Below are 60,948 nucleotides of genomic sequence, written 5' to 3'. Positions count from 1 at the left end.
ATTCACTGCTTACCTTCAAAACTAACTAAAACTTACAGCCTTATTGTTTTTTTAACAAAAACTATGACAATAACCAAGTGGTTCAACTTATCAGAGAGTTAGAAACAGTATGCAATTGAGCTCCATTGAGAGACTAATCATCTTAATTGAACATTAAAGCACTTGATCGAGTATAGGCAATCTCAATACTCACATACACAACATGCAGATCAAGACACCTCTCTAAGTATATACTACATGTGGTAAAATGAAGCACAAAACAAATCCCCAAACTTACAACACGAATGTAAAGGACTAGAAGGCAATGTGAAAAAATGAACAATAGTACGGGTAAATGTAACTAAATTCTGATAAATAAAAACAAATGTATTTATGGGAAAATGAACTAAGAAGCTACCTCTCTTGCAGTAGATGAGGCAACCTAGGTGCTAGGAAGCGGTGGCACACCTTCTGTGGGAGGAGGTGACTCGGTAGCTTTAGGGGAAGCATCTGGGTTGCTCACCGGTTCTGCAGCTGAGTTGCTAGCTGGTTCTGTCACTGGAGCAGTAGCAGTAGCAGTAGCAGTTGCAGTAACAGTAGGAGTAGCAATAGCAGCATCAGCAGTCGTAGCACCAGATTGATCAACCGGCGGAGGCGCCTCCAACATTAGTGGCTTATCTGCTTCAGAGGTTGGAGTGGTCTGAGGGCCTGCCGCAGACTCACTCTGGACTGCAGCAGGCGTGGGGCTCGGTGCTGTTGTTGAAGGAAGTTGTGGTGTGGAGGCAAATGCAGAAGCTTTTTTATTAATAGTAAGAGGAGGTGCCGAGAGAGATGCCATTCCAGGAGGGAGGATTTCTATGGGAGGCTTCTTTACAGCATCTGATAAGCTTGTAAATTTTGGATCCTCCAGTGACGCCAAAAATGCTGCAGCCGCATCAGTTTTAACAGAGGGTGTATGATCAAGCTCCTTTTGCAGCATCTTGTTCCAGGCCTGGACTAAATTCTTCAGTGTCGGGCGACCATGAGCCTGAAAACCATATTTGCTGTCATGAATAAGAATGATGGAGTATGACAGTATTGAAATACAAGAATCTAAGAAAAACTAAACAGCATGTAGCACTCCTACATTTATTCAAATTATTCCATTGATATCATTGGCTTAGGTCAACATGTCAAACCAGGGTCAACCATGCCCAAAGCTTAAAAGTTGAAGCACATCAAACTTATTTTCAAACAATATGCTGAGAACACTTCTTTCATATGTCATGTCTGACACCATTCCTAACCTTTTCTTAACTGTCTTAATGTCTATGGTAGGTTAGAACCCAAATTTTCATGTGAGCCCTAATAATTGCATATGGACAACTGATTAGTAAGATTAATAACTAGCACCACAGTTATAAAAAAAATTATCCAATCTGATGTCGATTGTCCGAGTTGGATTAAGACTGACAATGACCAATTCAATTATTTAGCAGGCAAATAGGGGATCTGTAGACCCTTGAAGTATGCAGGACTATAAGATAACAATAAAAAGCACTTCATAACTGGTGTAAATATACAGAAATAAGGTGAGAACCAATCGGTCTTCTTTTCCACAAAAAAACAAACAAAAAAACACAAAGGCAAGAGAATATTTATAAACAAATTTTCCAATAGTTAGGTTTGTATGTTGTACTATAAATGGAAAATTGGAAAATAAATCAAAAATAAAAAGACAAGAGCAGAGTAGAGCACATACTAATCCAAAACTAACTATGAGAAAACGAGGGAGGAGCAGAGAGGGGTGATGCAACCCGTAGAGGCAAGAGAATTTACAAAGCAATTGTTGCTCCATTGCTGGTCATGTTGAAGGATAAGAGATTTTGTCTCACCGTTGAGCATCATCAAATCACGTTTGTTGCAACTATTAAGCATGACTAGTCTCATCAAGTCATGCTGGTAATACTTGAATCAATTAAATCAGTTTTTATTAAATTGGCTAGAATTTTATTTGGATATAAGTTGGAGCATCCTCTTCAGAGTTCCAAATCCTGAACCCTAGCTAGGAACTGTAAGGCATGGAAAGAAATCTTAATCTATGAACTTATTATATGGGACAGTGAGATATGATGTTTAAAGAAATGTTCTGTGTACTCAGTTTATTTTGGTGGATGTATAGGAAGGGAGAGGAGTGGACAGAAAGGAACATGTATCTATATCTTGGTTCCTTTTTTGCTTAATATTGTTCATTGCCTTTCCTTCCCCACAACTCATATTTGTCAACTGAAGTAAACAGACCATAAGTGTTAACTTCTTTTAAACAGATCTTTCAATTGATTCAGCCTGCTTCCTTAGGTATAGCTTCTGGCTCAAATGCTACAGTGTTACATCCTTAAGTGACAGTTTTTCTGAAATCAGAAAGGAGCAAAATCTTACATGAGCATGGAGAACTGCCTCGGCAAGCATACCAGTGTCCTGCCATGCCTTCTCCATTAGTGCATTATCTCCCAAAACTGCTGCAGAAAATGCAGCTTCACGACCATGACCAGCAACAATCAGATTATTTACTAGCCCCTGAAAGAAATAGCAAAGAATAATTAATGTTCTAAAAATTTTCTTGCTGGAAAATGACTCAGTAAAAGAAGAACATTAAAATTGGACCACACATGTAACAAATGTGCGCATCAACTTCTTTTACATTATTCAATAAAGTTCCCCCCATTTCAATTTTACATGATCATCAAGGACAAAAGGGCAGTTCGTTTACTGCCTAGGTGGTAGGAACGTGGGACTAGGTGGTCTATTAAAATAATATCAAAATAAAAGGAAGTAAATTAAATTGAGAATAATAGGTGTGTTTGTATAAAAGGTTTTCCTTAACCATCAAAACAAGTTTAGAATCATATAAGTCATAAATGATAAATAAGTAATAGACATGTAATAACAATGAAATGTTTCATCACGTTGCTTCACACTGCAACCACGAAAACAAAACTACAACAAAGCATAAAAGTTCAATAATCCATAGTCATCCATAGCTTATAACTAATGTCATATTACAACATCAAACTATAGATAACATAACTAATGCCAAATTGCAGAAACCAATAGAAGAAAATTTGAATTTTTTTCTTCGACCCACCTGGATCGTCTAAGCAAACTGCTTGAGATTCTTGGGAAGCTTTTTAAAAGGGCTGCGTAACAAGATCCATCTAGCAACTTGGCAAAACCACCTAGGTAGCTGCCTAGGCCACTTTTAGAAACTATGATGATTATCTTTGACATGACAACCAACAGCATTATTTTACCTAAACTTGCTTCTATATTTACCACAATTTAAAAGACTTGCTTTATTGGTTAGTTAACATCCGATGCCTTAGTCTATTGTGCTTCCAAACAGTTACTTGGCACTTGCTTCTCCATCACTGCATTTCGCTCCCTTTGCCCAGTTGTCTGGGATTGGAAGCTCATCACTCACCTTCAACTCCGTGGCAAAACTTTAGAAGCCACACACTGGTTGGGTCATAGCTTCTCTGGCTTTCTGTTCTTAAGCTGTTAATAAGCTTTGAGTGGATATGTTTATCACAATGAGCAGAAACTATACCCACTCCCATAGAACTAAAGGATCTAAGGAACCACATCAAAAATCAAATTCTCAAGTAGTCATTCTGTTAAATTGCTATACTAAAAAACCACAGATTTGTGGAGCCATGTAGACTGCCTGATATGGCGATGGACATTAATCTGAAACAAATTTGATGGATTGTAGATATCATGTTATGCCAACGTCCCAAAGTCTGTGCAAATCATCCTACACCAGATGTTTGATCTGGTTTCCATAATCTGAAAAACAAAACATCTGACCATTTGATCATCATCTTGTTTGATGCAAACCAAAGACATTTGCAATATTTTCAATTTGGGGTTTAAACTGCCATAAAATATCCTACAGCTCTAGAATATTATCCTTCATTTACCTATTTCCTTATTCTCTAGTTGATCCTATTGTCATCTCTCACCATCTTGGTGTTTTCGCACCTTGGCTACTGTAGATAAATACCTGCAAAAATAGGTCTTTGATTCTGACTGATTTAAGCAGTATTTTCATCCATTCACCCATTCTAATAAGGGCAACCCTTACAGTCTCTGCAACTGCAAGAAGCCATATTAACTTGCAATTCAAGGCCTCTCAGATGCACCACTCATCAAGACCAACTGAGCTACATTCAAGCATCCAATAAGTAAAAACTGTTAGCTTAACAACATGAAGCTGAGAATTTAAAAACTGTTGTAGAAATAATCATTTCGTTCCTGACAGATTAAAATCTTCTACAGGTTAGGATGTGCGGATCTTAAGAAGTTGCAAGCGTTGTAACTAGAAACATTGATTCCTTTTATTTTGTTCTCTTAACAGTTTGGAAGAATCAATGTCCAGGTGAAAATAACCCATGAATTATGATACAATCCAAGTGTCATATGTAACGCCTTGACACCCTCAGTGAGTCATAATCAAAATTTTCCTTTCTATGTTGGAACTAAGAGTTATAACTGAACAATCTTCCTCTAATATCAGTCATGCTAAAAATTTAAGCATTTTTTATCAGTATTGGAAGATGGAAGTTTTGGTCAAAATAGTACATAAGAATCTGGTGCAGTGGTTTGGATAACTTAGGGTAACAAAGATTAAAAGAAGCAACTAAAAGTGAACTAATGATTCGTATATATCAAAAGTAGGAAAATTTTCAGTCACATTCTTTAACGTCCTCTAATAGGGCCATCTCTGTTGATGTACAGATTATTTCAAGAAATATGGAAGTTTCTGAAGTTCATCAATTTATTCAATATTTGTGTTTCTAGATTTATGACTAGGTATCCATGCCATTGACAAAGTGCTAGAAAATAAATGGTTTACATACTGAAAGTCTAGTTAGCTCTCCATGATTTGCAAGCCGTAGTGCTAATCCTCTCAAAATTTGACCTTGCAAAGCACCCTTCACGGATCCAGCAGCAGCCAGCCTTTTCAGGGCTTCACGTGCAATATCAGATTGTCCTGTAGCATCTGCAGCATCAATAAGGTCTAGAAATTCTTTAGCAAACTTTGCTATACCCTGAACAGCATCCACTAGATTTTCCTGTTTAACAGCCGTTAGACTTAGAATCTCAGTGATATCAGCAGCATTTTTCTCTTGACCAACATCCCTACTATTGCTCATTGTCAACAAGCACTGTAAGGCCCTCTTCAAGTCATTGCTTTGCATAGCCAAGTCAAACTCTAACCTGATAGGAGTAATTTGATCTTAGTACTACTTGAGTTTGTATGATAGTAGTGTACCATATTCTCAAATGCAAACTACATGGGAATGAGGAAGAATCAACTCAAAACCACATGCTTTTCACAATTAAATATTAAGCACCCACATAGGCATACCTCTTGGATATTCCAGGCAAATGTAGAGCTTCAGTTGCATATCCCATACCAAGCATGAACTGCGCTAAATCATCGTGATGCTCACGGCTTAGTCTAGTTGCCCTGTTGAGGTGAAGAAATAGTTAAAAAGATTGTCTAGTAGTTTTGTCTCAGAAATTGGCTGTAAAGAAGAATGATAAACAAAATTTACCACTTCACTGCACTAACTGCATCTCCATATGCAGCAAGACAACGACAGCGTATACCTGGATGACTCAGAGACAGGGCATGTGCACACATATACCTGAAGAAGGATAGAATAGATGCATTAAGGTACGATTTTAAAATACTTAGCAAGGTACAACCATCAGGAACCTCTAAACAATGTGTTTACATTGACACGGATAGATTTACTTCATGTAATCTCCCTGAAAATTTGGTGTCAACAATATACCTTGAAAAAAGTGTACAAGCAAGAAAATGGGCTGAATCAAGATGCAGTTAAGTGCTTAAATCCAATTGTGATCTTTAACTCTATTGTCTCCACAATATTATCCACACAGATGTCCTATTAATGCATGAAAATTTGCATCTTGGCTATGTGAAATGATATTGAAGTAATGGTTTCAAGAAAGGGAGTGTTTGGTTTGCTACTATTCTATTTTCATTTTTGGAAAACGTGAATTTTCTCTTTTCTTAGAAAATGACTTTTAGACATTCTCTATTTTCCCATAAAATAATATCTCCTTTTCTAGAAAATGGATGTGGAAATTGCCAACCAAACAATGTTTTCCCTTTTCTCATAAAATGAAAATGGAAAACTTACAAACCAAACACTCTCTAATATTGTACAACTACAATAAGAACAAATGCATTGAAAGATAATGCAGAAAAGCAATATCACCTGTCTACAAGCCAAAGAACACCATCTCTAACGCCAACCACAATAAGAGGCCCAATGGGGCGTTTTTGTTCTTGTGGAAAGCGAGTAACTGCCACAGAGACACCTCCACCAGCAACTGCAACTTCATTTACTTTTCTTTCTTCCATTTCCTTTAACATTGTGTCATCCCCATCTACTTTGGTCTGCTGCTTAGGCAATGTAAGGAATGGGGGTATAGAAGGTGCATGCTGAAAGGAGGCTAGGCGAACAACCTAGAAGCATATTTAAGTTCATGTATCAGTTGTGTGTGCAATTTATCAACTAACAAGGAATTTAAAAAAAAAAATCAAATGACATGAACTTACTCATCTTGAGTTTGAAACTAGACTTTCATATTTGAGAACAATGATTCTTTAGCAAATGATCGATGTTAGCATACAAACGTTTAATAAAGATGAAGTTTTGGGATCTTTTCATCATTTGGAGAAGAAAAAAAGAGCATATTTCATGGCATGCTAAACCCAAAGTTTAGTTGCTTTTTTGAAATTCCCCACAATGAATATTGTCAAAATATCCTCAACACTTCTCTAGCGGCTTCATTTAAACCCTAGCTGTTAACTCCCCACTTACCACCATTGACTTTGTTATGTGGTAGTCACGTGTAGCTCATGATGGTCACATGTAGCATCAAGTTTCCCCATCCATGTTAATTCAATGTGTCCATATTTCGCTACAGCACCTAGATGATGTCATCAGCAGTGGCTCTAGCTTCTACATTGAAGAGTTGCTCAAAGGAATGAAGCGTGAATTCCTTTCCAATTCCAGTGTGCTTCCTGAAGGGGCAAGGGTGGCCATCCAGCAACTGCTGCTAACATTGATTCAAGGCAAAGCAAGCAGACAGCATCCTGGACATTGCAGATGAATCTTCCGCATCCAACTGATCGTCAGCATACCAGGAATGACACAATTCCACGAGATTGATGTTACAGTCTCATAGATGCCATAAAGGCCACTAAAGATACACTGATGGTGTATGTTAGAGATCAAAGATCTAAAAAGGAAATAGAGAAGGTGGCACTTGATGAGAATTAAGTGGTAGCAGAAGCAGTTAGTTTTCTCTTTAACTTTTGATTTTGAAAAGGTTTATACAAAAAAGAAAATCAGTAATAATTTTGGAACTTCATGCTAGCTTTAAGATCTAATTAGATAAGTGAATTTGATCTTTCAAGCAAATGGGTACGTGCAATCTTTCAAGGAGTGATTGATAGATGAAATAATTGTTAAAGGCAGCCAACTAAATCAAGGCACATGTCCACCTGCTTTCTCTCTTCAACCACCTGCTAAGCAAGATGAAGTGGTAGATCAAGTTGTAGAGTATTGGAATTGGTCAATGTTTATCCATCACCCAAGGCAACACCAGAAGTTGAGCCGCTCTCTACAAATAATGGCAACTCTTGCAGCCAAAGGCAGCATACTAAACCACATGAACAGGAGGTAGGAGATGAACACCCAGAGTCATATACAGACTGCAACATTAATGGAGTTGATGGAGTCAATTCAGATTTGATGAACAGGGTGAAATGACATAATTGAAAGAACTCAAAAGGTATCAATTGTTAAATGTTAGGGTGATAGGGCATTTAAAAATAGCCAATCCATTCCCTCTCCCTCCATTTCCTATGTTTTCTCTCAAGCAAATCAAACCTAAGAAATACATACTAGCTAGTCCTTGAACAGCAACAGATTAATCAACGTATAAAAGGATGAATAGGCAAACACAACAAACTGAAATGAGATTGTAGATCATGCTTTCTCACCCAAATAATTTAGTAGTAGCATTCCTTTTTGGTAAATCTTGAGAGACAATTTCATAAATATCTTTAAAAATAAGTAAAACTTTCAAACATGCCCTAGTTGAAGCTTCCTGGTGCCATTAGCATGCTTATCATTTCCATATGTCCAAAATAATAGTCAGCAACATGCTGCCATGACTAACTGGAGAATATTTATAACTAAACAAGAAACTAAATTGATCACCTGAAGCATCGGAGGTCTTAGAGGGATTCGCTCATTTGTGGCAACTTGTGGGCTATCAACTGTTATAAGTGCCAACTCACCATGCTCAGCAAAGGCTCTGCTTTGAGCTTCTTGGGCTTTCATTTCCTCTTTTTTCCTCTTGGTTTCCAAATCTATTGGTGCAACACCAGCATCAACAAAAACACACCTGGAAAGAGTAAAGCAATTAGATATAATAAGTAACAGACTAGCAAATTTCACTTTATTTTTCTTTGAAGTGATTCTTTGCTAATTAATCAGTGGGAAGACTAAAAATCCAAGATTTAATGTCCTTAGAGGTTGATTCAGTCAAACTTTATGAAAGGTATAATAGCCCATGTCATTGTCAAGATATGTTTTGTTCCATAGGACAACCAAGAAATTTCACAAATATTTATATGAATTATGAATATAGAAAATTTGTGGAATTTCTAGATTGTCTTATTCATTTGACTTTTAGTTCCCCTTTTTATTATACTGTCACCGAGTGGGGTATCTCTTGGTGAGTGGGAATTACACCCCGAGGCATGACACAATTCTCCTCCATCGCTTAGGGTTCATTGGGCATCCTCCACCTCCACTGCCTAGGGTTCGCTGGGTTATCCTCTTGCTACTTAGCCTAGGGTCGTGCTTGTCACACCACCAACACTAGCATGACCAACATATTGTCCCAATTGGGACTGAATCCCCCAGTCCGAATGAAATTTCAAACCTTGAATAAACAAGTATAATAAGCACACCAAAAATATATTAGTCTTTGCATCAGCAATTCAATTCTTTCATCATTTTGTTCTTTCAATAACTCAGAAAAAAATACAAGTTTCTAGGCGCCCATACGTTCATTACATGTAACATCATATGCATTTGCAATAGAAAAATGTTTGTGAATGCACCAACACAATATAGTTGTAGAATCAGAGTTTGTTAAAAGAAACAAAGACATAATAAGAAAATGCATGTGGCAAAAATGCATCTGCAAGGAAATATTTACACCTGATTGTAGATAAAATAAAGGCAATGACAATCCTAAGGTATACTGATGCACTCTAGAGCAGAATGTGGTAAATATTTGAACCGATTGATATCAGTACGTCATGGTCAATAGGACACTGTAAGACATCAAAACAGGGATATGATACTGTGAATCAATAGAGAAGTAAATGCAACTGTAAGAAAGAAAAATATTTGTTATAATGTTATATGAAGAATTTGAGCTGACGTGTAACAAAAAATAATAAGCAGATTTATTAATGCTTCAGCAGAAAGATGAACATTTTTGTCTGTCCACATATGTTTAGATGTAGCTGCATTAACTTCTCATGCAAGTGCTGGAGTGCAGTCTTTTGCAATACATCATGTCCAAAAAAGATTTGAATTCATCCATTATCTGAATCAAGAATTGGCTTGGAAAGGAGAAGACAGATGTTCACTATGTGAAGGAAATCAGGAATCTCAGAGGAGAAAAAAAAACCAGAAAGGATGCTTAGAGACAATTATGTTCTATTTTTGTTGGCTCTGTAAACACCTAAATGCTGGAACCAGCCATTGATCTTTCAATGCCAAATGCATAATGCACCAGACCACCAGCAAAACATAAGATCAACAACATTTGGATCCACAAGTACATTTTTATATTATACTGGGTTCAATGAACATAAGAGCTCGAGGAGTTTTTTATATGACTTACTCAATTGTAGTTGGTGTAGCGACAAAAAGTTGCCTGCGATGCCAAACAGCACCAGTAGCAAAGGGGATTGCAACATCTCCCAGGTACCTAAACTGAGGGCGCAAGGAAGATATAACAATGTACTGATGGTAAGCAAAGGCACAGTACTCGACAGTTTGGTCCCATGCAGTCCATTCTGGCTGGGCTAGAAGGCCACTCACAGGCTGATATGTCTCCCAACTGCCATGTTTGAATGGTAATAAGATCACTGTCTCAATTATTAATACAAAAAGGAACTACAGATTAAAATAAAAGATAATCCATCTAGAAATGATCATGAGCAATTAAAATTCTTGAAAACAAAAAACTAAGAGCTCTGGAATGTTAATACAGGAAAATTTGAGGAACCTGTATAGCTGGAAATTCTGTGGAGCGACTTCTGCAGCAGGTTTGTTGGAAGAAAAAGGATCATCAGGTGCAGCAAAAGATGATGTAACTCCACTATTGCCAAAGCCAGATAAAGGCATTGATTGAGTTGAAATAGCTGTTGCAGCCATTGGGCTGATTCTGCGCGAAGTTCGATATGCAACCCCGAGCAAAGCACCACCGTGCAAGCCAATAACCTTAAGAGCAATATTGATAAGATAAAAGCTAGGAACCAAGACAATCTTTCTGTAGTGTGCAAAAAAAATCCAATAAGCATAAACCACAATGTATGAGGCATAAAATGCCAGATAGATGAGTAACCGCAACTCCATATTGAGAATCAATGAAGAGAAAACCCAATTAATTTAAAAACTTGAACAACATGAAAACTGAAAAGAGGAAACATAAAACATACTGGATCACTACGGCCTTCAATCGACCTTGTCATCACATGTGAAGTCCCGTCATCTAACAAAATACGAACTTGTACGGTTGCTGAAGAAGCTGCACTAGCAGCTGCAGCTGCAGCAGCAGCTTGAGCAGCAGCAGCTTCTTTCGCTTTTTTAGATGAACCACCTTTAATAAGCGGTATTCTTGGAGTCAATGCAGTTTCAACTACAGCATATCGATCACCGCATGTATCCCAAGCAAAAAGCTTCCCAGTCCCAGAATCAACAACTGACCAGTCACTAGCCTTGTACACATAAAATGAAGGAATATCTGGCCATACAATTGCAACATACCTAAAAAATTTGAAAAACAATGTCTTAGCATGAGGAAATGAGAATCACAAACTATCGTGATACTAAAGAAAATGTAGCCTAAACTGGGGGAAAAAAAATGTAGGCTGCTTGACACTGTATTTATTCATCTATTTCACAGAGGAAATATCATAATATCGAAGAGATAACGTCAACATGATTCATAGTGGAAAAAAAAATGCCCTAAGAAAACTAACAGCTTGAGTACAATAAATTTTTGCTTGTAAAACTACTGTTATGAAGATAAGGATGGCATATAAAATTAAAACCTTCTTTTCCCTTTCTCATCTAACAAGCATAGGATCTTAAAGAATAATAGGATATAAATTAAAATTAATCAACACGACATTTTGTACACAAACTCTTTGATGAATAATCATAGATTTAAACAGTACGAAGCGGAATGGTTGTCACAATGTTATAAATAATAAATCAGACCAAGAGGAAAGAACTCACCTTCCAGAACTGCTTACCAATAGCATAGAATATGAATCGTGTGGAGCTGGTGTGCTTATGTGCTTCTTAGTCTGCTTGACATGCAATTGTTCCAAATCCATCCTGGTTCTTCCTGTTTCGGTGATGGTACCAGTACTACCCAGAGATGGATTAGAAGTATTAGACAGCTGAAAGTTTAGCAATTTAAGCTCCCTTTCAACTATGTATACAGCAGAATGTTCTCTGCTACCAGGTGGTGTTGGTAAAGCAGCTGCAGCTGGAAGAGCTCTTGCGTCAAACTCACTTAAAATAACGCCAATATTGGTTCCAGTAGCCACGAGATGTGGTTGCAAAGGATGCGCAACCATGCAGTACACCTGAAATAAATGTATCATCTTCAGACATACTCCTTTCTCAAGCAAACCAAAAGAAGTTTAAGTTCCCAGTTCTCATTAACATAAAGAAATGGTCATGCATGGAATAAAATCTACAATAATGCCGTTCATGATAGCAGGGAAAAAAAAAAGAAGGAAAAACTAACAACTCTAATGAAGTGAAGAAAAAGACATTCTCACATCAAAATGCTATCCGAATTTCAGTGAACTAAAATTACATCAAAGATATATTACATTTTTTAGTTCTAATGTCCAATTTGGTGAACAGGAAGAATGTCAGGACCATATTCTAATATTTATGCAGACAAAAGAATATTAAAGCCCATATGTTGACAAAGGGCTCTTGTTAATATTTTTACTGTATTTCCTTGGGCAGCATTCCTTCAGTCACTTTGTGAACTTATCTATATAGCAGTTTAGCACAACTTTTGGAGGTGGAAAAAAAGCAGCAAAAGCAGCAGCAAAAATTCTATTAGGATCAGTCATGATTATTAGGTTTACTTGATCCATATAGTTTTTCCATAATGGCAGCATATTTAGATTGTGAAAATACTATTATCACCTTGCAGCCACAATTATTTAAAAATTCAGAGTTGCATTGTCCGATGAGTGTATGCAGTAAACAAAAACTTCCTGAGGCACGTAGCACATACCCTGAGTTTTTTAGTGGATGCAATAACTTGGGGAGGAACAAGTGAAGATAATTCACACAATGGTCTTGTCAAAGCAGAATATGTTGGATGTTCAATAGCCCTGTTAGAGCCAAGAAAAATCAGCAACGCATGTAATGTGCCTCCTCGTCAAAGTAAATAATATTGGTAGAACTTAGACAAAGAATGAAAAGCATACCAGATATGTGAATCTTTGACACAAGTAAGAATATCAAGGTTTGGAGCTCGAGGATGGCACCAAGATGCCACACTGTGACAAGCAAGCTTTGGAACTGGTTTTATACGCCTAAGTTCCTGCATGAAAAAGGATTATACTAAATGAGACTAGAGGAGAACTTATAATGACAAAGAAAAATCAGATTGGAGTAAAATGCCTTGAATGAGATGGTATCCCATATTGCTAAAGTTTTATCAGCGCCAATAGTAATGAGTTGTGGTGCACTTCCCATCACCCTTGAAAGCTCAACGGCCACTACCCCTCCATCATGTGCCTTGGAAAGTTTATACCAAAATTTCAGATAAATTTGACAATGTTTATCCCAATGTATTGGAGAAACACAATAAGTTAATGCCCTTTAGTAAGAAAAAAACAGAAGAATAACTTGAGGAACATCAACCAAACAAAGGTAACAAATTGAGCATGACATAAAAAGGCAAGAGACAAAATAACAAAAGAATACCTTTAAACTAAGTTTAGGCACAAGTTCACGTGAATCATGTATGTGATCTGCACTCCATAGTATAAGCAAACCATCACTAGCCCCAGAAACCAAGAATGCCTGAAAATGAATATTAACATTTCACGACAGTGAATATGGCAAAAGCAATAAAAAAAAGGAAAAACCAAAAAGAAACTCAATAAATTATTGTCGAATCAAAATTTATCCAAATAAAGAATATTTTCAAATATTTCATAGCAGATATCACAACAAAATCAATCAAAATATGTGACATCTAAAGCTTCTGACTTTCCTCCCAAAGGTATTGTTGAAATCAGGAATCAATTGTCGTGCATATAATGTGACATTATAACATGTTATGCACATGCCAATGGCATGCTTCCCATAATATCAGAATTTTTTAGGTAGCTGGCACTTAGTACTTTTCTGTCCAACGTCAACATGCCAGATAAGTTACGTGAACATATTTCAGAAAACTTAATGCAAACAATTCCAACAACTCAGAAGTTGCCACAAAACATAAATCACTTGACAAAAACGTATAACCAATAAATATTAGTTGCCATTATATCTAACTTCTTCTCTCTACGTTCTAACTTAGCATTCACTCCTATTACAGGAGAAAGACCTCTCCAAAATATTATTTATTACTTGTGACTTTCCTGAACCACTGATGGTCAGTTAAGAATCAATATTAGAATTATTGTGTGTTCAATGCTTTGATTTGCACTCAGTGGAGACAAAATAATAAGGATAGGGCGGGAGTAAAAAAAATAGAATTGTTATGCAGAATCTTAAAGCATTCTCATGGGACTTTAGAAAGAAAATTGATAATATCATGTTGTAAAGCCTCAAAATCTACCCACCAAATACATTCTAAAGCAATAAATTTGAAAGTTTCTGTTTGAAAACTATTGTTCCTCGTACAATTTGATAAATTGGGCACACTGAAATCTGAAGCAAAAAAGGAAAGCATTTCAGATAAAATATAAACAAAAGACTATTAACTTTTGTTGAATCAATATCAAGGAATGAATTTACATGCAGCTGATGAACAATCAATTTGTAAATATCAATGAGAGCAGTCCATGAAATTGTTACATACAATTTAGTCCGGCGATAAATAAATAAATTAACAAAAAGCTACTCTAGCCCAGAATGCAATGTAGCAAAGCTGTAACGGAAGAAAGATACTACCTCACCGTTAGATGTCATAAATGTCATCAAACAGGTTATTGATCCTTTATGGCCACCAGTATACCGACGCACAAGCTGTAAAAAGAAATTCCATATGACATGTTCTGATTGCAAACCAAGAAAAAACACTTAGGATAGAGAGTAGATATCAAAACCTTCCATGTTATCATTGAGAGAACTCTTATTACGCCATCTGATCCACCAAAAGCAATAAGTGGGCCATCACCAGTAGCAGATCTTGATAAAAATTCCATACTGCAAACAAATTCATTCAAGAAAAGGTCATTTATGAATATGAAATGACAGAGATGTTTAAATATGAAAAAAAAAAAAGGCAAATAAAATTGCAACACCAACTTGTAAGTCAGTTGCATTATTCTTGATTTTCCATTATGACTTTCAACAAAATCTTGTGTAGCCTACCTCTTATCATAACATAGCTAACATCAACAAGCCACATATCCCAACTATTCGGAAAAAAGTTTTACTTGTGCAGAAGGATAAGAAAAAAGACTTACAGTTACAACTTTGTCTATTCTACATAATGCATTATACATAAAAATAAGGTATTTAAGCAATAGTCAAGAGAATCATAAAAACGTTGCAAAATTTAAAAAAAAAAAAAAAAAAGACAGAGCGAGAGAGAGGAAGCACACACATCATACCATAGAAGAGACCTATTGTCAAGCTCCTGCTTGGGAACATCACGCCCTCGCATTGTCACCAAATCCAAGAATATGGCCTTATTCTCACAACAAATAACAAGAAAATGTCTTCCTCTAGTGGATGGCACTGGTGAATTAAAAGCAGAAGAATTCTGACTAGCAGCAGTTGGTGCCTCAACAGCTGCAGATCGATTGCGCCAGTGTTGCCAGTAACGCACATCATCATCATAGAAACCAACTTGCTTAACACTAAACACCATGTAGTTCACAGTTATGCTGACTTGGTAAAGCTTATGAAAAGCCTAGAATAGATAGCAGAAATGAAAGGCTAAAGAATTGATTACCTTCCGCCTCGTATAGCCTCTGTGGGTTTTCCTTTAAGTTCTGTCACAACAATGAGGATGGCATAAGAAATGGCAATAATGTGCATTTCTTACTCGTGAGCAGTTGAAATTACCATGGTAATAAAATTGAATAATAGTAATTAGCAAGCAATCACATTAAAAGAATGATGGGTTCAAATTTTCGAGACAACAGGAGACCCTTTCACCTTAACCAACCAATGTGACAAAAAAAATATTAAATTTTTTGTTATTTGAGGACATTATCACTTAAAAGCACCAAATATTGTTTTGTTTTTATTTCTTCAATCTGAAAGAAAAAATATCTAGGTATTTTTATGTTCAGAGATGTAGTTAGCTCAGGTTAAATTGCCTTGCCTGTTAATATCTGATTAGTCCATGGTTTGAAACATCATTCCAACCCAGGGTCTGGGCCCCAAACCGGAACATTTCAATGTCGGTGTTGTATCAGGTGTGCCAATATGTAGTACCAGAGGCACTGAGAGGGAAGTTGGGTGGGAAAAAAAAAAGGAAGCAATCACATTAAAAGGATGATGGGTTCAACTTTTGGAGAAAACATGAAATCAGTTCACCTTAGCCAACCTATGTGAGGAAAAATGGCTCTTTGTAGACATTATCTGCAAAAAGGATCAACATATTGTTCGCTTCAATTTCTTCGATCTGAACGATAAAATACCATTTTTTTTGTTTGAAGACGTAGTTAGTTCAAGTTTGGTTGCCTTGCAACTTAATATCTGAGAATTCCAAGGTTTAACATACCGTTCCAGACCAGGGTCTTAGTCCCAATGGGAACAATTCAAGTTGGTGTCATGTCTAGCGTGTCAGCATGCGATGCCATAGGCACCAATAAGGAAGGAATCCGGGAGAAAAAGAATGAAGAGAATGAGTGGAAGAAAAGAAGAGAAGAGGCAAAAGATCCCTCTTGGCAGTCCCCTGTCGTGAAGCCTGATCATGAATCAACAAAGCCCTAACCCTTGCACTAAGAGAAGCCTAGCCCTTGAGGTCACTCGTGGAAGCTCTACCACATTCTCTAACTTATTTCACGCTGCAACTGGTTAGTATATTTATGTTTCACCTTTTGTCAACCAGCACAGAGCAATTTTTAAAGCCATGGATTATTCAAAATAGCAAATTGTTTAACAATCAGCAGTAAACTAGTATGAAAATAGCAGGTTCAGCAAGATACCTTTGTTCAGGTAAAGTACATATTGGACCTGAAACATAAGGCAATCTAGGAGTTGCAACTTCTTGAAGATTATCAATAGAACTCACTTAACAAGTTACTCTGACAGTTTATAAGACAAGTTAGGAGTTGCAACAGCTAAAGTCAAACACTTGATGGACAAGTTGTAAGTGAATTTTTCATCCTGGTGTTAGTTTGCAAACAAACATTAGGAAGAAGATGAAGAATCAAGTAGTAGAATATTAGAGAGTTCTCCCTATTTTGGCCTCCCCCATAAAGGCACCGTAGCTCACCAAACTGCATCAAAAAAATCTGATAGTGCAATGTAGATCCAAATAGTCTAGCAGGTTTGGTATTTTAATTGTAGAAAACAATTATTGTTGACCACCAAAACTTGACTCTTAAAAATTGATTGTATGCAAATAGTCTAGCAAGTTTGGTATTTTAATTGTAGAAAACAATTATTGTTGACCACCAAAACTTGACACTTAAAAATTGTTTGTTTGATACTCTTGGTAAACTTATTTGTGTCCACAAATGCTCTTAATCCGCATCAGATTCAAAATCCCAAATTATGTGCCTACTCATACATCTCATGCCAAAAAAAGGACTCCAATATTTGTGAGACGTAGATCCAAGTAGCCTAGTTAAGGATTGTATTTCGATCAAGGAAACACATAACATGGATTTTTTAATCTGACATAGGATCATAAGCAAGCTTGATGCAGAAGAAAAAATTGTAGAAACAATAGAATCAACACCATACAAACTTGCATCAAAAGTAGGGTTTTAGAGGTCAATCATCAAAGTATTAAAAGTTCATTAACCCATTAATAATATGGATATCAAAATTCATACTAGGGAGAAATTCTAATATGGTGATATAAGAGTTTTGGGAGGCTAGTTTTATTTCGGGACCAAGTTTAAGAAGAAAAAAAATAATAATCGTGATAATCAGTATCCTGAGCCAGAAGTGTGTCTCCTTCAGAAAATTTACTTTGAAAAGTGGTGTTGGTGCTCAAACCACATTGCAGCTGTTCAGTTACTTAAAAAGAAAGTTGTGGTGCTGCAATCACGATATAGCAAATAAGTTATTTAAGAAATTAGTATTTCAGAACAATAATAGGGATGCAGTGATGCCTAGCTGACCCTTAGGAGAAAAATAAATAACAATGGTCACAATGACATCAAAAAATAAAATAGTTAGAATACAAACAGACAATTACAGTTACAATTAGTTCAGAAGGAACTGTTTTTTAAATGGAGAAACCTATGGTTGAATTCAATATCAGTGCACCAAAAATACTGGTAATTGAAGAGATGAAGATAAGAAAGAGAAAGCGAGCGGATGAATATGATCTCCAATGAATCCTTATGTGAAACTTTCATTTTAATTAGAACAAATCAGTTTCAGAGTTCCCAATGAAAAATGGGTGCAGTAAACTCGGAGTAATTCACTCCCATGAGAAACTTATCCACTGGAAAATCAAACCACTACACGAAATGAACTAGATTCATAGACATACCAGTTTCTCCTTCGGCGAGCTTCTCCAACTTCGTCCCTACTAACCGCCGCTCATCAACACCGCCGGCCTTCAGCTCATAGATCACCTACCAGGAAGAAGAACAAGGATATCAATATCCCACATGAACCTAACATGACATTGATCTAAACACATCCCAAATCAAACAAAGGACAGGAAAAAGGAAAAAAAAAAAAGGAAATCTACAGACCTGACGGTGCTCCCAATTCCAGACAGAGACGTGATCGGATTCGTCAGCGGTGACGAGCCATGGATGGGTGGGGTGTAGCTGGATCTTGACAATCTTGCCGTTCGTCTGACGGAACGCACGCAGCCGAAGCATCTTTAAACCTTTGTCGATCTGAATCAGCGAATAAACGGCAGCAAAAAATAATGCAGGCTCAGGGATTCAGAACTCAAAATCTCGGATCTAGGAAGATGAAAATTGTGTTGGGGGAGGAATCGCCATGGTCCAGAGGCGAAGGGTAAATCAAAATCATAGCAAAATTAGCAGGGGACTACCCAACCACGTGTTTCTCAGGTAAATGGATCTGGGTCGATCCGCTCCACGGCTCTAGGAATCCCACACCCAGATGATCGATGATCAGTCGCAGCTCGGAAAGAAGGATCTCGTGAGGAAAGGAAACGAAGGCTCATCCCATTTAAAGAACAGATCTCTGCTGAACGCCAGCACCACCAACGAATGAAGCGCACCGAAGGAGGCAGATCGCTCGGCGACGGCGATGTCGAGAAGTAAGTGCTGGAGGTTAGGGGGAGCGTGAGAGAGGGCGAATAACTCGCCGCCGCGTGCCGGAGAAGATATCGCCCCTAGAGGGACTCGGCGACGGAAGAGTCACCGGGTCGCAGACGAAGGAGAATTGAAAATTGGGAAAAGCACTAGTAGTGAATGTCTAAATAAGTCGCAAACACTTAATTGACCCAAACCACCACGCAACCCCGACTCAAGTTAGATTTAGTTCGATCTTAACAATATCGTGGCCTTTAGTATACATTCGGCAATAAAAATGACAATAAATTTTAATTGAAAGGTTAATGATAATGAGAATAATAATTACTGGATTGATAGTACCCAGAATAAATATTGAAATTGGTATTGTTTTATTATTTAATCTTTTTATAAAAAATATAATATAGTAAATATTTTTCTAATGTATAAAATATAACAAAACACAATAATTATTTTCAAAATAAATTATCGTCACATATTAAAAATTTTAAATTATAACCAAAACATCTATCAAGATAATCAAAATAAAAGTGGGAGAAGCAAAAAAAAAATAAAAAAAAAAAATAAATGTATTCATCAAATTCAATATCATCACAATTTACAAGTATATTATTTCAAGCAACTGAGCACAAAATCTTTTAACTTCATAGTGATTTAAACTGAACAATATCTCAACTTTTATAAATGTTTTCACAAATTGCTTGAGCAATCTTATACTTATTCCTACTAACGAGCTCATATTTATCCAACATTTCAAGAACTTGTGGTATTTTTGAAGATTTATCTTAAACCCATGACATTGACTCAAAGTGTAAGCTAACAGTTTACATAAATCCTTCAAACTGATCACTAAGTAATTTGAAGTCAAAATCGATATTTTACACAGTTGAAGTCTTTGCCCTCTTTGAAGTTTTTTGAATGTTGACAGCGAATGATTTCTTTTTCTCCTTATAGTGAGATGTCATTGGTGCAACAGAAGGTTATTGAGCATCAAATCAACTTCAATTCTTTTTCCAGTAACAAAAAAATTATCATATGATATGGTCAACTCAGCATCCACATCATTTATCATCTTTTATGCAGTCATCATAGGATCTTCCGCAATAAGACATGTTACTTTGTCTTTGTCATATACCGTTTCTAACTCCGAAAAATAAGAGAATGATACATTATAGAGACTTTTACTTTCATTGTGATTCTATCTAAAAGAAGAATATAATAATTAATTTAGCGTATCCATAAACAACATTATAATTTGAAAAAAAAAACAATAATTACTAATATAGGTACTTTATGTTGGACCCCGTGGTGTTTTGATGTGATCAACCAAGTTGGTTAGGTCCTGCTTTGTGTTTGATCCCTGTGTCTAAGTGTGCAGGAGCTTAGGAGCGCAGGAAGTCGAGCGGAAGACGCAGCTAGCGAGAAGGACGGCACGGGAAGGGAGCCGACGGGCTCGGTGCGTCCGAAGGACGAGAGAACTGCCGAAGAGTACACCGGTGGGCGAGAAGAACGTGCGCGGCGTTCGAGGGATGTTAAGCCGGGGAGGAAGGCTGCTCGAGGAAGGTCGAAAATTGGGTTCGGGTGAGCCCTATTTCGGTTGGCCGAAATCACCTAATCGCATGGAGCTACGGAAGTCAAAGCAAGGCGAAAGGATGCTGAAAATAGAGCTTAAGGCACCTCAAGCTAGTACTGAAGGCGCCTCCACCTTGGAGGCGCCTCAATCTGCCTTGGAGGCGCCTCAAGCTTGAAGGCGCCTTCAACTGGTCAAAAGTGACCGTTTGCGCTGCGGATAAAGTGTTATCCGCCCACTCGATGGAGGTGCCTTAGACCCCTGTTGGAGGCACCCTGGACCCTCGAGATCAGATTTCCAGAGGCTATTTAAAAGCCCCTGGAGCTAGGAATTTAAGAACAACTCAAGCAATCAACTGTGTAGTCTTTCCTAGCAATAGTTCTAAGCTTCCAAAATGTAAAAGACTTCTCCGCCTTCAGAGAAGGAGATATTTCTAGTGTGCGCTTTTCATCGCCCTGGATTAACAACCTTCTTGGTTGTAACCAGCACTACAAGAAAAACCAGCATTACCGACGGATATTTCCGTCGGTATATGCGAATACCGACGGAATACCGACGAATTTTATTCCGTCGGAAATATATTTGACGGGATGCGATTCTCGACGGAAACAAAGGTTTCTGTCGTTAATATTTTACCGACGGAAACATAGGTCCGTCGGTAATATCGCCGGAAACACTGTTCCAAACTCACGAAATTTGCCGACGGACATATTATTTCCGTCGGTAAAAAAATCACATTTTTTATGGAAAATGCACACATTTCTGACGGAATTGCTCTATCTGTCGGAAATATATCGCAGTAATTTTTCGATAAATTTCGACGGAAATTTTTTTCCGTCGGAAACCCAAAAAAAAAAATTCCAGGTTCTGCTTGTTTGGGTCATCATCCACATATACATTTCTCATATATATAAACAACCATCACAAACGATGGTTGTATACAATTCACACATCAAATACAATTTAAACATCAAATACAAATTACACATCTATAATACAATCCACACATCAATATATTTTATAACAATCACACACAAATAAAATCAACAAAAAATAAACACAATCCATATCTAACTCAATCTAGAGAATATATAGATGCAAAGATCCATAACAAAATTTAAGTTTACAGAATACATACCACACTAGAAAGTAATCCAAATAATACAAGAACGCTAAATGATAAAGAAAATCCTGTAAAAGTCAAATACAAAATGATCATGTTGATGTTTAAATAAACCGTTTGCATATATATATATATATATATATATATATATATATATATATATATATATATATAACAGATTTGATATGAAATGATACCTGAAAAAACGAGCATATCATCCAATGAAGAGCCAATATGTAAATCTGACCGAACGTGACTCCTGAAATATATATTAATAAAATATTTAGAAATAAATATATTATAATATTTATACAGAATAAATACTGTAAGGAAGATTAATATATGATAAATAAAAAGTAAAGTGTAAATGACCAACCCTCACAAAAATTAATCATCCCTGCGTGATGGATCTTGAGTCTCCTGTGACTCAGAACCATGTGATCCCTGAGTGAAATTAGCCACGATCTGGCGCATCTGGGCCATGAGATCATCATTGCTCTTGTCGCGTTCGACTCTCTTCTTCTCCTCATCAGCTCTCCATTGATCCATCTCAGTCATCCTCTGATCCATTGATTTCAGTTGAGTACGCAGTTCTTGATTTTCATGTCTTAAAGACTGCATCTCACTGGAAGAAGAGGAACTAGCACAGCCTACTGGATTCCTCAAACAATCAAATGCAACTTTGGCTTGAGAGCCAAGGCCGTAGAGGGTGGAGTTTTTTGTCCTTCCACCGACAACATCATAATAAATCTGATTTAGGTCGTCGGTGGATAAAGACTGTGGCCCCCCCCCCCCCCCCCCCTCTGCTAATGGATGAGATGCTTGAGCCACCCTTTCTGTCATTTGTTACTGCATAAAAAAAAATTATAATATCCAATTTAATCAATATTACTAAATACTAATATAGATAGAAGTGAAAAAAATGTAATAAAGTTAATAATCTTACGTGTAGAGTCTGAGATCGAGAATCAACAAATGATTCATCCTTCTTCTTATGGGTCTTGAGAAAGACCTCCATACATGTGGGCTGTCTGGCAAGCTCACGTTCCTACATTCCAAAAATGTAAGGGCAAAAAATTATACAAGTTTGGTAATAAATAGAAAATTTGTTACAAAGTATAACTTTAAATTATACTCACCAAATCCATAGTATGCTCAACAATAGATCTGGATCTTGACGTATGTCAAGCGGTACCGGTGCTCAGGCCACCTGGCTCTGTATTTCTATTTGCTTTTGCCTTTTCAGCATTTGTTTGCCACCTTTCTGCAACCCAGGTGGCCGTCCATGCACTCCAAATCGTCTCAGAAACATACGGAGGCCTGATGCCCTTCTTTCTCATATAATACATATGATCTCTGTACAATTTAGCACAGTAAGTATTCCATGTAGCTTTAAATTGCTCTTCTTGCCCGTCCACCCATGTGTATCTTTTCTGTAATTATAAGTTAAACATTTAGTTTAAATGATCCTATATTATAAGTTACCAAATATATTCAATTTACTTATCGCAAATTCATTATAATAAAACAAATTCATCTCCTGGTCCACATGCCTTCATGTAGTACCAGACATGCAAACTCGTTCCTTGAATTTGCCTGTGATATATGTGGCAACTCGGTGGCCATCTGGAGTGAATCTGCATGAAATAGACCTAAGTTATGAGAAATATATTATAAATAAATTTATATATGAACTTGAATTATTAATAAGAAAAAATACTTACGAGTCTCCGACAACAGTAAGGACCTTGTAGCCACGGGGTGCTACAGGCTGCTGCTCTGCCATAATGATATCTGTAAAATAACATTGAACACATCATAATAAGGTTTAAAAACATTACAATATAAATACAAAATAATATGGAAACATAACTTACTGACTAATCAACATTAACAGTTTCTATTGTTAGAGTGTATACTGAAAGCCTAAGCTTTTGTAAACATTTATTTTGAATAAAGAATCACATTTGGTCAAATTGTCTATATTTAGTTGTAGTTGTTCAATTAATTTATATTGTAGATAACATAGTATGTGGTGCTACATACAGAAGATGATGTTATCAGTACCTTATAAATTATAAACAGTAGCTCGCGACCAAAATGGAAAGGAACAAACCATTGGAAGGTCGTAGTGTAATTAGGAATTAGTTTATCTTGACTATATAATTACACTAGTACACTTAGAGTGTATTGAGTAGGACCATTTGAGGTTGTTTCTTTTATACTGACTTTATAAAGGAACAAATACCTCAGTTATTATGGAAGTGTGTGCTCTTAATCCTAATATAATAACAAACACATATATTTGATATTTATTTCTTTAATTTATCAATGGGTGAGATTTAGTTCGATAAATCAATAAGCTCGATAAGTTGGAAAATGATATTACTTATAGTGTGTGTTGTTGATTATAGAAGGAAACTGTGACCTAGTAATCTAGGTTGATAATGTCCCCAAGATGAGCTCATAAAGATTATCATGTTAAACCCTGCAGGTGGACTTAGTTCGACATGACGATGAGGTTGAGTAGTACTATTCTTGGATAAAGATATTAAATAAATGAGTTGTCAGTAACTCACTTAATTAGTGGACATTTGACATCTTAAACACAGGGAGATTAACACACTCATAATAAGAAGGAGTCCAAATATGTAATTTGAGATTGATGCGGTAGTTCAATAATAGTTCTCTAGTGGAATGAATTATTATTGATAAAATTAAGTTGTGTGTTCGGGGCGAACACGGGATGCTTAATTTTATCGGGAGACCAAAACCAATTCCTCCTCTCAGTCCCTATCGTAGCCTCTTATTTATAGAGTACTATACCCACCTTCTATACCCACCTAAAGGGGGTCGGCCAAGCTAGCTTGGGAATCAAGCTAGGGCCGGCCTAAGCTTGGTTTATGGGTGGTCGGCCCTAGCTTAAACCCAAGCTAGAGGGGGCCGGCCATAATGAAATTAAAAAGAATTTTAATTTTAATTTTAATTTTTATTATGTGGAAGATATAATTTATTAAAGAGAATTAAAATTAAAATATCTCTCTTAAAAGGGTCTACAAAAGATTAAAGAAAGAGATTAGATCTCTTTCCTTATTTGTAGATTGGAAAGATATTTTATTTTCTCTTTGAAAATTATTCACATGTTAAAAATTAAAATTATAGAAATTTCTTTTTATCAACCATGAAGGGATTTTTGAAGAAAAATTTTATTTTTAAAATTTCCGGAAACAAATTAGGAAGTTTTAATTTGTTGATTGAAACTTGTCTAATTTGTCTCTCTATGATGTGGCCGGCCATTATAAGTTTAATTGGGAAATTTTATTTTATTTTTCTCAATTAATTCATGTCAAGGAAAATTAAGGAAATTTTATTGTAATTAAATTTCCTAATTTGCCAAAGACAAGGAATATAAAAGAAGGGGTGGGGGTGCTTTCAAGGGTGACAACCTCTATTATTCTCTCCCTCTTTTCCTTGGTGTTGTGGCCGGCCAACCTCTCTCCCTCTCTTCCTCTTTGTGGTGGCCGAATCCTTCCTCTTGCTTGGAGCTCTTGTGGTGGCCAGATACTACTTGGAGAAGAAGAAGAAGAATGAGAGAAAGCTTGTATCCCTTGGAGCTTGGTTGGTGGTTTTTTCTTCATCCTTGGTGAAGCTCTTTTGTTTTGGCCGAACCTAGCTAGGAGGAGAAGAAGGTGCATTGGTGGTTTCTCATCTCGGAAGATCATTGCCCACACAACGTCCGAGGTTAGAAGAGGAATACGGTAGAAGATCAAGAGGTCTTTCTAGAAGGTATAACTAGTAATTTTTCCTTTCCGCATCATACTAGTTATTTTTGGAAATAATACCAAATACAAGAGGCTTACGATTCTAATATTTCGAATTTATTTTCGATGTAGTGTTCTTATGTTTATTTCTTTTCCTTGTGATTTGATTGTTCCTTTCTGTTAACCTAAAGTTATTTTAGGAAATTAAATATTAGCTTTCCATAAAAGGTTTTGTCTAGTCGGTGGTGGTTGCTCCCATATCCAAGAAGGCCATGTGCCTCGCCACGTTAGTACTGGGAACCAATTATGGAAATTAATATTTAATGGAATTAATAACTTAGGTGATTTGGATCGAACGTGTTAAGTTCCGCAGGAGATCCAAGTCTAAACCTAAAAGAACAAATAAATTAAGTTTTGGATCAAACGTGTTAAGTTCCGCAGGCGATCCAAAATTTAATTTAAAAGAGCACATGGTAGCTAGGAATAAGTTCAGACCTTTGTACAAAATTTTTGTACAGTGGAACCTCTAGGTTTTCCGAGTAGCAACCAACATCTATGTCCTCATCGCTAGAGTTAGATGAGCTTAGTGAAACTTCATCCTCACTGTAGGACATCTCTCCATCATCTATCTCTTCATAAATGCAATTAACATCTACAAGTAATTGAGAAGTAGATTGGTGTTGTAAATCAATTGAGTATCTCTCCACTTCATCATTCTGAAATGTATCATGGTTTTGAGCAGTGATTGTGTTCGGCATCTCTATGGTTGAGCGAGCCTTGATTCGACAAACAAACAACCATTCACTAGATCTTCTTCTCTTCATAGGATATTCAAGATAGAAAACTTGACTCGCTTGTATCCCAAAAATAAAAGGCTCAAACTTATTGAATCTTTTATTTACATTAACCTCAACTAAATTATAATTTGGATGAATTCTAGTACCTAATCTTGGTGTCGGATCATACCATGAACATTTCAGCAACACACACCTCTTTATTGGTAATGCAGGATATTCAATTTCTATGATTTCGTCAAGTCTACCATAATAATCAAACTCAGTGTTATTGTTGTCCATAGATCCTTTAACGCAAACATCAAAATTATAAGTTAATCTTCGTGAATCTCGTTGTGCCACGTGGAATTTAAGACCATTACCATAGTAACCAAAATACACCTTTATTTTACGAAGAGGTCCTGATGCAATATTCATTATCCTATCATCTTGCACATTTGATATTCTACGATCTTTCACCTATAAAAATAGATAACAAATATATTAGGACACTTCTTAATATACATGAACTTCATAATTTTCTAACTTCTCTAACTTACATATATTTGAAACCATAATGCAAATTCAGTCTTTAACTTTGTAGGTACCTCACTTGGACCAATTGATGGGTTTTGTAGATATAATTGTTGTTCATACAAGCTGAGAAAAAAAATAATTATATTAAAATTGGGATACCAAGCAAAATAATTAAATGGATTATAAATGTTTGATTTAAGAAGTTTACTTACTTTATGTATGGTTTGACCTCTTCACAATTTAAGAGTATATATGTTCTTGTAGCATGGTATTTTTCTTCGGTTAACCATCTAGAAAGCGATGCACCCATTAATTTACCAGGAAACTTGAAAATAGAAAGCATCGATGGGTCTATTGGCTGACAAGCATCATCAGAATTTCTAGGAAACTTGCGATGTCTTGTTTGCACACTTTCAACAAAATAATATGAGCAGAAAGAAGATGCTTCTTCAACCAGATAAGCATTGCATATTGACCCCTCAACTCTTGCTTTGTTACCAACATTATTTTTTAATTTCCTCAAAAATCGTTCGAATGGATACATCCATCTGTATTGTACAGGACCTGCTATTTGTGCCTCGTATGATAAATGTACTGGGAGATGTTCCATTGAATCAAAAAAACTTGGTGGAAATATGCGCTTTAGTTTACATAATATGAGAGGAATGTCTGTTTCTAGCTGAAGCATATCATCCATCATAATACACCTTGCTGTCAAATCTCTAAAAAATATACTTAATTCAATGAGTGCTTGCTAAATATTTTGAGGAAGTAAGTCATGAAAAGCTATTGGAATAAGTCTTTGCATAAATATATGACAATCATAACTTTTCATTCCAAACATCTTTAATCTATTCATATCCACGCATCGAGCCATATTCGAGGCATACCCATCTGGAAATTTGATTTCTTTCAACCAATTACATAAATCTTGTTTGTCATCTTTGTCCAATGTATAACAAGCTTTTGGAAATCTATTAGTTGTTTCATCTTGATGCAACTCAGGTCTATTGACTAGTTCTTTTAATTCCTTGCGTGATTTTGCAGTGTCTTTAGTTCTTCCAGGCACGTTCATCACAGTGTTAAATATATTGTCGAAGAAATTTTTCCCAATATGCATAACATCTAAATTATGACGAATAAGCAGATACTTCCAATACGGTAACTCCCAAAAAATACTCCTTTTCTTCCAACCACACTTGCATGTCCTAACAATATATTTATTTATCTCATCAGAACCAGATTGAGATACTAGTAGAAATCCATAACTGTCAATTTGCGCAAGGATTTGTTCACCTGAAGCATGGAGTGGAGGGGGGGTTTTCTTACTACAACATTTTTAAGAAAATTTTTCTTATTTCGCCTGAGAGAGTGATCAAGTGGTAAAAATTTACAATGATTATCAAACCAAGATACCTTCCTACTATAAGGTAATGAAAATGCATCAGAATCTGTCATACAGTGTGGACATGCTAATTTACCAGCTGTGCTCCATCCCGACAACATTGAGTATGCTGGAAAATCACTGATCGTCCATAATAATGCAACATACAATCTAAAATTTGTTTTACTTGCAACATCATAAGTCACCGACCCTACATTCCATAATTCATTCAACTTGGCAATAAGAGGTTGTAAGAAAACATTTATCTTGTCTTTGGGATTGGTAGGCCCAGGAATAAGTACTGTAAGGAACATAAATTCATCTTTCATAGACATCCATGGCGATAAATTATACGGTGTTAATATAACCGGCCAAGATGAATATTGTTGCCCTGACTGTCCAAATGGCTGAAATCCATCTGCAGAAAGTCCCAATTTCACATTACGTGGTTCCATTGCAAAAGAAGGAAATACAGCATCTAGATGTTTCCATGTAGGTGAATCACAAGGATGACACATTATACCTCCTTCGTGCTCATGCTCATGATGCCACATCATATAGCAAGCTGTAGCAGCAGATGCATACAAACGTTGAAGTCTAACAGTTAATGGAAAATAATACATCACTTTCCAAGTAATTTTTTTTTTCTTCTGTCCTAGTGTGCGAGTTTCATGCTTATAACGAGGGTGTGTACAGATTTTGCATTCACTAAGATCATTGTCTTCATTCCAAAATATCATGCAGTTATTTATACAATAATCAATCTTCTCTACAGGCAAACCTAAACCTCTGACCAATTTTTTTATACTGTAAAAACTATCAGTCATTATGTTATCAACAGGAAGCAATTCTGACATCAACTGACAAATGTCATCGTAACATCTTTCTGAAAAATGATGTTCTGCTTTCATATTCAATAATCTTGCAGTAGCTGATAATTGAGAATGACCAGAGGGAATATCTTTCCACAGTTCTCTTTCACTAGCCTTTAACATTTCATATAATTGTTGATATTCAGGTGTTGGTGTTTCATCTGTATTGGAATAATCAACTGCAGCATTCATCGCATCGTGCACCATTGATTGCATTGCATTATCATTAATTGATGATTCATGAGCAGTAAAAGTTGTGGCATATGACGAACTACCAGAAGGCCCAATTGATTCATAGAGATAAGGCTCACCGTGACAATACCAATTATAGTAATTTGACACAAAACCATTTCTACATATGTGTACTTTCACTGTATCCTCATCACGAAAAGCTTTATTCCTACATTTTTTAAGATTACATGGACACCGTAACTCAACACCATTCATACATTCAGGATGATTCTTAGCAAAGTTCACAAATTCTTCGACTTCAGCAATAAAATCATCTCTAATAAATCCATTTTCTAAACGATTATATATCCAAGCTTTATTCATAGACATTTTCACCTAACACTGATAAATTGAGAATTTCAAATCAGCATATAATAACATACTAACACAAAACAAACAAACAAACTATATTATGTAATAAATTAACAAACTAACATAACATACATCTAAATTTAATCATGTTAGACAACATAAAATAAATATAATTTACTAAATTATACCTGAAAATGTGTAAGTCAACTGGAGACGAGCAGCAAAAGCTGTTGGTGCAGCGGAGGCTGACAAGAGGGGGGTGAATTGCTGAAAACAAAAATTAAACTATACCCTCCTCGTACTTTCAACTCAATTAGTGCAATAGTGATAAATTAATAAAGCAATAAAAACTAAATAAAGAAATACAGAGAAGATCAGGATTTTAACCTGGTTACAACCAAGGAGGTTGTTAATCCAGGACAATAGAAAAAGTGCAGTAGAAAAATTCTCCTTCTCTGAAGGCGGAGAAGCCTTTTACACTTTGGAAGCTCAGAACTATTGCTAGGAAACACTACACAGTTGATTGCTTGAGTTGTTATTGAATTCCTAGCTCCAGGGGCCTTTATATAGGCCCTGGAAATCTTATCCCGAGAGTCCAAGGCGCCTCCAACAGGGTTCAAGGCGCCTCCAACTCGATCTGAGGATAAAACTTTATCCGCAACGCAAACGGTCAAACTGGCCTGCTCAAGGCGCCTTAAACAATCCATTCAAGGCGCCTTCAATGTGTTTAAGGCGCCTTCAAGGTTCCTGCTACAGTAATTTCTGCTACAGTAATTTCACTACAACAAAAACTGCAAATGACAACGGATATTATCCGTTATCGTAGGGTAAAAAAACCGTTGTAACTGAGGGTGTTGTAGAATGTATTGCCCTACGACAACGGTTTTGAATCCGTTGTCTTTGTAGACATTTGACAACGGTTTTTATCCATTGTTGTTTATATGCCTAAAATTTGGCTACGAAGGATACGACAACGTTTTAAAACCGTTGTGGTAGATAATTTCAACAACAGAAATAAACCGTTGTAGTAGATTTGTTTTACAACAGATATAAACTGTTGTGGTAGATAATATTTACTCGTTTTGCTTTTTTTAATATAAGCAAACCACCAATACAAAACTAAATATTTACTACATTAAATCCAAAATAAACATCCATATATAATTTATCTTGTAGCCACACATATACAAAAATATACAAAAATGAGTTGTTACTCATCAAAATACACATGTTTTCCATTACTGTTCTCCATATACATTAAATCACATGTTTTCCATTTGTTGTTCTCCATATGGCTTTTAATTTACAAATTAGCAAGGCAAGCTACATCCTAACAAAGCTCACTTCTTGCATAAAAAAAACTCAAGCCTCACGAATTGCCTGACCTGCAAGAGAAAAATTTAACAAAACTTATCAAATTTCAAAATTCCATATTATAGTCTACATGACAACACGAATTTCTGGAAAACAAGCAATACAAGATAGAACAGATATTAGGTGTTGTTTCATGCTACACAAGTCAAACAAAACGATACAAATCAGTGTGTATCAAGAAACAATCGACAACATCCATTCACGCGGGACAAAATTCCATTAATTATACTCAACACAAAAGAAGGAATGATCTTTTCTTCCTTGAGAATTATACCTCCTTGTCACTCGTTTGACGAAACTAACATGCAGTATATAGAGCGAACTATTAAGAAATCAAATTGCAGTATATAGATGTTTTCTATATCAATATACTATGGATCATACACGAAATGCCTTTACAAGTTCTTCATTTCATTCTCAAGCAATCACTAACATGCATAGGGCAAGCTCATAGGGTAAATCAAGGTTTCACATCTGCCTCAGAACATGCTTGTTTAGTGAAAGGTATTTCATTTGGTAAAACATGCTTGCTATAAATCTCTATGAACAATAATATTTTAATATTATCATACAGAACACTGTGAAATGCAGATCTCAGTATTAATGGAGAGAGAAAAATGGCAATCCAAGTCATATTCATGCCACATGAACAAAATGACATTTAGTATTATAACACTATGATTCTCTATATAAGTTCCATCGGATTTGAAATTCTTTGTTCAAATCAAAATATTTTTTAAAAAATACTATTTATCCTACATGGAGTATATACAATCAAATCCAGCATAAATATGCACAAGTACAAGTAAGATCACCTTAAGAAGAAATGAATCAAGTTTAAATGACATCTAGATAAAAATGAAATAAACTTATCTGTGGTATTAGACTCTTAAGATGCACTTCCCAAATTTCTTCTCCTTGTGCAGTCCATGCTACAACATTTCCATGAGTGCCAACTGTCACTATTTCAATTTTGCCATCATCATTAATATCAGCTTCCATAGCTGGTGCTTGAATCTCAGCCATCTCAAGAGAAAATTTGTTTCTCACTTGGCCTACACGAAATTGCTTTCAAAAATAAAATCAAGAAATCGAAGCTTTGTGCTCGGTTCTGATAATTTAAGATTACATAATTGCATATGATCCTGTCCGAATCGCCGAACCAAAGGACGCTGGGAACGTGTCGCTCTCCTAATCGATGGCGTAGGCCTCCAAAGCTCCGACGAACCTGCACAGAAGTCGGGCCGGGAAGGGGTTCCCGGCGGCGACCCTCCGACGCTCAAGTCAAGCGAAGCTCAATAGAGAGAAAGGGGCTCAAAAACTAGTAGCGTGCGTACCTCCGACGAAGTAAGAGGGCCTTTATATAGGGCAGCGAAGAAGTGGGTGTACACCTACCGAGGTGTACACGTGTCCATGGCCCATACCCCCGTAAAGGCTTGTCAATGAGCTTCCCTGACCCATACTGCTACAGTCCAAGCATGTCCTCGATGGGACAGCGAAATCTCCTGTCATAAGATTCGGAGCATGGTCTGCTCGTGAAACATACCTGCTGTCAGAAAAAGACGTTCCTTGACCTTTTCCCCTTTGCTTCAGATCTGTCGTCCGGTCGGCCAGCTCCTTCAACATCCGGTCGGCATTATGCGGTGATTTACTTGGGGCGATTCTCCATCACGTGCTTTGTGGAGACCATTAGCAGTATGTTACCTTATGGCCTGGGCCAAGCGTGCAGTCCACTCGTCCCTGCGATCTTTCCCCCTGAGCGCCAGAACCCTGACTTCCTACAGGGTGCCTTTAACCATCAGCCCGATACCGACCGGACGGCCGGATGGCCGTCCGGTCGGACCCAGCCCTCTACGGACGTTGACTCCACCGAACGGCCGGTCGGCCGTTCGGACGTCCCATCTCCAGACGGGCATCCTTCCACTTTGACTCCCACGTGGCGTTGACCTCACAGAACGGGGTCCCCTGTTCTTACCACCGGATCACTTGCCTCTCCTTCAAGTCTAGTCGAAGGAGGCGAATTGTCCGACTGACTGGACTGCGAATCTAGCCGGGCAGATCCTCCGTGCTAGTATCCTCCGATCGGCCTACCGCAGAGATGGCCTTGAACAAATCACCAATGGCATTCGCCGGATCTCCTCGGGTTTTGCGCCAATCTCTGACATTAAGGTTGAGCATGCTTTCATTAAATGCTCCGAATGGTAGAATGCCACGTGGCGCAATGCCATCAGCCTACGGCGGCGGCGGCATGGTGTTTTGATGCGATCGAAGCGATTCGAAATGGACGGCGAGATGCACGCTTTGATTCCCGTGACCTGGATCCAACGGTGGAGGTCGGCCGGCCTCCGCCCTATAAAGCCTTCGTTTCCTTCTCTCCCTCATTTGCTTCCGCGATCTCGACCACTGCCTCCAGTGCTTTGGAGCTCCGGCGATCCTGTTTCTGCTCTCCGACGCTCTCCGGCGCCTTTTTCGCGATCCCTTTCCTCGCCATAAGACTTTATATCTTTCCTTCCTCCTTTCCGGTGTTTCCTCCGCATTTTTTCCTCAGTTTCGATCCTTGAAACCTCCTTTCGTTTGCTGTCATTTTTCTCCTGCCTTTTTGCCTTTTGATTCTTTCCGATCGACCAATGGCTAGTTCTTCAAATCTCGACGACCAGTCGCTCGGCCCATGGTACACCACCATGCAGTCCCGATTCGAACAGCGGGATTTTGATATTCTGACAGACAATTTTGAAATCCCAGAGGATTTCAAAATTCGTCTAGCCGGTCCTTCCGCTCGGCCCCATAGGCCGCCGCGCGGAGCTTTCTGTGTCTTCCGAGACCAGTTTACCGCCGGTCTTCGCTTCCCTGTACATCCTTTCATCATAGATGTCTGCAATTTTTTCGGTGTGCCGCTCGGCAGTCTAGTACCCAATACTTTCCGTCTCCTTTGCGGTGTTGTCGTTTTGTTTAAGATTCACAACATTCCCCTCCGACCGAAGGTCTTCTTTTATTTCTATTACCCCAAGCAAGCCGAGCCGGGCACCTTCATGTTCCAAGCTCGACCCGGCTTGGTCTTTTTCAACAAACTCCCTTCTTCCAATAAACATTGGAAGGATTATTTTTTCTATATCCGTATGCCCGATCAGGCCACCTTCCAGACAAAGTGGCAAGTCAGCTTGCCCTCTACTCCCGAGCTGAAGAAGTTCAAGACCCGACCGGACTACCTCCACGCTGCAAACATACTAGCCGGTCTGCGACTCGACATCAATAAGCTCCTTCATGAAGGAGTGATGTATATCTTCGGTCTGAGTCCTATACAGACTCCTCTTCCGGCCAGCTTCGGTAAGAACTTTACTTGGACATTTGCTTTGATCGCTAACTGATTTCCTTTCTTTCTTTTGCAGCGGACATCGTCATGGATTCAGTGATGGCCGGCGTTTTGAAGAGAAAGGCGGCCGCTCTGGAAGCCGCGGCGACCAGAGAAATGGAAGCTTTGGGTATCCAGCCGGTCGGATCCCACGAAGGGGAGAGCGGGACTCAGGCTGAGTCGGCCGCTCAGGCCTCTCAACAAAATGTGGCCAGCGGAGCCACCCCTCCCCAAGAACGAACTGCACCCGAGGAGGGTTCTGCTCGGGAGGAGGAGCAACCTCTACAAAAGAGGCGCCGAGTGGAGACTCCTCTGCGCTCGGCCACATCAACGGTCCAACCGTCCGAGCGAGCAACCGCCGCCGCTCGAGGCAAGGCGCCAGAGGTCGAAGCCATTTCGTCTGATCGGACCCCCTCTGAATGGGACGAGCCGGAAGTCCCCATTGAGGCTATTCCGGTCAGCACCCGCCCGCCCACTCGGCACTTGGTCAAGCGCTCAACTATCCATTCGCAGTTTTCTGCGCCGGCTTCTGATCCCGGTCGGACGATCCCTGGTCACGGCCGCACAGTACGGGTCACCCTTCATCTCCCTACTGAGGAATTGCTGCCAGAAGCCGACCGGCCAACCGCGCCCAAGCATACCATCACCTTGAAAGGGCCCCTGGCCGAGATGTGGGCCGACGCTCGGGCGCGCATTGCAATGATCCCCCTCCGGAACTTGGCCAATAGCCACATGCAGGAGTCCACGGGGGTAAGTTTTCTTTTATGAAGCTTTACTTGCATTTTTCCGCTCGGCCTTTGACAATTTCGCCTTTTTGCATCAGCGATGGGTGGAAGAGATAGCTGTCTCCAACCGCCTGGCTATGGTGGATGAGGAGCTGAGGCAACTGAAGGCGGCAGGCGGTCCGTCCGGCTCTCAGGGCCCGTCTTACTCCGAGCTACAAAAGGAGCTGAAGAAAGCTCAAGATCTGTTGGCGGCCGAGCAAAAGAAAACGGTCGATCAGGCCCACGCCCTGGCCGAGTCCGAGCGACAAGTCAAGTCGCTCGACACAAAATTAACCCTGGCCACCACCCGAAAAAATACGGCCATCTCCGATTTGGAGAAAAAGAACGTGGAGGCTCGGGGCCTGGAGCTTAAGATAAAAGAGCTGATGGAGCAGCTTGATAGAGAGAAGGTGGGCCGCTCGGCTGACGCGGCAAAGCTTCAGAGTCTGAATGAGGCCCTCACTGGCTCCCAGGCGGCCTTCAAAGAATATCAAGATGCCGAGCCGAGTCGAGTTGCTGCCTTAAGACAGGGCTACATCCGCTCGCCTGAATTCTCGGAGAAAATCTGCGAGCGGATGTACACAGCCTTCGACTTGGCCATGACCGCGACCACCAACTATCTGAAGTCCAAGGGTCTTCTTCCAGAGTCCACTACCATTCCGGCCGGCGATCAAGTGGCGCTCCTGGAAAGCATTCCCAAGACCCTTTACGATTACATAGAGTAACTTTTGTAATTCGGCCACTCGGCTAGATATGATCCCTTTTGTACTTAGGCTGCTCGGCCTAAAGTTTTAATTTGAATGAAGTGTTTTCCTTTTGCACGCTGTCCTTTTAAGTTAGTGTGTGTGTCGTCCACTCGCCTATTATCACTCTTCTGGCATTCGAAAGGGAGTGTAGCGAAGTACTTGGAGTTACCTTTCCGCTCGGCTATTTATTTCGAGTGCATAACCTTCCGCTTAAGTACCTTTGTGCTCTGAGCCGAGCAGGACATGGAGTCGGTTTTATCGATATTGAAGGCGAGTTTCCGGAGGAATTGCATCCTTCTTATTGGCCTCACCCACACGACGATCTTCCACTCGGGTGTTTATAGATGCCAGCTCGTCTCTCGATATTTAACGTCGGAGCTCGACGGTCTTCCGCTCGGAAGGTTTATAGACGTCGGCTCGTCTCTCGATATTTAACGTCGGAGCTCGACGGTCTTCCGCTCGGAGGGTTTATAGACGCCGGCTCGTCTCTCGATATTTAACGTCGGAGCTCGACGGTCTTCCGCTCGGAAGGTTTATAGACGCCGGCTCGTTTCTCGATATTTAACGTCGGAGCTCGACGGTCTTCCGCTCGGAAGGTTTATAGACGCCGGCTCGTCTCTCGATATTTAACGTCGGAGCTCGACGGTCTTCCGCTCGGAAGGTTTATAGACGCCGGCTCGTCTCTCGATATTTAACGTCGGAGCTCGACGGTCTTCCGCTCGGAAGGTTTATAGACGCCGGCTCGTCTCTCGATATTTAACGTCGGAGCTCGACGGTATTCCGCTCGGAAGGTTTATAGACGCCGGCTCATCTCTCGATATTTAACGTCGGAGCTCGACGGTATTCCGCTCGGAAGGTTTATAGACGCCGGCTCGTCTCTCGATATTTAACGTCGGAGCTCGACGGCCTTTACGGCTAACTGATTATATACGCCCTGCCGAGGGGCGAGGGGTCTTCATTATCGAGCGTGCGGCTCGTACATTTATATGCCCCGGCCGAACGGCACGGGGGCACGGGGTCTTCACGCATTAAGCCATTCGGCGGAGAATGCTTAATGTGTTTTCATCTTTTTGCTTCATGCATTACAAGTACATAGACGACTAGCACATACACAAAAATGAATTACATTTGTGCACCTTTCATCCAGCTCGATAAGGCTGGAGATGATTTGCACTCCACGGTCGATCCAGCTGCCGCCCTACTTCATCCTCCAAGTAATATGTGCCCGAGCGAAGCTTTTCAATAACCTTGAAGGGGCCCACCCACGGTGCCTCCAATTTGCCGACGTCACCGACCGGCTTGACTTTCTTCCAGACAAGATCGCCGACCTGGAATGATCTGGGGATTACGTGGCGATTGTAATTTTGCTTCATCCGTTGCCGGTATGCCATCAGCTGGACGGACGCCTTGTCTCTTTCCTCTTCGACCAGATCCAGCTCTGTGTTCCGCCGCTCGGCGTTGCCCTCGTCATAGCTTTGGATCCTAGCGGATTCGACTCCGACTTCAACAGGAATGACTACTTCGCCGCCATACACCAAGTGGAAAGGTGTGACGCCCGTCCCTTCCTTTGGAGCCGTTCGGATGGCCCATAAGACGCCCGACACTTCATCTGGCCAACTTCCTCCCAAATGGTCAAGCCGAGCGCGCAAAATACGAAGAATTTCCTGATTGGCCACTTCGGCTTGACCGTTGCTTTGGGGATAAGCCACGGACGTGAAGTGTTGCTCGATGTCGTAGCTTTTGCACCAATCCTCTAGCATCTTCCCTGTGAATTGCCGCCCATTGTCTGAGACCAATCGGCGAGGGATGCCGAACCGACAGATGATGTGTTGCCAGATAAATTTTTTGACCATCTACTCGGTGATCTTAGCTAGCGGCTCGGCCTCCACCCACTTGGAAAAATAATCAACCGCCACTAGCAAAAATTTCCGCTGCCCGGTCGCCATCGGGAATGGACCAACAATATCCATTCCCCATTGATCGAAAGGACATGAAACTGTTGATGCCTTCATTTCTTCTGCCGGTCGGTGGTTGAAGTTATGGTACTTTTGGCATGAAAGGCACGTTGACACTGTCCGAGCGGCATTTGCTTGTAAAGTCGGCCAGAAGTATCCAGCTAGCAGGATATTCTTAGCTAGTGCTCGTCCGCCCGGATGTCCTCCGCACGATCCTTGATGTACTTCTTGGAGGATGTAAGCCGAGCTCATTTCAACAACGGGCGTGAGAAAGCCTTTTTATAAAGCTGATCGCCGATGAGTGTGAACCGACCGGCTCTCCTCCTTAGCAGCTGTGCTTCATATTCATTGGATGGTGTGGTGCCCGAGCGGAGGAACTCTATGATGGGCGTCCGCCAGTCGCTTGGAAATGTGAGGCCTTCCATCCAGTCGACATGCGCCACCAACAGTACTTTTTCAATTGGCCGCTGAATGGCGACCGACGTTATTGAGCTCGCGAGCTTGGCTAACTCATCAGCCGCTTAATTTTCTGCTCTGGGTATCTTCTGAACAATAACTTCTCGAAAATCAGCTTTGAGCTTCTCGAAGGCTTCAGCGTAGAGCTTGAGCCGAGCGCTATTGATTTCGAAGGTACCAGAGAGCTGCTGAGCAACCAACTGCGAGTCCGAGTGGAGTGTTACCCGACCGGCTCCCACATGCCGGGCAACCTGCAAGCCAGCTATGAGGGCCTCATACTCCGCCTCATTGTTGGTAGCTTTATAATCCAGCCGGACGGATAGGTGCATCTTTTCTTCTTGTGGGGAGAGCAGCAATATTCCAATCCCACTTCCGAGCCGAGTAGACGACCCATCCACATATATTCTCCACATAGCTTCCGACTCCGGCCTTTGCACCTCAGTCATAAAATCGGCTAAGGATTGCGCTTTGATCGCTGAGCGGGGCTGATATTGGATGTCAAATTCACTTAACTCCGTCGTCCATTTGATGAGCCGCCCGGATGCTTCTGGATTCAGTAACACACGTCCGAGCGGGCTATTGGTCTTGACGATGATAGTATGCGCTAGGAAGTATGGACGGAGGCGCCGAGCGGCGAGGATCAGGGCAAAAGCCAGCTTCTCGAGCCCAGTGTAGCGAGATTCAACATCTTTTAAAATATGACTAAGGAAATACACGGGCTCCTCTCCACTCGTCCTCACTAAAGCCGAGCCGATTGCTTGCTCAGTTGAAGATAAGTACATATAAAGTGGCTCACCAGCAGTCGGCTTGGCTAATACTGGGAGAGAGTTCAGATAGGCCTTCAAGTCTTCGAACGCCCGATCGCATTCTTCATCCCAGTGAAACTTAGTGGTCTTGCGCAATATTTTGAAGAAAGGGAGGCTCCGGTCGGCAGTTTTGGAGATGAACCTGGAGAGAGCCGTTATCCGACCGGTCAAACGCTGCACTTCCCTCGTGCTTCTCGGTGGCGGCATGTCTTGCAGAGCTTTCACCTTGCTGGGATTTGCTTCAATACCCCACTCGGTCACGATGTAACCCAAGAAACGTCCTCCTTTCGCTCCGAACAGACACTTCTGGGGGTTTAGTTTGACGTCATACCTCCTCAGTGCTCGGAAAGTCTCCTCCATATCCTCCAGGAGATCAGCCGCTCGGACGGATTTAATAAGAATGTCGTCCACATAAACTTCTAGGTTCCGCCCGATCTGCTCTTTGAACACTTTGTTCATCAGGCGCTGATAAGTGGCTCCCGCATTCTTCAACCCGAACGGCATCACCTTATAGCAATAGGTGCCGTCGACCGTCACAAAGCTGACTTTTTCTTGATCTTCACGGGCGAGCGGCACTTGATGGTAGCCTTGGTAAGCGTCAAGCATACATATTAATTCGCAGCCGGCCGTAGAGTCCACCAGCTGATCTATCCGGGGCAGGGGTAAAAGTCTTTCGGGCAAGCTTTGTTGAGATCCCTGAAATCTATGCACACTCTCCATTTGTTGCCCGACTTGGAGACTAATACTACGTTCGCCAGCCAGCTCGGGAACTGCACCTCGCGTATATGGCCGGCTTCCAGAAGCTTCTCCACCTCCGCCCGGATGATGGCATTCTGCTCGGCGCTGAAATCTCTTTTTTTCTGCTTTACCGGCCGAGCGTCCGGTCGGACATGTAACTCGTGCTGCGCTATGCTCGGCGAAATTCCGGGCAGCTCATGTGTCGACCAGACGAAGACATCGTGATTTCTTCGGAGGCATTGGATCAGCTCCTCTTTCTGCTTCTCCTCCAGATCGGACGCAATAAAAGTCGTGGCCTCCGATCGGATTGGGTGAATCTGTACCTCCTCTTTTTCTTCATAAATTAAAGAAGGTGGCTTCTCAGTGATGGCGTTTACCTCGATCCGGGGCGTCTTCCGAGCGGAGTTGGCTTCTGCTCGGACCATCTCGATGTAGCATCGCCGAGCTGCTAGCTGATCTCCCCGTACTCCACTGGGAACTTGATCTTCTGATGGAAGGTTGAGACGACCGCTCGGAATTCGCTGAGCGCCGGTCGTCCCAAAATGACGTTGTAGGACGAGGGATAGTCGACCACCACAAAATTTGTTGTCCTTGTCCTTCTGAGGGGCTCTTCTCCCAGCGAGGTAGCCAGCCGGATCTGTCCGACCAGCTGAACTTCGTTACCCGTAAACCCGTAGAGCGGAGTTGTCATGGGTACCAGCTTGGCTCGATCAATTTGCAGCTGATCGAAAGCCTTCTTGAATAAGATGTTGACTGAGCTCCCTGTGTCAACAAATACGCGGTGAATTGTGTAATTAGCTATTACCGCTTTGATGAGCAGAGCATCGTCGTGGGGTACTTCAACTCCTTCCAAGTCCCCTGGCCCGAAACTGATTTCCGGTCCGCTCGCCCGTTCTTGGCTGCAGCCAACGGCATGGATTTGGAGCTGGCGGACGTTCGCCTTTCTAGCTCGGTTGGAGTCTCCTCCGGTCGGTCCGCCAGCAATAACGTTGATCTCGCCTCGGGAAGTATTGCTTCTATTTTCCTCTTCCCGAGCGGACGGTCGGGACCGTTCTCTAGATGCTCGGCGATTCTCCTGCCTTGGAGAACGATGCCGATCGGGAGTCTGTTGCTGCTGTGGCCTATCAGCTTGCGTCCGACCGGCTTCATGAGCTCTTTGTCTCCTGTCGACGGAGGGAGATCGTCGTCTGGTATTCCGGGGGACGGGGTGAGCCACGAAGGGGAGACTTCGACAATCCCTTGTATTGTGCGTATCCGTCCGGTGGAAGGAGCAGAACATCGGGGTCCATTTCTTCTTTGGCTTTGGCCGAGCGGCAGCTACCTCTTGCACTTGGGATCGGACATGGAGGGATCGAATTGCTTCGGCCCTTGGTCCTCTGGGCGGCTGATGAGTGGCGTGTGGTTTCCGCTCGGCCGGGGGAGCCCGCTCGGTTGGAGCTTCTTTTTTCCTAGCCGCTTGTGCTTCTTCCACGTTGATGTATTCGTTAGCCCGGTGTAGCATGTGATCATAATCTCGGGGCGGCTTTCGGATGAGCGCTCGGAAGAAATCCCCATCCACTAGGCCTTGTGTGAAGGCATTCATCATGGTCTCCGAGGTGGCCGTTGGAATGTCCATCGCCACTTGATTGAACCGCTGGATGTAAGCTCGAAGCGATTCACGGGCTTCTTGTTTGATGGCGAACAGGCTCACGCTCGTTTTCTGGTAACGTCGACTGCTAGCAAAATGGTGGAGGAAGGCCGTTCGGAAATCTTTGAAGCTTGTGATGGATGCGTCCGGCAATCTCCGAAACCACCGTTGAGCCGACCCGGAGAGGGTGGTGAGGAAAACTCGGCACTTTACTCCATCTGTGTATTGATGGAGAGTAGCTGTGTTGTCAAACTTACCCAGATGATCATCCGAGTCGGTTGTCCCATTGTACTCGCCGATCGTCGGGGCTACGTAGTGCTTGGGCAGAGGATCTCGTAGAATAGCCTCTGAAAATTGGCGATTGATCCGCTCGGGCGATGCGTCCGCTCGGGGGGTTTTTCCTTTTCTCTCGTCTCGTCTGGGCATTTCATCCGAAGAGGATCCCCGATCTCTATGAGCTGCTATGGATTCGGGGGTGTGAAATAAGGCTCGATGAAATGCAACGGTGGTCTGCGGTGCTTCCGCTCGGCCACCAGACATTGATGTTGCTTGCTGTTCTGGACGCTCGGCTGTTGTTTTCTGTTTTTGCTCCACAAGCTTGGCGGCCCTTATCTCGATCAGAGCGTCGAGTTCCTCATTCGAGAGCGTCACCATATGTTGTCGTCCAGCTTCGTCCATTGTTTCCGGTCGGAAGCAGGAGCGTTCCCACAGACGGCGCCAAATTGATCCTGTCCGAATCGCCGAACCAAAGGACGCTGGGAACGTGTCGCTCTCCTAATCGATGGCGTAGGCCTCCAAAGCTCCGACGAACCTGCACAGAAGTCGGGCCGGGAAGGGGTTCCCGGCGGCGACCCTCCGACGCTCAAGTCAAGCGAAGCTCAATAGAGAGAAAGGGGCTAAAAAACTAGTAGCGTGCGTACATCCGGCGAAGTAAGAGGGCCTTTATATAGGGCAGCGAAGAAGTGGGTGTACACCTACCGAGGTGTACACGTGTCTGTTAGAGTGTATACTAAAAGCCTAGCTTTTGGTATAAACATTTATCTAGAAATAAGAATCACATTGGTCAAATGTTTACATTTATGATAAATGTAGTTGTTCAATTAATTTATATTGTAGATAACATGGTGTGTGGTGTCACACACAAAGGATCATGTTATCAGTACCTTATAAATTATAAACAGTAGCTCACGACCATAATGGAAAGGAACAAACCATTGGAAGGTCGTAGTGTAATTAGGTATTAGTTTATCTTAACTATATAATAACACTAGTACACTTAGAGTGTATTGAGTAGGACCATTAGAGGTCGTTTCTTTTATACTGACTTTATAAAGAAATAAAGACCTCAGTTATTATGGAAGTGTGTGCTCTTAATCCTAATATAATAACAAGCACATATATTTGATATTTATTTCTTTAATTTATCAATGGGTGAGATTTAGTTCGATGAATCAATAAGCCCGATAAGTTGGGAAATGATATCACTTATAGTGTGTGTTGTTGATTATAGAAGGAAACTGTGTCCTAGTGATCTAGGTTGAGAATGCCCCCAAGAGGAGCTCATAAGGATTGTCATGTTAAACCCTGCAGGTGGACTCAGTCCGACATGACGATGAAGTTGAGTGATACTACTCTTGGAGCTAGATATTAATTAAGTGAGTTGTCAGTAACTTACTTAATTAGTGGACATTTGTTATCTTAAACACAGGGAGACTAACACACTCATGATAAGAAGGAGCCCAAAATGTAATTTGGGATTGGTGCGGTAGTTCAATAATAGTTCTCTAGTGGAATGAATTATTATTGATAAAATTAAGTTGTGTGTTCGGGGCGAGCACGAGATGCTTAATTTTATCGGGAGACCAAAACCAATTCCTCCTCTCGGTCCCTATCGTAGCCTCTTAATTATAGAGTACTATACCCACCTATACCCACCTTCTTACCCATCCTATAGGGGCCAACCAAGCTGAGACCAAGCTAGGGCCGGACATGGGTATGTTCATGGGTGAATTCATGTGGTCGTCCCTATTAAAATAAAAAGGAATTTTAATTTTAAAATTTTTCTTATGTGGATAATATAATTTAAAAGAGAGTTTAAAAATTTAAATCCTTCCTTTTATAAGATTCTACAAAAGATTAAGAGAAGAGTTAAAATCTCTTTCCTTATTTGTAGATTAAAAGGTTGATTTTAATTTTGGTAAAAACTTTCCTTTTAATTATATTCATGATTTAAAAGAAAGTTTGAAAATTAAAAATTCTCTTTTATTAGTTTCTACAAAAGATTAAGAAAAGATTTAATATCTTTCCTTATTTGTAGATTGAAAGGAGATTTTAATTTTTAGAGATAACTTTCCTTTTTAGAAATTATCCACATGTTTAAAAGAAAGATTTTAATTTATAAAATTTCTTTTTATTAATCAATCATTAAGGGGTTAAAATTATTGGAGAAATTTTTATAAATTTCTAGAAACAAATTAGGAAGTTTTAATTTTTGTTTTAATTAAAACTCTCCTTGTTTTGGGGAGAAGAGTGGCCGACCATTATAATTTGAAAAGAGAAAATTATTTTAATTAAATAAATTTTCCTTTTCAATGGCAAAAGAATTAAGGAAGTTTTTACTAAATTTTCCTTATTTGCCAAGACCAAGGATTATAAAAGAGGGGGTAGAGGAGGCTTCAAGGTGAACGACTCTATTCTATTTTTCCTCTCTTTTCTCCTTAGGTGTGGCCGGCCCTTTCTTTCCTCTCCTCTCCTTTGTGTGGCCGAAACCTTCTCATGGTGGAGATATCTTTGGTGGCCGGATCTAAGAAGGAGAAGAAGGAGAGAAAAGAAGCCTCTTTTCTAGCATCCCTTGGAGCATGGTGGTGGTGGCCGAACCTCTTCATCCTAGGAGAAGTTTTGATGGCCGAAACTTGTAAGGAAGAAGAAGGTGCTTGGTGGTTCTCATCTCAGAAGATCGTTGCCCACACAACGCCCGAGGTTAGAAGAGGAATACGGTAGAAGATCAAGAGGTCTTTCTAAAAGGTATAACTAGTAATTTTTATTTCCGCATCATACTAGTTATTTTTGGAAATAATACTAAATACAAGAGGCATACGATTCTAGAGTTTCGAATTTGTTTTTGATATAGTGTTCTTTTGTTTTTCTTTCCCTTGTGATTTGATTGTTCTTTTCGGTTAACCTAAAGTTATTTTAGGAAATTAAATATTAGCTTTCTATAAAAGGTTTTGTCTAGTCGGTGGTGGTTGCTCCCATATCCAAGAAGGTCATGTGCCTCGCCACGTCAGTACTGGGAACCAATTATGGAAATTAATATTTAATGGAATTAATAACTTAAGGTGACTTGGGTCGAACGTGTTAAGTTCCGCAGGAGATCCAAGTCAAAACCTAAAAGAACAAATAGATTAAGTTTTGGATCAAATGTGTTAAGTTCCGCAGGCGATCCAAAATTTAATTTAAAAGAACACATGGTAGCTAGGAAAATGTTCAGACCATTGTACAAAATTTTTGTACAGTGGAACCTCTAGGTTTTCCGAGTAGCAACCAACAGTGTCCATGGCCCATACCCCCGTAAGGGCTTGTCAATGAGCTTCCCTGACCCATACTGCTACAGTCCAAGCATGTCCTCGATGGGACAGCGAAATCTCCTGTCATAAGATTCGGAGCATGGCCTGCTCGTGAAACATACCTGCTGTCAGAAAAAGACGTTCCTTGACCTTTTCCCCTTTGCTTCAGATCTGTCGTCCGGTCGGCCAGCTCCTTCAACATCCGGCCGGCATTATGCGGTGATTTACTTGGGGCGATTCTCCATCACGTGCTTTGTGGAGACCATTAGCAGTATGTTACCTTATGGCCTGGGCCAAGCGTGCAGTCCGCTCGTCCCTGCGATCTTTTCCCCTGAGCGCCAGAACCCTGACTTCCTACAGGGCACCTTTAACCATCAGCTCGATACCGACCGGACGGCCGGATAGCCGTCCGGTCGGACCCAGCCCTCTACGGACGTTGACTCCACCGAACGGCCGGTCGGCCGTTCGGACGTCCCATCTCCAGACGGGCATCCTTCCACTTTGACTCCCACGTGGCGTTGACCTCACAGAACGGGGTCCCCTGTTCTTACCACCGGATCAGCATATTTGAGATAGAGAAAGAGCAAGAGACATGTTAATAATATCCTTTAAATTTACATTGTCTTCTCTTTTTGAAAATGAAATACAAGAGATATTAATGTCACATAAGTGTCACATATAGGAAAGTCTTAAGTAAATAATTAAAGGCACGAGTTTGCCATTAGACCTAGTCCATTTCAGTTCAAGATTAGTGAAACTTGGTGAGGACCCTAATTCCCAAACATATACCACAAACTCTAATGTTAGCAACTAAACTAAATCCACCCTTAGGATACACAACCACAAAATTTGATCTCATGTCAAATTCCTATTTCTGCTAAATAATTCACTGACTTCTATTCAGAGAGGTTTCAGTTTGTATTCTAAATTTCTACAAGTTCTAACAGAAAATCCTACTCAAACTGCAAAATTTACCACGATAGTAAAGATGCAATTCCTCCAATATATATTGGGTAAAATGCAGTATATAAACATGAAGATGTTGCAGTTAATAACATTACAAAGAACACATTGACTTACCAAAGATAATAATTACAACTATAAAATGAAACCAAAAAAAATTACCATGATGATCCAAAATATAAAACAAGCCATAGGAAGTGCCAACAAGAATGTCCAATTTTCCATCACCATCCAAGTCAACCACAGTAGGAGAAGAATAAACATATGCACGGAAATTCCCCGAATCGACACTTAAATCAAGATCTTGAATCCATTTGACTTGCTTTGTATCAAGGTTGAAAACTACAATCTCACTTGCTACATATTTTTCAATGTTGATACCCCCTAACTCAGCTGAATGCTCTGGATTATCATAATACCTTCCAACTTATCAACTGTAATAAGAAAGAATTGAATGCACAAACAACCATAGATACATATGACATTCACCAAAAAAACCAGTACAAATGCATTAAATATACAAGAACAAAATGATAGTAGTATCTTAGTTGAATACAACCATAGTTTGGGCAGATGAAGAATCAATTCGACAAGCCAACATTGTGAGAATCATGACCTAAGACTAAGACCAGTAAGAATAATTACACACGGTTCACATACAACCATTAAATTTCTGAAAATTGTATGAAAAGCAGTGTAAAAAAGTATGTTGATTCTTCCTGTAATAAACTTCCATCAATATTGAGTTGTTATTGTAACATTGTAACCTACATAAGATTAATATATCATATGTCAGATGTAGAAAGTATCAAATTAGTCTATGACTTTGGCACCAATTTTCATTTCAAGAAACAGAATGTCTAGAAAGATGATATCATCGTACAAGAAAACTTTTTAAACAAAAAGTAGAGAAGTTGCTTACCACAAACTTTTCCACAGAATAATTACATCCAAAAGAAAGTACCAGAAATAGTTTTCGTATCATTATGGGAATTTTTTCATGTAAAAATACCACAAATGTATAAAGTAAAAATTCTTACTCGCGGTCAAAGAAGTATGAAACAGCCACAACCATTTCTTTAGTACCATCATTATCTATGTCAGCAATTACCTTCATAGAATATTAAAAATGTGCGTCAAGCTTTTAGGAATTAAATTCCCTGATTTTTTCCTTTTTCTGTATGATCAACTCCAATGGAACTTACTGGAGTGCAAAGTATGTGTGAATCTATGCTAACATAATCTTCTGCTGTCTCATGGCTCTCTTCTATCCAATTTTCATCCCCCCACATTGATTCATCAATATAATCATCATAGTCATAATTATACTCATCAACTAACTCATCTGTATCTCTAAACAAATCAAAAGATGAATCAGCTTCTTCTTCCAGTTCTTGGTCATTTTCCACAGTTGCTCCTTGCACTCCATCACCAGTGTTATGGTCTTTCGAATGTCCATCGTGGGCCCCTTGATTATCAATTTCTTCAAGAAGCCTTCTTTGCGTTTGTGTTTGATTTTCCTCTGTACCATTTTCCAATGAAGCGTCCCTTTTGATTGTGTCATTAAGATTGCTTGACACTCCATTGTATTGACTAGTTTGGGCAAAATCAAGTTTTCCTCTGTCCTCAAGCTTAGATGTATTCATTGAGAGGTTGTTCACAATGTTTGTAGAATCATAATTATTTGACCCATTCATGCTCCCATTTATATCTGGATAAAAAGCAACAGAATATTCCTAATTTGATTCATAATCAGAATCTCAAAAAGGAATATGTGATACTTGGAATATTAGTTTATAAACCCATATGCTAATTTCTCAATCATCGTATAACATACTTACAAAATTTGACATGTTAATCCTAATATATTTACCATAGCAAAGCTATTTAAGACATCTTAAATATGTTACAGGAGTTGCAAAACAAAACACAGTGTTTCACATTTAAATATGTATAAAAATGCAAACGCAAAAAGTTCACGAACAACAACGATCATCACAATTATAATATGGCTAATTGGCCAACATCCTCAGGAAATAGAAATAAAAGCAAAGGCGATTGCAGTTGGGTTGTGATCACATACGAGATATTGAGTTCTTAGCAGAAGCCTCCTTGGAAATTGAATCATCATGGACATCTGGATGTGAACGATCCACTGGATCTGGATCCAAGCCAGCATACCAGTTTTTACGAACCTTTCTATGAGGTACTTCTAGCTTATCCATCATCAGATAGCCAGAGACCCTATTATAGCTACCAGATTTATGTCAACGTGCAGCAATCCACCAAACAATTGTTGAAGCTACTTACCTGAAAAAATTTACAACTCCATCATAGGTAGCTAACGCTATTTCTCTTGTACCATCCTTGTCTATATCATATAAGAGAGGGCTGGAATGGACTGTCGATTGGTGAAAAGCAGGCCATCCTGATGAATTTGGAATTTTCACATCAATGGAAACTATACGCTATTATGTGTTGAGTAACTACAAAAAGCATGCAAAGGAACTACCAACAATATATTGAAATTTATAAATAAATGACTAGATAACAGAAATAACATTAAAGAGATACCTGGCATTTTATCACCATCAGAACCCTCCAATACTTCGAGGTAATGGACAAATGATGGTACCACTATCTCTAGCTTGCCATCACTGGAGTTGCAAGAATACAACAATAAGTCAACCTCTCAGTTAGCACAGATACGACTGTGTCCACTATTCCAATAAAAGTGGCGAGCTGTGCAAGACCTAGAAAACCTATCCGAACACACTATTTCGACCAATAAAAGTGAATAATAAACAGAAATCGATGCTTAAAACCGACACCTTCAGAGATCAAACACCACAAACTTTGACATATGAGCAGGTAAAGGGCATGATGAAACAAATCAAAAGCTAAAAAGAAGAAGAAAAGAGAATGTTGCGCTTGCAAATATAAGCATAGTGGAATCAAAAGTAGGTTTCGTTTTTTGAGACAAAATTTATGAACGAAGACAAGACCTAGGTTATAAATCTACCTTGACTATGGCTCTAGCACAAATCCAAAGAAGACAAGACCTAAGTTATGAATCGACGGAGTAGGAGTGCCACCTTTGGCGAAGATGTAACGACCCGCCTTCTACTGACTAGGCTGTAAGGCCGATCGCTACATTATGCTGTGCTAAATTACTATTGCGGAAATCTGGATTGATTAAAATTTGACTAAACTGACTACTGTAAAATCTGAACTTAATATTCTAGGTGTACCTAGGAGTTGTACACATGCTAGGGAAGATAATCTATGCCTCTCGGATGTCCTGCTAGCTGTAATCAGGCATTTCAATCGATCCATGAATCGATTGGGGCATCGGATCGATCCGATGATCGATCCGGACGATCAACGCGGAGAAAGACTACGGATCGGTCGGTGGCGAGATCCGGTGGCTATATGGCTTCTCTATGCGGTGGATCGGTCTGCCGACCGATCCGAGTACACGGATCCATACGTATGTTGGATCGGTCAGGCCGATCCGATCTGTGATCGGTCGGTACGATCGATGTCTCAGCGATCGGTCGGTGACCGATCGGTGAGCTTCGATGACCGCATCTGGATCGGTTGGCTGACCGATCCATAATAGACGCCAACTCTCTGTTCGCGACTGGATCGGTCAGCTGACCGATCCAGTGGCACAACCCAGTTCTGATTGATCCGTAGATCGATCTGGGTTTCTGATTTCGCACTGAAACTCTGATTTCAGCACTAGTTCATGCCAAAACCTCATACAACAATTATACCATGCATGGAAAACATTCTAATGTCCACTAACTAGCATTCTAACATGACATAGTGCAAGGTTTATTAATTCATAGCATTTAAACCACTAGAAATGCATAAAAGTGTCTTAAGAAAAGAAACTAAGTTCTTAATTTGCTAAACTTCCTAAGGATCTTCATTCCAGGTTCCTGCCACACACACCATCTCTGCATTGACCTCCAGCTTCCTCTGCTAGTCCATCTTCCCTTTACCTTTATCTGCAGTATAAGGGAAAATAGTATCTGTAAGCTTTAAGCTTAGTAAGAAACCAGCTACCTCACTAAAACATGCAACGATGCAAACATGTTTTTAAAGAAATGCTATTTAAAAACATGCACTGAATTTGTTAAAGCATGGCATACTGAAGTTACATGGCATAAATACTGAAACATGGCATGCATAATAAAATCTAAGCATGGAGCTATCTCATGGTATCAACTAGGAGAACTAAACTGAAACTGAAACTAAAACTGAGCTAAAACTATATTCACATAACTAGATTACGAGTTTGAAAGCTATTATCATAATAAGTGAAAATAGTAATCATGCTGCTGTTTGGGCCCGACAACTGTACTTGCTGTGCGCGCATCCCTAGCTAGACCCGGGTTTGCAAGTCCCGCATTTAGTAGGGTTTACTAGGTTATCTAAACCTAGGGACGACTGTGGGAGCCCAACCCAATGGATATCTAATCCTGTACAGTGCCACTAAAAATAAAATACTGAATATAGCTACTAATTGTTTATTTTGCTGTTTCTAGGTTATCTGAACCTAGAGCTAGGTTATCTAAACCTAGAGGCGACTGTGGGAGCCCACCCATTGGACCGTAGTCCCATGTAAGCTGAAACTAGACTAATATACTGATTTAAATGCCACTAATGCATTTAACTGAGCTGTTAAAAATATCTGAGGTAGTATTTAGCTACAATAATCATTTTGTCGAACACTTGGTGTGCTCCAACTCTCCCCTCTAATAGGGAGACCACCTCTAGGCACCCGACAACGTCTAGAGCCTCCAACTGAAGGAGAACAACGTGTCTGGCCCATCTAGAGGTGCTCAACTAGGTCCCTAATTTGCGAGGAGGGTTTAAACACACCCTGAGTGCCGAAAAAAAACTGCATATAACTAAACTAAAGGCATGCAATCAAACGAAAGCTACTTATACTGCAGGTGAGGGGTTTCTTACCTCCTGTTTGGATTTTCTTACAGATCTAAGCGCTAGGTTTCCCGGAGAAGAGATCTCTTCGATGATCTTCTCGCGTCTACGCGTTCTTCTCGCGGAGAGGAGCGTCCTCGTATCCTTGATGTTGCTGGAAGATGCTCCTATGGCCCTAGGGATGGAACCCTAGGCTTGCTTGGCTTGGGCGCCGAGAGGTGAGGAAGGGAGAGGGTCGGCGGGTGAGGGTTTGAGGAGGAAAAGTCACGATAAAAAAAAAAAATCTCCTCACTTAATAATTTTCCTATTTATATTTAGGAATTAGTTCGCCCAACTTCAATATAAATTTAATTGAATCCCTTTCCTTTCAGCACGACCCTGCTAGGTTCATCTGGTTACTAAGGCTAACTAAAAGTTATCGGATCTGAGAGGTCCCGGGTTCGATTCCCGCCTAAGCTATTTTGCGGTTCTAATTATTTTTGCTACTTCCGCTATTCTAAAAATTCCGGAAAAATATCTAAAAATTCCAGAAAAATCATAGAATATTTCTAAAATAGTTTTGAGAATTTTCGGGCATTACAGAAGAAATACATCTCATCCGATCAAAAGGTTCCACGAGTGAAAGAAGCCGCAGTGGAAGGTCAGAGGGCCTCGTCGAACTCAGAAATTCGCTCACCAAGAAACGAGAGGAACACACCGTCGTGGAGGAAGATCCAGTGGAGGCTTGAAGAGATTGTATGAGGAGAGGGAAAGAAAATTACCTTAGGTTCGAGAGCGCGAAGGAAAAACACGGCGCTGAAAAGAAAACAGCGAGGGAAAGGAAAACAGCGAGGGGGAAAATGACCAAATTCAATTACAACGGTTTTTTCAAAACTATTGTTGTAACCACTAAAAACGCGGATAAAGACAACGGTTTATAAAACCGTTGCAAAAAGTGTTGTCGTTTTAAAAAAAATTGCTCAATGACAACAGTTTTGCCAAAACCGTTGTCTTTTATATTTAATGGGGAGCTCAAAGACAACGGTTTTGGCAAAAACCGTTGTCTTTGAGCAAATACACAACACTTTCTCTTAAAATCGTTGTCATAGGGGTGTTGTCGTTTGCAATTTTTGTTGTAGTGTTTCGAGCCTCTTTTGACTCCTTTTCTTCTTCACTTTGTCTTCCGAAGCTCCATTTATTTGGGTGATTTCAGCCAACCGAAATAGGGCTCACCCGAACCCAATTCCCGGCCTTCTCCTCGAGCAGCCTTCCGTCCCGGCTTAACATCCCTCGAATGCCGCGCACGCTCTTCACGCCCACCGGAGTACTCTTCCGTAGCTCTCACTCAGACACAGGGATCAAACACAGCAGGACCTAACCAACTTGGTTGATCATATCAAAACTACCACGGGGTCTAACAATCTCCCCCTTTTTGATGTGCATCAACCCAAGTTCAAGTTAGGGTTAAAATAGACATAAAAAGTAATTTTAAAGAAAAATTACTAAACTAACAAGTTAAGTATAATTTTTACAATTAGTAAAATTGCAACAAAAAATAGAAAAAGAATTTTAAATTTTAAATTTTTTCTAACTCCCCCTAAACTTGTACTTTTCTCTCCCCCTTTGATCACAACAAAAATGGGGTTAATAAAAATAGAGAGAATTATCCAACAATATGTTAGGTAAAATAAATGGTTCAAAAATATTCCAAGTAAGAATGAAATTTTGAAAAATTTTCTAGGTAAAATTTTGCAAGTCAAAAAGTTTCCACAAAAAAAAATTTCAAGTTAAAATATTTTCCAAAAAATTTTAGTAAAATAAATTTTTGAATTTTTCAGAATAATATTTTAAAAAAATCTAAGTTAAATTACTTTTTAGAATTATAGAAAAGGCTTTTAACTTAGGCGAAAATAATAATTTTTTTTTATTATTATTAAAACAAAATTCATTCTCAAGTTATTGCCATTTCTCTAACCTTATTATGATATCTAAATTTCCACTTTAGTTTATCATAATTTTTTAGATTTAAGGAAAACAATATTAAGTATGCGAAAAATTGTTTTGACAAAATAATTGATAAAAGATCTTTTGATAATTCGTTCGACAAATTATTTTGTAACTCACAAGAATCTTTTGGCAATGTTTTTAGTTTCAAAAATTCTTTCAACAAAATAGTTGGTAAAAAATATTTCGACGGTGTTTTTAATTGGAAAGATTCGTTCGACAAAATTTTTTCTAATCCAAAAAATTCTTTCGAAGATTTAATTTTTAATTCGCAAAAATTTTCAGGTACCTTCTCGATTAATGTAATTAATTGTTCAGAAGGTGGAGGCCATACCTGACTTACCTTGTCAGCTGTTGATTCTCCCCCTGTCGAGTTGCTTTTTTCCGAAGTCTCTTCCCCTTCATCGATACTCATCTGGGATGAGCTTTCTGTGGCTTCAGGATGGAATTCGGCTGTTGGGGCTGTTGCGGCATTTACCTTGGATTCAGACTCTTCATAGATCTTTAAGAACTTTTCCCAAAGTTCTTTTGCGCTATTGTACTCTCCGACTTTGTCGAGATCTTCATTTGGTATTGTGGTTAGAAGATGAAATTCAGCCCGCGCATTTGCCATCGACTCATCACGTTGCTTCTCGTTCCAGAGGTATTTCTCGAGCTCTTCTCCGTTTACTTTCTTTAGTGCTTCATAACCAGATTTCATTATTAAATAAATACCAAAATCAAACTTAAGGTATACCTCCATTTTTTGCTTCCATGAAGCAAACTCCCCCTCAAATGCAGGTGGGTAGTCACTGGCTCCAGCCATCGTCTAGATCTTCGTGCTTCAGTCGGTGGTTAGTCCTTCTGAGGCGGTCCGGCTCTGATACCACTTGTTGGTGCAGCGGAGGCTGACAAGAGGGGGGTGAATTGCTGAAAACAAAAATTAAACTATACCCTCCTCGTACTTTCAACTCAATTAGTGCAATAGTGATAAATTAATAAAGCAATAAAAACTAAATAAAGAAATACAGAGAAGATTAGGATTTTAGCCTGGTTACAACCAAGGAGGTTGTTAATCCAGGACAGTAGAAAAAGTGCAGTAGAAAAATTCTCCTTCTCTGAAGGCGGAGAAACCTTTTACACTTTGGAAGCTCAGAACTATTGCTAGGAAACACTACACAGTTGATTGCTTGAGTTGTTATTGAATTCCTAGCTCCAGGGGCCTTTATATAGGCCCTGGAAATCTTATCCCGAGAGTCCAAGGCGCCTCCAATAGGGTTCAAGGCGCCTCCAACTCGATCTGTGGATAAAACTTTATCCGCAGCGCAAACGGTCAAACTGGCCTGCTCAAGGCACCTTAAACAATCCATTCAAGGCGCCTTCAATGTGTTTAAGGTGCCTTCAATGTGTTTAAGGTGCCTTCAAGGTTCCTGCTACAGTAATTTCTGCTACAGTAATTTCCAACCTCTTTTGACTCCTTTTCTTCTTCGCTTTGTCTTCCGAAGCTCCATTTGTTTGGGTGATTTCAGCCAACCGAAATAGGGCTCACTCGAACCCAATTCCCGGCCTTCTCCTCGAGCAGCCTTCCGTCCCGGCTTAACGTCCCTCGAACGTCGCGCACGCTCTTCACGCCCACCGGAGTACTCTTCCGTAGCTCTCTCGTCCTTCGGACGCACCGAGCCCGTCGGCTCCCTTCCCGTCGTCCTTCTCGCTAGCTGCGTCTTCCGCTCGACTTCCTGTGTTCCTAAGCTCCTGCACACTCAGACACAGGGATCAAACACAGCAGGACCTAACCAACTTGGTTGATCATATCAAAACTACCACGGGGTCCAACAATCTCTCCCTTTTTGATGTGCATCAACCCAAGTTCAAGTTAGGGTTAAAATAGACATAAAAAGTAATTTTAAAGAAAAATTACTAAACTAACAAGTTAAGTATAATTTTTGCAATTAGTAAAATTGCAACAAAAAATAGAAAAAGAAATTTAAATTTTAAATTTTTTCTAACTCCCCCTAAACTTGTACTTTTCTCTCCCCCTTTGATCACAGCAAAAACGGGGTTAATAAAAATAGAGAGAATTATCCAACAATATGTTAGGTAAAATAATTGGTTCAAAAATACTCCAAGTAAGAATGAAATTTTGAAAAATTTTCTAGGTAAAATTTTGCAAGTCAAAAAGATTCCACAAAAAAAATTTCAAGTTAAAATATTTTCCAAAAAATTTTAGTAAAATGAATTTTTGAATTTTTCAGAAGAATATTTAAAAAAAATCTAAGTTAAATTACTTTTTAGAATTATAGAAAAGGCTTTTAACTTAGGCGAAAATAATAATTTTTTTTTATTATTATTAAAACAAAATTCATTCTCAAGTTATTGTCATTTCTCTAACCTTATTATGATATCTAAATTTCCATTTTAGTTTATCATAATTTTTTAGATTTAAGGAAAATAATATTAAGTATGCGAAAAATTGTTTTGACAAAATAATTGATAAAAGATCTTTTGATAATTCGTTGGATAAATTATTTTGTAACTCACAAAAATCTTTTGGCAATGTTTTTAGTTTCAGAAATTCTTTCAACAAAATAGTTGATAAAAAATATTTCGACGGTGTTTTTAATTGGAAAGATTCGTTCAACAAAATTTTTTCTAATCCAAAAAATTCTTTCGAAGATTTAATTTTTAATTCGCAAAAATTTTCAGGTACCTTCTCGATTACTGTAATTAATTGTTCAGAAGGTGGAGACCATACCTGACTTACCTTGTCATCTGTTGATTCTCCCCCGGTCGAGTTGCTTTCTTCCGAAGTCTCTTCCCCTTCATCGATACTTATCTGGGATGAGCTTTCTGTGGCTTCAGGATGGAATTCGGTTGTTGGGGCTGTTGCGGCATTTACCTTGGATTCGGACTCTTCATAGATCTTTAAGAACTTTTCCCAAAGTTCTTTTACGCTATTGTACTCTCCGACTTTGTCGAGATCTTCATTTGGTATTGTGGTTAGAATATGAAATTCAGCCCACGCATTTGCCATCGACTCATCACATTGCTTCTCGTTCCAGAGGTATTTCTCGAGCTCTTCTCCGTTTACTTTCTTTAGTGCTTCATAACCAGATTTTATTATTAAATAAATACCAAAATCAGACTTAAGGTATACCTCCATTTTTTGCTTCCATGAAGCAAACTCCCCCTCGAATGCAGGTGGGTAGTCACTGGCTCCGGCCATCGTCTAGATCTTCGTGCTTCAGTCGGCGGTTAGTCCTTCTGAGGCGGTCCGGCTCTGATACCACTTGTTGGTGCAGCGGAGGCTGACAAGAGGGGGTGAATCGCTAAAAACAAAAATTAAACTATACCCTCCTCGTACTTTCAACTCAATTAGTGCAATAGTGATAAATTAATAAAGCAATAAAAACTAAATAAAGAAATACAGAGAAGATTAGGATTTTAACCTGGTTACAACCAAGGAGGTTGTTAATCCAGGACAGTAGAAAAAGCGTAGTAGAAAAATTCTCCTTCTCTGAAGGCGGAGAAGCCTTTTACACTTTGGAAGCTCAGAACTATTGCTAGGAAACACTACACAGTTGATTGCTTGAGTTGTTATTGAATTCCTATCTCTAGGCCCTGGAAATCTTATCCTGAGAGTCCAAGGCGCCTCCAACAGGGTTCAAGGCGCCTCCAACTCGATCTGCGGATAAAACTTTATCCGCAGCGCAAATGGTCAAACTGGCCTGCTCAAGGCGCCTTAAACAATCCATTCAAGGCGCCTTCAATGTGTTTAAGGTGCCTTCAATGTGTTTAAGGCGCCTTCAAGGTTCTTGCTACAGTAATTTCTGCTACAGTAATTTCCAGCCTCTTTTGACTTCTTTTCTTCTTCACTTTGTCTTCCGAAGCTCCATTTGTTTGGGTGATTTCAGCCAACCGAAATAGGTCTCACCCGAACCCAATTCCTGGCCTTCTCCTCTAGCAGCCTTCCGTCCTGGCTTAACGTCCCTCGAACGCCGCGCACGCTCTTCACACCCACCGGAGTACTCTTCCGTAGCTCTCTCGTCCTTCAGACGCACCGAGCCCGTCGGCTCCCTTCCCGTGTCGTCCTTCTCGCTAGCTGCGTCTTCCGCTCGACTTCCTGTGTTCCTGAGCTCCTGCACACTCAGACACAGGGATCAAACACAGCAGGACCTAACCAACTTGGTTGATTATATCAAAACTACCACGGGGTCCAACAAAAGCTACCTGTTTACAAAAAAAATTAGCTAAAAATTTAACACAATAATTGACAAGTTACACATGCTGGCGGCCGCCATAAAGCGGTCGGCAGCGAGCGCAGCGGCCGGCAGTGGCCGGCAGCGGCGATCGCAGGGAGGCACCTGCGCCAGCCAAAGGCCGCAGGGTGCCGCCTGCGGCCGCTGGCACTCGCTTGCACTCGCTAGCGGCCGCCTGCACTCGCTTTATGGCCGCAGGGTGCCCCTAGCGACCGCCTGTGGCCGCAGGGTGTCGTTGGCGGCCGCCTGCGCCTGCGGGTGCCGCAGCCGGCCGCCGGCGTCCCCAGGGTCGAAAAAAATCGACGGGGAGGTACCTGGGATCGGGAGAGAAGAGAGAAGGAAGTCGGCGGCACGCGTGAGGGGAAAGAAAGCTGGGCTAGGGTTTTTAAGTATGTTTACCGACGGAATCGAACAATTCCGTCAGTAAATTACTACTTTACCGACGGAATATTTATTCCGTCGGTAAAGTCCAATTCCACCGACGGAATAGATATTCCGTCGGTACGCCCGTCGGTAATACTGTTTTTTCTTGTAGTGCAGAAGCAATTCACCCCCCTTTTATCGGCCTCCGCTGCACCTACACCTTAATCTATTTAAGATATCACATCGTTGTTAGATCGTTAGCATGTGAAAGAAGGAAGGGGGGTGAATCACGTGTTCTTTTTTTGAAAAAAAACTTCTCCTTTTATTTTGAAAAGTGATTATGCATCGGAATTAAAATACAGAAACAAAATATCAAAACACAAGTACACAAATAGTTTACTTGGTTTGGAACCTTTGACAACTCCTACTCTAAAACTCAGGTCATACAGACCTATCGATGGATAATTCACTAATGATCTCTTTTTGAATTGCCAGAATAGGGAATCGAGTACAAAATGAACAGGACAAATGTAATACGCTACACATTCCTTTTCAGCAGAAATTAAGTACAGAATTTAAATTATCATTACCTAACACTTTTTGAGGATGATCGGCTTAAACTCGGTGTTGGATGACTCCTTAGTAGTAGTCAAAGGCAGCAACGTCGTAATGGAGCAACAGCGGGAAGCCGGAGCAGTCAGAACTTCAAACAATAAAAGCTTGTAGAAGAGTTGATGATGAAGCCTTGGTCGAGCAGCTCCTTTATAGAGTGTGGAAGGCACCTTTTATAGCGGTGAAGGTGCCTGCAATGCATAAAATCTAATCCCAAATAGTTCACCTCTTATCGTCGACAAAATCTGATTTTATTTGATGGAAGGTACCTTGCAAGCCTTCGAAATGTTAGAATGTATACTAAAAGTATAGCTTTTTGTATAAACACTTAATTTGAAATAAGAATCACATTGGTCAAATATCTGCATTTATGTTAAATGTTGTTATCCATTTAATTTATATTGTAGATAACATGGTGTGAGGTGCCACACAGAAGATCATGTTATCAGTTCCTTATAAATTATAAATAGTAGTTCACAACCAAGATGGAATGAGACAAACCATTGGAGTAATTGTAGTGTAATTTAGTATTAGTTTATCTTAACAATAAAATTACACTAGTACACTAGGTGTGTATTGAGCAGGACCATTTGAGGTAGTTCTTTTTATACTAACTTCATAAAAGAACAAAACCTCTATTATTATGGAAGTATATGCTCTTAATCCCGATATAATAACAAGCACATATACTTAGTATTTATTTCTTTAATTTATCAATGAGTGAGATTTAGTTCGATAAATCAATAAGCCCGATAAGTTGGGAAATAATATTATTTATATAGTGTGTTGTTGATTATAGAAGGAAACTGTGTCCTAGTAATCTAGGTTGATAATGTTCCCTTCAGGAGCTCATACGGATTGTCATGTAAACCCTGTAGGTGGACTTAGTCCGACATGACAATAAAGTTGAGTGGTACTATTCTTAGAGCTAGATATTAATTAAGTTATCAGTAACTCATTTAATTAACGAGCATTCGATATCTTAAACACAGGGAGATTAATGCACTCATGATAAGAAGGAGCTCATAATGTAATTTGGGATTGATGTGGTAGTTCAATAATAACTCTTTAGTGGTATGAGTTATTATTGATGAATTTGAGTCGGATGTTCGGGGTGAACACATGAAGCTCAAACTCATCGGGAGACCAAAATCAATTTCTCATCTCGGTCCCTGTTGTAGCCTCTATAATGCTTTGTATCGACAAAGTTCACTTCTTACCCAAGTAATGGGTCGGACACATCCTTGCTTGGAGCAAGGGGGTCGGCCAAGCATTATTTTGGAGCTCATGTAGTGGTCAGCCAAGCCATGCTTGGTGACCAAGCATGGGGCCGGCCATAGGTAAAGGAAAAAGAAAGTTTTGTTTAAAACAAAATTTTGTTAAAATCTTTCCTTATTTGTAGTTATCTACAATGGTTAAAAGAAAGATTTTATTTTGTTAAAATCTTTCCTTTTTTGTAGTTAAAAGAAAGATTTTAATTTCTTTTAAAATTTTAAAATATTTCCTTTTATAGCTATCTACAAAAAGATTAAAGAGATATTTTAATTTTGTTAGCCCTTTACATGAACAGTACTTAAGGCACCTTCAAAGCTCCCGAAAGCACCTCGGGTATTGTTCACTCGAGGCACTTTTGTGCTCCTTTTGCCCTACAAAATGTATTAGTCCAGCATAAAAATATCTAACCTGCAAAACAAAGTTAGCACAATAATAATAAACGGTAATAATTACTTCATATCCTTTCAGGATCAAAAATTAATCAAGGTCTCAGTTTAGGGATCCAAAATGAATCTAAATTGGACCAGCGCCTAAAGTCTGAACTTGGACTCGTCGTCACCGAAACTCTCTCCTCCAGTGACTTACCTTTATTTACCAATTTACAATCTATTGACTAGCCTCTTGACCCACTAGGTATTCACATCAGTTGTCAGGTCCTCGGACCCAACTGGATTTCAGCCAACTGTCTAGCCTCATGGACCCAGTCGAACTTTTCACTAGATATCAAGTCGGCCCTTTAACCTATTTGGGCTTCGCACCAACTATCGGGTTCTCAAACCTAGTTGGGTTTCATCCTAGTGTAAGGTCCCCTAAACCCATCAATCCCCTACCCATATTATTGATTGCGGGGAATTTTCTCTTTAAGATTTTGATCTTATATTCAATGTGACTGACAAATTTTGTGAAAGTTGACAGCTTTTGGATCATAATTTTTATTATCTTGACCATGTAGTTGTTCTTGAACCCTCCATCCATTTTCTAAAGAGGATCGATTGTCATATCCTGCAAACATCTTATTAATGTCAGCTCTCCTCTTCTGTCTAGAAAACTTTATTTTTTCCACTTCCTCGTGCTGCATTCTTTCCCACAGATTCCTTAGGATTACTCCCCATCCTACAATGAAATTATAAGAATATCAAATCAGTTTGAAAGAATGTTAATAGCACATAAAACATCAAGCTACCAACTTTCACAACAGGAACCTATTGATGTAAGGTTGCAAATGTGCAAGCACACAGTGAAGGTAGGCCTCCAAAATAGAAGGGTATCTAAATGCAAAAATAGCAATATCACTCAAAGTAATAACAACAAAATTAATGACTTACTTTATTAGTTGCTTATAATTAACCAAATTGGTTAAATCATTCTCATCACACCAAAACAATATATAAAGGAAAAGAGGATGGTCAACCATAATCTCAAGAAAATGAACAGATTCTCATACCAACTATAAATTAAATACATTACTTCAACAAAGTGCCTAACAATAGTATGGTTCCAATTCTTTTATGCACTTGTTACCAAGAGAAAACTCAAAAACCTATAAATATTTCTCCATCATAGCATTTGTACCCTATTTATAAACACAGACGAACCCCCAGC

The 60,948-nt window shown here is 39.7% G+C and overlaps 2 protein-coding genes across 6 annotated transcripts; both read right to left on the bottom strand.

The window, feature by feature from the left end:
* Positions 1-203: 203 nt before the first annotated feature.
* On the bottom strand, positions 204-19,158 carry LOC121976139. Of its 5 annotated transcripts, none has more exons than XM_042528170.1 (22): positions 18,793-19,158; positions 18,482-18,700; positions 18,274-18,358; positions 15,547-15,586; positions 15,203-15,451; positions 14,693-14,792; positions 14,538-14,612; positions 13,341-13,439; positions 13,035-13,151; positions 12,839-12,954; positions 12,643-12,742; positions 11,616-11,971; positions 10,814-11,141; positions 10,381-10,595; positions 9,994-10,212; positions 8,289-8,475; positions 6,273-6,523; positions 5,580-5,672; positions 5,390-5,491; positions 4,878-5,238; positions 2,398-2,535; positions 204-1,006 (listed from the first exon to the last, which is right to left on the bottom strand). In XM_042528170.1, exons 2-22 carry the CDS (start codon positions 18,611-18,613, stop codon positions 422-424), a joined length of 3,948 nt encoding a protein of 1,315 aa, XP_042384104.1. In that variant the 5' UTR covers positions 18,614-18,700; positions 18,793-19,158; the 3' UTR covers positions 204-421. The 5 variants fall into 5 exon arrangements, with proteins under 5 accessions (XP_042384104.1, XP_042384095.1, XP_042384113.1 ...); XM_042528161.1 differs by having other exon boundaries at positions 18,482-18,631; XM_042528179.1 differs by having other exon boundaries at positions 18,482-18,631; positions 18,798-19,158.
* Positions 19,159-22,098: 2,940 nt separating this feature from the next.
* LOC122041644 (protein DEFECTIVE IN EXINE FORMATION 1-like) lies at positions 22,099-48,788 on the bottom strand. Its single transcript, XM_042601402.1, has 12 exons — positions 48,774-48,788; positions 48,500-48,614; positions 48,236-48,353; positions 48,009-48,169; positions 47,131-47,636; positions 46,966-47,036; positions 46,088-46,344; positions 31,825-32,010; positions 23,436-23,505; positions 23,291-23,348; positions 22,907-23,144; positions 22,099-22,361 (listed from the first exon to the last, which is right to left on the bottom strand). The coding sequence occupies exons 1-12, from the start codon at positions 48,786-48,788 to the stop codon at positions 22,099-22,101; spliced, it is 2,058 nt and encodes a 685-aa protein (XP_042457336.1).
* Positions 48,789-60,948: the final 12,160 nt, after the last annotated feature.

This window comes from Zingiber officinale, chromosome 1B (assembly GCF_018446385.1).
Source record: "Zingiber officinale cultivar Zhangliang chromosome 1B, Zo_v1.1, whole genome shotgun sequence".
Lineage (NCBI taxonomy): Eukaryota > Viridiplantae > Streptophyta > Magnoliopsida > Zingiberales > Zingiberaceae > Zingiber > Zingiber officinale.
Note: the sequence above shows the minus strand (reverse complement) of the source record. Positions and strands in the feature narration are given on the sequence as shown.

Coding starts and splice junctions, on each gene's coding strand:
- LOC122041644 (XM_042601402.1), bottom strand. Junction 23,349..23,435: donor CTTACTGTTGTCGGAGACTC/GTAAGTATTTTT, acceptor TATTTCATGCAG/ATTCACTCCAGATGGCCACC. Junction 22,362..22,906: donor GCCAGGTGGCCTGAGCACCG/GTACCGCTTGAC, acceptor GGAATCCAGTAG/GCTGTGCTAGTTCCTCTTCT.
- LOC121976139 (XM_042528153.1), bottom strand. CDS start 18,613: ATGCTTCGGCTGCGTGCGTTCCGTCAGACGAACGGCAAGATTGTCAAG. Junction 8,476..9,993: donor GCTACACCAACTACAATTGA/GTAAGTCATATA, acceptor TACTCTTTCCAG/GTGTGTTTTTGTTGATGCTG. Junction 5,673..6,272: donor GTTCTTTGGCTTGTAGACAG/GTGATATTGCTT, acceptor ATCCTTCTTCAG/GTATATGTGTGCACATGCCC.